Source organism: Eucalyptus grandis, chromosome 5 (assembly GCF_016545825.1).
Source record: "Eucalyptus grandis isolate ANBG69807.140 chromosome 5, ASM1654582v1, whole genome shotgun sequence".
Taxonomy (NCBI): domain Eukaryota; kingdom Viridiplantae; phylum Streptophyta; class Magnoliopsida; order Myrtales; family Myrtaceae; genus Eucalyptus; species Eucalyptus grandis.
In genome coordinates this window covers 4,974,807-5,046,895 of record NC_052616.1, presented here as the reverse complement: position 1 = coordinate 5,046,895, position 72,089 = coordinate 4,974,807, and the positions used below count along the sequence as shown (strand labels likewise).

The window sequence follows — 72,089 nt, the reverse complement described above, 5'->3', positions numbered from 1 at the left end:
CAACCTAGATCTGGGTATTGCTTGGTGAGGTTGGCGCTAGGTTGATGAAGGTCGCACGACCTTGCCACAACCCAGATCTGGGTTGTTGGGTTGTGAGAAGTAGGTCGCATGACCTCAGGCAGCCCTTGACGGAGGTCGCGCAACAGATTTGGGTTGCCGCAACCATCGCCGAGGGTCGCCTAATTGCCTACCCTTCACTGACGACCACTTGCAGCTATGTCAGTCCCGTTCAACGAAGAAGAAGAAGAAGATGAACAGTAGTAGGTCAGCATGCTCATAAGGCAAAAGGCACCTCCTTAGCTACCATGGGCTTTCAGCCTTTGGAAGGCTAGCATTGGGAAAATGGGGTTCAAAATTTTTGCCAAACACAATTTATTTGTCCTAAAGGACTTTATATGCCCAGGACGCTTTGGGAATGCCTCTCCCAAACGCACCCAATGGCCTTGGACAAGTGGCAACCACGATGAGGACGAGGTTGGCTATAAAGGAGGCAGTAACAACATGAAGTGCTAAGCAATTTCCAAAGAGGGTCTGGATTGTGATTAGACAAAGAAAACTAGGCCTTTGAATGGGTGGGTTGGATTAAAGAATGACCCGATGTGAATTAACTCATTAAATCCATTTTGACCCATGATATGTAATATAAATTTAATGAGTTATAATTATACCCAACATGATTAATAATACTTTCATATTTAATTCGACATATGAAAATCAGTTTTGACTCAGTTGATCCAATTTAAGCTATTCATGTATATATATGTTAATTGGATAAAATCACTACTTCAATCATATTGAATTTCAAAATTTTGTAAAATTTTCAATTTTTGTATTGATTTACAATAATAATAGCTCATTCAATTTGGTAATTGTTTGATTTAGATCATTATCAATTTTAATCATTACTTTACTAATTAAATGAGCTGGTATTATTTTAATCATTACTCTACTAATTAAACAAGCTATTATTATTATTTTGGAAGGAATAAACTAAATCAAACAATTACCGGCCATTTCAAATAATTTAACAATCTTGCGTATTTTGTTACCAGTCACATTAGTAAAATTTTCCCCAATTTTCACATCTATTTATATTTTTTCATTTGCCTTATCGAATTCTTTCATAATTTATTTAATTGAATAAATTAGAACGATGCAATTAAAAGCTAGTTGTGGCAATTTTGTCATTTTATTATATGTTATTTATTTCTGTTCGAATTTAAGACAAGAATCGCACCTTTTTAGCGTGCCAACGGAAACGTCGTCGTCGTCGTCTCCGTGCTCTCGTTTAATCTTCTTTTCCTCGTCGCCGTCGTCGTCGCCTCCTGCTTGTTCAGGGATCGGCCGCATTTTCCGAGCTGCCGCCGCCGTCCACCTCCCGGCGCGGGGATTACCCCGGCCGCGAAACGCCGGCCGCCGCCGCCGCACGCTCTCCGGTTCTCACGGATGTCAGCTAACCTGCGCCGCGTGCGCAGCCCACGAGTGCATTACCCCGCCTCCATCCCTCCACCTCCGCCGACGTCGCACTCCATAGACGACCCTGGCACGAGAGCCTCCGTTCACTCCGCGCTCCCTCTCCTCCACGAAGCCCTAGCTCCCCGAACCCATCTCCGGCGCGGCCTGTCGCGCTCCTCTTGCTCGCCCGGCGGCGGCCCCGGCTTCGATTTCCTGCGTCAGTTCTTGCCTCCTCATTCGAGCTCGCGCGCTGAAAATTTGAACTTCCTCAACTCGCACGAGAGGCGCAGGCTCGTTGTTGGGTTATCCAGACTGATCAAGCGAAGGCAAGGGTACGCCTTGAAGGGCTTCTTCGGTACGTTTTGCCCCTTTTTCCTGGCGAAGGTACTGAAGGATTTGCAGTCCCGCCACACCGCTTTTGCATTCTTCAAGCTCGTGTTCCTGGGGGATTCCGAGGAGGAAGTCCGGTCGTGTTGCGTGGCCGCCCATATCTTGGCGGCCGAGGATCTCCGCCTCCTCGCGCAGGATGTTACTTCGTGGGTGATCAGTAGAATCGGGTCGGGTAGGAGTAGGGAATTGGTAGAGTTTATGTGGGAGAAGCACCGCCTTTACGAAAGTGATTTCTCTGTTCTCGATACGATTATGCGGGCGTTTCTGAATGTGGGGATGAGTGGGGAGGCGGTGGGGATTGTGGGTAGGATGAGGGAAGTGAACCTGGTGCCTAGCGAATCTGCAATGGTTATTCTTTTGAAGTCTTTGCTTAGAGTAGGCGATTTCAGTAATGTATGGAAGGCGTTTAGAGACATGATTTCTAAGGGACCTTTTCCTTCAGAAAAATCTGTAAATGTTGTGCTTCTTGGGTTTTGTAGGAAAGGTTGTGTTAGAATAGCTGAGAATTTGTTCCATGTGATGGGAAAATTCGGTTTCGAACCTGATGTTTACTCTTACAACATTCTGATTGGCGCATATTGCGCTGGCGGGAGGGCATTGGTAGCAATAAACTGGGTGTATCTCATGATTGAGAGAGGTTGCAGACCTAGCAATGTTACGTTTAATACTGTAATCAGTGCCTTATGTAAAGATGGCAATGTGGCAAGAGCAAGACAATTTTTTGACAGTGTCCCCGAGATGGGTCTTTCCGGAAATACTTTCATGTATAACTCTCTTATGGACGGGTATGTTAAAGCAGGGGACATTCTTCAGGCAAATATGCTCTACGATGAAATGTGGAGCAATGGTATACCTCCTGATTGTGTCACCTTTAATATTCTGGTTGGTGGTAATTACAAGTACGGAAGGGAAGAGGATTGTGATAGACTGTTCAAGGATATGCTTGCGTCTAACTTGCTTCCCAAGGGTTCCCTCTATGATATAACAATTGCAGGTTTGTGCTGGGCTGGTCAAATAGATGAGGCTGTGGAACTTCTGAAGGATATACTAGAGAAAGGAGAACCTGTAGACTTGACTGCATTTAACACAATTATTGCTGCTTATGGTAGGCTTGGGATGCCCGATAAAGCCTATGAGATTTATCAGTTAATGATGAGATTTGGTCTGTCACCTTCTTCATCCACATCCAGCTCTCTTCTTTTGGGTTTGTCAAAGAAAGGAAGGTTGCAAGAAGCCAGAAGTCTTTTGTATGATATGACGGAAAGGGGTTTCCCAGTCAACAAAGTGGGCTTTACAGTTCTCTTGGATGGATATTTAAAAGTAAGGGACATAAATCAGGCTCAGAGTTTGTGGGATGAGATGAAACTCAGGGGTATATCTCCTGATGTCATTGCCTTCTCAGCCTACATCGATGGACTATCAAAAGCAGGTTTTGTGGAGGAGGCTTACGAAATTTTTCAGGAAATGCTAAGGAGAGAATTAGTTCCAAACAGTTATATCTACAGCACTTTGATTAGTGGTTTTTGTGACTCTGGGAAGCTAAATGAAGCAGTGAGGTTGGAGAGAGAAATGAGGCAAAAAGGTCTGCTTCCAGATGTCTTTACTTCCAATGTTATTATTGATGGTTTCTGCAAACATGGAAAACTGAAGTCTGCCATGGATGCATATTTGGACATGCATCGAATTGGGTTAACCCCTGATATAGTCACATATAACACTTTGATTAATGGGTATTGCAAAGCATTTGACATGACTGGTGCTGATAAATTCATGAATGAGATCTATGCCAGTGGGTGGAGCCCAGATATTACAACATTCAATATAAGAATCCATGGTTTTTGCTGTAGCAGGAAAATGAGTAGAGCCGTGATGACACTTGATGAGCTTGCTGCTGCAGGTGTTGCTCCAAATATAGTCACATATAACACAATGATGAATGCCATCTGCAGGGACATACTAGATCGTGCATTAATTGTTACTGCTAAACTGATTAAGATGGCTTTCATTCCAAATGTAGTTACGGTAAATATATTGCTGTCACAATTTTTTAAGCAGGGAATGCCAGAGAGAACCTTATGGTGGGGTCAGAAATTGAGTGAAATTTCATTTGGCTTTGATGAGGTTTCACATAGAATTATTGAGAGAGCCTATGAAAACATACAGAATAGTGCTGAGCTGTTCAGTGGTGCCTCTGAAAAGAGACTTTTTTTGGATTCCTTGATGTACATTACTTACGACTATATGTATAGAAATAGACAGTACATTGAACCAAGTCATAGTGTGATTAAATGTATGAGTAATGGTGTCGGTGCACCATGAAGGTCGAGAATGTGATCAGTACTTGGTTCAGCTGTGAATGATGCAGCCTCTCATGCAATGGTGGACAAACATCTTCCCACTCTCAAATTTATTGAACATGCTGTATATTATTTGGCACGGAAGATGAAGGACTACTACTATGGGGCTGGAGAAATATCGTCAAGTTGATCTCATTCTGCCTCTACAGATGAAGATTTCACTGATAAGGCTAACAGGTTTGGTCTTCCTATTGCTTTAAGGTTTGTAACTATAAGTTGTGTAATAGTTTTTGCCTTGCTGACTCTTTTATAGTTGACACCCGGTTTAGATGCCAGATGATAGCAAACAGAATAATTGTGAAATTACTGTAGAGTTGTACTTGCAGCTTACCAATTTACTATTTAGGCTATTGGAGTTCCTGAAACAAGTATTCACCAAGTTGATAATGAACCTTTAATGGGCTTTCATCTTGAAAGGTTGGGGATTGGGAGGAAAGTTGACCGGCAGTTTTTGCTGGGACATCTTGTGGCCAACTGCTAGTTAAGACTAAATGGAAAAGTTCTGGCTGAGTGACAGTGCTGTCAGGTTTGTCTCTTGAAGAAGCCATGAGTTCTTTCGGCAGAGTGAAAATATGGTGGTGATTTTTACTTCTACCAAAAAAACTGTATCAATCATATGATTTCATCTATTACACATAATTTTTGGGAGGAAATCCCCTGATGTAGTTATTTTTAGCACCATTTACTCAATTGGAGAAAAACCTCTAGTAATGGAGTCTCTGGAACGACTTAACTCTTGCTTTTAGTTTCTAAATCTTTTGGCTCATGCATTTTGATATTTTTTTATATTGAACACCCAAAAATCTCAAATATATAGATGTTGGCATGTAGATACATATAATTTCTTTCATAATTTTTTAAAATCTAAAAAATATATTTTAAATTTTGGTTTAAAAGCAAACAAGTTACCTTTTGCTTTGTTCAATCTAAAACAATTGCATGCATCTGTTAGAAACTACCAAAATATTGTAGAGATCTCATGAAATGTAAAATGCAATCTTCCGGTGACAATAATCTGAATTAATATATTTATTGAAAACCTTCCAGAAAACAAAAATATTCTGAAAACGCTTGCCTGATTGGTAAACTTTAATGCTCTACAGGTTGGAGATTCAATCTGCTACATACTGAAAGAAATTAATTGCTCTATAGATTGGAGATTCAATCTGCTATATACTAAAAATTTTAAGGAGACCTTCTGTGCTTGGATGATAGCTCTAAATAAACATGTTGCTGCTCTTGATCAGCCTTTATTTCTCTTTCCGAATCGGAGTGGTAATGTGGAGTCACAAGTGTCTGCTTGGGGAAAAAAATTAACCTTGACCTCTGCCTTTGAGTTCTACCTATGAATACTTCGACTGATCAGTTAAGATAGCCTTCATGCGGTTGCATTGTGGAGGACATGCTGCATGACTCCTATGAAGTCTCTGTCGGTCTTTGATTTTGGAGAAAGATGTTATGCATAAAGAAGAGGCTCTAGTCTCTCGCCATTGAGTTCAATTCAACAAGTTGTTTGCTCCAGTTTGAAGTCCACCTTTTCAGGAATGCAGTTGCTTTATCATGACCAAGAAAAATATAGGGATTAGCACAGCTTCATTTCATAAAGCACTATAAACTATTGGAAAGTGTGTGAAGGAAAAGTTGTGCTTGAAGGGATAGCTATTTTTTTTTCCCCAATTATCACGTGCACCCACAACTTAAGTGCATGTTCCTTATTTGAGCTTTTGCGGTGCATTATGTTCATCTGACAAACGAAACGGATACTCTGGAAATGATATGTTAATGATGTTGAAGTTCCTTTTGCTGTTTTGGTTATAGGAGAAGTGCTGTGGAAATTCAGTTTCTTGGTCTTTTGGAGCATCATATGGTGCAAAGAAGCAAAGAACAAATTCAGTTAGTACTGTTTTTGAACATGTGCTTGAGAAGAGCTCATTTATGGTACATCCAGCTCTCATGGCAGACTAATATTGGGACACTACTTGGAGGAACCCAGGTATCAGCTTATCGGATTGAAGGGTTAGGAGTTCAGGTAACATATCGAATTACTATCTTGTGTGGCTTCAAATTAATTTTCATGCAATAATGATCGCCGATTACATTATGTTTGAGATTGATTGAAGAGGTTTTTCTTCTTAGCGAAAGTGGCTAATTGGATGTTTGCTTTCGCACAGGAATAATTTAGTCTCCCCATAATGTTCATGAGATCTGGTTTCTCTTCGCCTATGTAATGTGAAATGATCTCGTTTTAGTTTTGTGTTGCTGTACTGATCAAATGCAGAATTGCCCAGAACTGAAGCTGTTCAGAGTGTGGTTGCTAAAAGCACCTTTTGGGAAATGCAGACAACTTTCATGTTAGTTCTCTGAACTCTTCTCTATTCAATCATGGCTTAGAAAGAGAGACGGCCCTTGTTTGTGATCTTCACTGTGCATGTTTTCTTTAGATGAAATTGGTTATATATCCTTAGTGGTTCAGCATAATCTTTTTTTTTTTTTTTTTTTTGACTTCAAAAGATTTATCTGCTTAAGATCTGGAGGTGGATAATTGCAGTAGCAATTAAAATCTTGGTATCATCCTCAGTTCTGGTTACTTTTAGAGATTGTGCAATCAAGTCCTTTGAGGAGATTAGTTAGAATCCTATTCTTGGTTAACCCCCCTTGCTTGAACCATCAAGGAAAAGGATTTCTGTTCCCGCACGGATTATCTTAGCCTACACAATTCCATGCGGGAAGAAGGATTTTGATGCCATTTATGGAGTCCGATGGTGAGAATCTATTCGTTGCAAAATGGACCTTCTAGGCCATTGAGTCCAAATTTGATGTGGAGATCAATCTGTTGCCTACTCAGTTACTTGGATGCACATCTGAAAGAACTAAGCATTAACTGTTCTGCTAAACTGCTTTATAACAACCTACCTCTCTACACTCATGTCTCTCTTCTTTGTTTATTTTCTAATTAGTTATAATGGTAGATCTATAAATTAGATGGTTGGATTGAAAAAAGTTAATCAATTTTTCAAGATTTTTCCAGTGGAATGTGCGCATGCGTATTAGAGGGAGGGAGGGAGGGAGGGAGGAGGGAGGGAGTATGCTGGCTCATCGGGGGACCCATAAAGAGCTAAGGGGAAAATTAAAGGACTTAGATAGTGGGACCCATACGACAGTAAAATGGGAAATTAAAAACGAATGAAAGTTGGTTTTGATTATAAGCAATTTTCTTTTCACAAAAAATGATATCTAAGTGATTAGTAATTCTTTAAATATTGCTGCACATGCTACCAGCTGCATATCCTTGTAAATTTGGAGGGGATAATGCTGAAATGCTAGTGTTTCCAGACAAAACATTTTGAGTGGGATCTTTTTTGACAATCTGGACAAAGGAGTGACCGTTCTGCCAAATGGTATCCTGTCAGAAGTTTCTAATATTGAAAAAAGTCCATTTTGTTTCTTTTAACCATTTAACAAACAGATATAACAAAAGAAAATTGTTATGTCCTTACAAATCTTGAATGCACAGTTGATAAGCGTTGGGATTGTTTCAATGCGAGTTTTAGGACTTCTAGTTTGATATGACCATTCATGACTGGTCTGTATTGTTGGTCGAACTTATTTATTGTCAGAATCTACCTTTGCCCATTACTGTTAAGAACCTATATTTCTATTTTTCTAGATTCAAAAGATCTAAAGTTTATATTTCTATTTTTCTCGTAGATGCTTTCTGATTCTGATGCATGCAGACATCCTTCCTGCCCTCCCATTGTAGAAAAACCAGCTTTCTTATCATTTTCAGCTTGATTAATTTAGGATGGTCCGTCTAGCTGAATCTAGCTACTTGCTAAATAAGAAAATCTAGCTTAATTTAGCTTTCTTAGTTTTTACAGGTCTATTACATACCATCTGTTTTGTGGTTAATGATTTGATATTAAATAGGTGATGGACTTGGGCAACAAGAATGGATGGTAATGATATCTGATTTTCTTGTGCATGTAATTGGAACACATGTACTTGAGCTCCTGATTGCGTCGAGACTGGCAATTTAAGAACTAAGAGTGAGGTGTGGAGTTCCAGCATGGTATTGCTTGAGTGGCTTGTCTGCAGACGATCACTTAAAGGGACCCGGCCTGGGTCAATAGCTTTCAGTTTCAGTGGAAATGGAGCAGTCTATTCTTCATCATCACAATTTTTTTTTTGACGCGTTATATCAGAAGAGAACATGCCCATGGCAAATGTTACATTCAGGCCTTCTTCTATTGCTTCCTTCCCGGCTCACTTCCTCACAGAATGGAAGGAACTGATTAACAAGAAGTTGGCTATTTTGGGGCACTTAACCTGGTCTTGTATGTGCTTCGAGTTCCCGATCACATGGAGAGAAAAGTGGACTAGAATATGTGCCGCCAATGGTCAAAAGATCAAGCAAACTTTTTAAGAGAGAAGTTGTGGCGACATGTGCAATCTATTTTCTTCTATTATCAGGGGAAGGTCTGGTCAAACTGTAATTCGGCAAATTAGGGCCTATTTGTTAATAGGCTAAATAATAATTGATTCTCTTCTTTTATTCCGGAAAGCAAATTTGGAATAGAAATTCGTTTGGTAAATTTTTTGTTCTCGGGAACAAAAAAACGAATTTTTGCTTTGACTATACTTGTATTCACCCAAAGTGAGGCAAGAACAGGCAGTGGAAGCCGGTCATTTTCTCAAGAAACATTGGCCCATCACAGGCCGAATTGCATCGAGAAAGACTTGAGTGTTTGTTTGGTCGCGTTTGGTGCGACCTTGTTTTGCTTCAGCAAACCACGGCTGCTTTAATACAATCTTGGGCAATATGTATTCTCAAAACAGAATTTATAGGAAATTGAAGCAGTTTACAATCGATTTTCAAGTTTTTGGTTTGACTTTTAGGAAGGCTATCGAAAAGGTTGATGCCATAGAACTTTTGAATGGGGTACAATTTTAGAATTCCTGCAGCGTTCGGATCAGTAGGAGTCAAACTAAAATAAAAAAGTTAAGTGGCGGCCCCCATTACTTATTTCACATTTCCAAAACTAGCTCTAGGACTTTACCCTAAAATCTATTAAAGAAGAAAGATTGACAAATACTGAAAATATGATTCTGTCAGTGTACACTAAAAAAAATGATCGCTTTGATTGGAGTTTAATCATATGAATTTCATAATTTTTTACCATATGAACTGGAGCAGTTTGCTCTTTGGGGAATCAAATGGAATTCTGTACCTGTCCGTGGACTTTGCGGGAGCTTCCACCAACGTGTCACCCAAAAAAAAGGAAAAAAGAAAAAAAGTCAAGGCATCTAGGTCGTATTCCTCGATTGGCCTTCCGATGCCCACTCAGAAGATGAGGAATGACCAACCTGTGTGCTTAAACTACTATTTCATAGATTATCATTTGAGTGGGCCGTCGAGATATACTTGACAAGTGTCGATCATCGCACGTCGATAAGAGTTTAACAAGTGACATTTGTGCGGACGTTAAGGTCAATGCATGTCTAGTTTTTTAAATAGCGTTAGGTGATTCTCTCTCCAAGGAGGTGATTCTATTGGGGGGTCTAACTCTGGCGTGCGCTTGGATTGTTGGGTTACAGGGAACGCGTGCTAGAAGACGTGCTAGGAGTCCACTGATTATATAAAACCACTTCTATTGCTTGCCTCCACTCTGTCTCGTCAGTTATCTTGACAGGCCAAGATTAAGTGGTTTCCAATCATTTCCTTGAGGATCGATCCAAAACAAAAAGGAAATCAAGATGTCACGTCACGTCGCCTGAACTTTTGTTTCTGCTCTTGAGATTTGTGTGGGGGCATGTAGAGGAAGTCGCATTGACAAGCGCTCTTAAGGCATTGGATCGGGTGCTGCAATCTATTCCCCCGATGGTGGCAAAAACTTACAACCAATCGTGACCGACTGTTTTTTTTTGTCGAAATAAGTAGCTTTCATTACTTGCTAAAAAATGGATAATAAATAGATTCAATATCTAAGAATAGGATTAAATTAAAATGGTGGGGAGGATTATCAATCCAACTTGGTAGAAGAGAGTAAGTGCGATGGGTCCTCGCTATCCAATCGTGACCAACTATTCTTTTGAGTTGGATTTTTTGGGCTAATCTTGGAGCGTCAATTTTTCAAATAGCATAATCCGTACCATCCACTTCTCATGTATTTAAAGTTGATTCCCTCTCTTCCCTCATCACTATTCATGTGCCTCGGCATCTTTCATTATCGAGGCCCAATGAAAGCCCTCGGCTTCTTGTCCCTTGGGGTGAAATCCACAAACTCCTGCATGCATTTCCTTTGCAATATACTCAGATTCTATTAGAACATGTCACGCTGCACTCAGTCGGCTATTTCCTTTTCTTACTGCCTCTATTGCCTTCAGTATTAATTGCTCTCCATTAGCTCTCCGGGTAGGCAGGTTCCCCTTCAACATAGGCACAAGGGCTTTGTTGAATCGGATTGACTGAATCATTTTCGACGACAAAAGTGTCGAAAACAGTCGGGCATGCGAAATGGATTTCAGATCACCAACAAAGTGTACCTCAAACATGTTGCATGCTCATGATGAAGTAACAACAGCACATTTAATCTTGCCCTGTCTTTCTTACATGGAGTTGTTGGCCAATGTCCATTTTCAAAGAAGAACCAAGATATGCTTGAGACTAAGCAAAAGCATGAACGAAAATTAATGTCTTCCTGACAGAGAATTCCATTTCCTTCTTGATGATGATTGGTTATGACTGAATAACTGCTTACGCAGTGAAAATCCCTAGATTGGTGTATCTGCAAGCTACTACCATGTCAAGTGTGTAGGCACAAGACTTAATGTAAGAATTCATTTGGTACCGAGCTCATACTTAAAAATGAAAAAAAAAAAAAAAAAATAAAAAAAAATCCTATTTAGAAACTTAGCCCTGTCAAATATTATTCTGATTAACAAATTTAGATACGAAAACTTAACTGTGACCTATCGAGTAACTCGAGTTGGCAACTTATCAACATTGAGGGTAACCTTTCATGAAAAAGGAAATAAGGAAGTTAGTTATCTTGCTAAATCAAACAAGCAAATTAAATTTACGTTGTTATTAACTTGTTCATGTGGCCGATAAGTTTTCAAGACAGTCTCACAATGGCGATGAAATGCGTAAGTTTCATCACAAGGATGTAGCTTTCAGCAGACAGGTTTCTTTCTTAAGAGAAAAATGCCACAAATTCACTCTGAAAATTAGATTCTGGAGCAGCAGACTGCTGAAGTAAATACATCCCTGAATTCTATTCATGTCAAGAAGCAGGAACATGTAGATATATAGAAGAAAATGATAAACAAAACATTCTATTTACAATCTCTCTTCCGTTACCTGTACAAAGGAAGAGCTGAGTCGAGCCAAGCCTAAAAAAAACCTCAAGTTTATATGACATTGAGTGAAAATATAAGAGTATTCTGATTACATCAATAAGAGTACGATTTATTGCACTTTTGTCCTCTGCATGATCAAAAATCTTCTCCTGCTAACGCCCTCGACATGCTCTCCCAATTTAACTAAATGGGCCATTCGTCTTTTCCATGACTCAGAAGTTCCGGTTTGACCAGGGTTCGATTCAGAGTCGACTGGTTCAGTCTCACTAAGCTCGGAGCTCCTATCCGCTGCCTGACTTGCATCATCTCCGGCACCTGAAACCTGTATTATCTCCTGCAAACTGTGCACCACTTGACTCATCTTTGGCCGATCTTTTGAACTCTTTAACAAGCAACTGTCTGCTAATTTAGCAATCTTGCGAGCCGCGCTGACCGAGTACTGATTCTTGAGTCGAGGATCAATTATTGAATTGAATTTCTTGCTATCAGCAGGATACTGTTTCACCCATTCCAAAAGTTTTTGTTCAGTTCTCGGGCGGTTCCTCTCCAGTGATCGCCTTCCAGTGAGCACTTCATACAAAACGACACCAAAACTCCACACGTCACTTTTAGCTGTCAAGTGACCAGTCTGAATGTAATCAGGAGCAGCATATCCTTGTGTTCCTACCACCTGGTCAAGGAGAAAGTTACCATAAGCAATGAATGTGTAAAATCCATTTGTTCCTGTTGCAAGGTTTACTTCACATGAAAAAAGCATGATTTACGATAGGCCATGCACTGAATTTTGAGAAAAAATTCTGCTGAGAATCGACAAGCTATTGGTCATTTCACCAAAGCCAAAGACCTTTTTCCGGTCCTATGGATAGATCTTCAAATTGGAAAAGATTGTTGAGTTACTTATTGAGCAGAAGGATATGAGCACCATGAAAACTTTTAGCTCAACAAATGTTACCAAGTCTTCTATAGAAGAACACTTATTGCCTCTAACAATTGGCTACAGGGGATCAAGAATGAGTTTAAGTGTAACTTACAGCAGTTGAAACATGAGTACGGTCAGCTGTTGGCCCTTCCCGTGCAAGCCCAAAGTCTGAAAGCTTTGGTTTGAAGTCCTCGTCCAGTAATACATTCGATGACTTAAAGTCTCTGTGTATCACCTACACGTCCAGAACAAATGCAAATGGATTAGAATGGAGGATACAAAATTCCTGACAATACCCTGAAGCGTCAAACCTCAGCTCAGTGACAAACGATGCAACTTTTTAGTACATCAAACAATGATCACGAAGATTAGCATCTGTACGCAGAAGTAATGAAGAATAGGAAATGACTGCTATCAAGTCGCTTGACTAGAACATCATATGGATCCTGAGTATGTTGGACTGGTGAATTCTTAAATTACGGGAACAAAATCTAACAGAAGAAGAATGGAGAACAATAATTGCTTTTTCAATAGATTCCTGAAAGGGCTTCATGTCCTTGCTTAGAAAATGAGTTCTTCCACATATAAGAGACATATAGATCTTATTTTTGTCATTCCTAGTCCAATTTCTGAACAATCATAAGAATCTAGCATCAACCTGATCTAGTGAGTTTTGTTAAGTCGAAGTAATGACCTCTTCAACAGTACTAAGTGAGGAACCTAGCTCCAGCATTTTGAAGAAAACCAACCAGCAATATGGTCCACTTGTCATTAACATGAACATAACATGGTCGAGTTAAATGACTTAAATTAAATTCAACTGTCATACGTCCCACAAAAACATTTTGCAAGCTAAGAATCCAAATAAACTGATCTTTGAGGAAAAATTACCAGCGGACTACATCATCGACATGCTGGAGATATAATTCATTCAATATACATCTCCCAGTCACCAAATTAAAAATAAAATAAAATAAGAAAAAAGAAAGAGAGAGAGAGAGAGAGAGAGAGAGTTGCATTAAATATCATGTATACTTGCAGCAATTTCTGTTTACTTCTTAATGTGAAAATTCTGAAAAAAGCATATAGAGAGGCTGCATTTGATCATCTTGACTATGGTGTAATTACAATATATAAACAATCTTAGATACTGGAAAAGGATGTTGAACCACATCTCAAATATTTAACTAGTGGAATAAAAGATAACCAGCTCACCGTAAGCTAAGTTACTTAAATGCAAAAGACCTACATTGAGACTTGCTACTTCTTCAAAAACAATTGCAAATTAAAAAAAAAAAAGGAGTAAGTTTGGAAGCTAATCAAAGATTTAGAAATTGAAGCTGCAAATGCATGAATGTCAATGATGATCTGTAATAGTACCTGAACTTCCAATCCTTCATGAAGATAAGCCAAACCTTGAGCTGCTCCAAGTAATATATTCAATCTAGTTTGCCAGGAAAGAGCATCATATGCTTTATTGAAAAGATGATCTTCCAAGCTTTTGTTTAGCATAAACTCGTACACGAGAAGGTGCTGCATTCCTCGTTCGCTGTCATCAGAACAGTATCCTATCAGTTTGACAAGGTTTTCATGCTCCACAACGCCGAGGAATTGAACTTCTGCAATCCATTGTTTATGACCCTAAACCGAAAGGAGAAACATGACTGTAATGTAGTGAAAAATTTAGCTGCGGAGCATCTACTTGATCTATCAATTGAATATACTGCAACATAAAATGTTTTCATTCAACAGTGGCCGCTAAAAAATTGTTTAACAGAGTCATGCAAAATAAAGAAGATCTTGATGTCTGAATAAGGAGAATATAGATTTATTGGAATTTAGGTCCAAATGAGGATACCACGAAAGTCATAAAATAGGTGGTCCACAGAGAGCATCAATGCCATTTAAAGCTAGGGATAAAATGTTCAACGATAATACCAAGCCTTTCCCACTTCAAGGTTTGTGACGAAAAGAAGCCAAACTTAATAGAACTTCTCTATTTTGTTCACAACAAATACTGTAAAAACAGGGAAAAATTCCACACCTGAAATCCATCCCTGTTAAGCTTCTTAATGGCAACCTGCATCAGCTCACCCTTTCTGTCAACAGGCTTAATTGAACCTTTATAAACGCACCCGAATCCACCTTCTCCGATCTTTAGAAGCCTGCTGAAATCATGTGTTGCTTGCCTGAGCTCCAAGAAAGAAAACACCCGCAAGTGGGCCTTCTCCTCATAGAGTTCCGGTATACCGCGCTGCGAAGTAGCTGAGGATGACGACTTTGTGGCTCGATCAGCAGTGGTGGCTGAATTGTCGGATTTTGTCTCCAACTCCGGCGCTGATCTCCGTTCCTTGGGTTTTGATTTGTTCTTGAAGTAGGAGAAGCACTCCATTGCATACAACTCGATGCTGTCTTCCCAGATCAAAATAAATGGACCTTGCCTTGTACCAGTTAATCAATGATGTGATGCCTACATATCAACAGGCAAGGACTACAGATGTAAGCTCTTTCCTTGTTAAGTCTTATTTTGAGAAGATGTATTTTTACAAGTCAACCGAATCACCTCCTCAGCAACCAATGTGCAAAGTAAGAGACAGCAACAACTCAGGAAAAAGTCCTTACCGAAAAAAAAAACAACTCAGGAAAAAGATCTCCTCCAAGTTAAAAAAGTGTCTCCGTATCGATTTAAATAAGCTCGCAGGCAATTCTTTATTTCTGTTCCGTCCCAATCCCACCGGCAATCGATAGTCAGACGCCCATGTCTAGCTAACTAGCATTAGAAAAATGAAGTCTGACAAATTGAAAAAGATTAAATAGGTCAACGCCAATGGCGCCCGAGCAACTCCACACCAGAGGGGCAAGAAAAGGAGGAAAGAAGCTATTATCTAGATAAGAAAATATCGTGCAGCCAGCTAAAGGGAACAGTTAAACACGCTCAAGATCAAAGACCCGGATATGAACTCACAAGACAGAAAACTTCTACAGGAAGATGCTAAAAAGGGAAGCAGAAAAATTAACTATACCCTCTGAATATCCTTCCATGTGAAAAATGACAAGAAGAAAAAGAATTAGCATGAGAAAATCCAATCAGCGAGAGAAGACTTTGAACCATGAGAGCACCCACCAGAGAGAGAGAGAGAGAGAGAGAGACCGAGAACAGAAGTTAAACGGATATGTTTCAGGAAAAAACTAGAAAACGACAGCAAAGCTTTTCGTCAGATAACTCACCTACGAAAAAGGATCAAACTTCTCCATGCGAATTGCCTACATGCTCTGCCTCTGCTTTTGTTCTTTGAAATGACGGATCGAAGAGGCCAAACAAGAGAGGAGCTTCTTACGTGGGCGTGATGGGTTGGTGGTCGAGTTCGGTTGGCCAAAGGAGGACCGCGGGCTTTCTTGCGAGAACGGGCAACTGAAAAAAACTGCGGCGTCTTTCATATTAAACAAATCACAGGCTTTCGAGAAGCACCAAGAAAATGACAAGATTTGGCGTGCTGACTGTAGCTGAGAAAGCTTCCCATCATGGCATACGTTAAGAAAACCCAGAGACCACCGTCTCTCTCTCTCTCTCTCTTCTCTCTCCTCTCTCTGCGCGCGCACACGAAAATGGACCCAGAGTTTCAACTATTCCCAGGATGGGAATGGAACCAAAAGCTTCCTACTTTAACTCTCCTTGGCCTTTCTGAGGAGTCATGCGGTGAAGGTCCTGCCGATCTTATCACGGGCAGTTTCGACTTTTCAAGAGCTTGCGCTTTCCAATGGAACTCTTTCTTAAGTCAACCCGGATGAGCCTGGAGAGAGACGGTCGGGTGCTTTCAAGACAGCAGCATTATTGTACAGTAATTTAATGATTCGTCTTCATCATGAAAAGAATTGAGAAACAGAGTACTAGGAATATACGGTTTCTGCGGTTTTTTATTCCGTTCATTGCTCTCTAATAACTCTTTACTTATAATATAATTCAAAAGTTGAATGTGGGTTTGCAATAGAAAATTCACGAAAGTCTTTGCTGATAAGTGGCTTCGAAGATTGTTAAACGAAGTGGGCGAGAAACTCTTTCTAAACTCTTCGGAGGTGTTGTTCATAATTTGGAAAGAGGATCTATTGTATCAAGTGTACAAGTTGTGAGGAAAGATTATTGGAGATTCTAATGGTTACTTAATTTGGAGCGGTATTGTTGTAAAAGGAAGTTAGGTTGTACACAGCACCAAATTCTACACTTAACAAGACAATATTTGTAATTTAGCCTAATTTGGATTGTTAAAGCTGGAAGAGTGGAGTAGGCATGCCCAAGCCCAACCTACATAGATCTCATTTGCAATATCTCATTTGCAATTTCTCTTCCTTTAAACTCGTCAATTTCTGTTGTTTATATTACTCGTTCGCTTTGTGCATGAAAGAAATAAATTTTATTGAATTTGGTTCTAAAGAACCAATTCACCCTTCTTGGTTGCTTATTCGGACCTTCCAAATCTTTGACACAAAAACTGATCTTTAACAACAACTGGCTGAAGAACTTTTGCTCAATCACCAAATTGATGTAGGACGGGAGCGGCACTGAAAGAAAGGTTCAAAATTGTTCAAAGGGGAGAAAAATATGTTAGCAAGAAAAGGAAGGAATTCAGATAAAAGATAGAGGAATGGGAAAGAATCATCAAAGTTTGGCAATAACTTAATAATGTTAGCAAGAAAGGAAGGATGTCAGATCAAAGATAGAGGAATGGGAAAGAAACATCCAAGTTGGGCAATAACTTAATAATCCCAATATTAATTCATGATCAAAAACTAACTAAATTAATTAATTAACACCGATATATATATATTAGTGTAGTGTAATCAATAAAGAGAGCCATTATTAATTAAAATCTTAATGAGATAAAAAAATCTAAAAATAAGAAAATCAATTGAAAGTGTAATCTCGATATAATTCTAGTTCATCATCCGTTACACCATCGGACTAATACACATTAGGGCTTTTTTTAAGTGTGATTGAGATGATTAATCATTTATTTTATACCGAAGAATACTGAACTGAAGGCGAATTGTTGTTTCCGAATCTCTGGATCACGTATAATCTTATGAATCTGGTGTAGGACTCTCATTGGAATGCATCGCCCATCAACTCAGTTCCGTATTAGATTTGAAATATAATCGAACTTATTGGGTTTGGATTCCCGACGAGGTCAGCCGTCCCAGACCGGCCCAGCTCCCGTGACCGTCGATGCTCCTCGGACCTTTGCAATGAAAAGGTGAACTTATGCAGACAAACCCTACAATATGTTTGAAATCCCTAAGAAAACCCGCAGAACGATGGCAAGATTCGTTGCCCATCCAACATATGTTGTCACTTGCTTGATACGTTGAAATTCCTTATTTCGAAAGCAACGTCGTTCTTCCATTAAGAAAGGAAAAATATGAGTTTCATTAAAGAGGACAACAAGCACGAGGACTAGAAAAGCTCAAAAGTTCATTCGACTTCGAAGCTTGTTAAGGTTTCATCTGGACAGCACCCCCTAGATTGCCCTGTTGCTAATGTGGTTTTGCTGCTTATACTATTATTTCATTTAACAGGAACTTGGGCTTGACATTATGACCAACCATGTTGATTTAGTATATCCGATCGATTTTGATAAAAAAATCACTTGCTTAATTACTAGCTGTTTTACATAGTGTTATCGGTGCTAATGTGAATAATTTTTTAAAAACTTTAAGAATTTATCATCATCATCATCTCTTTTTCACCTTTTATAATTTGTAATTCTACATTGTGGTTATCGAGGTTTCTTGCAACCCCGTTAACCAGGTGAGGCTCGACCTTTCTAGCGACTAGGCTGGCGAGACTTGATTCTCACTAACCTATTCACTAGTGTGGACGACTTCGCTTAGCAACAGGGAGGTTGAGCCTCAATATTATTCATTTTAAGATAAAATAGCTCTTTTTACCAATTAATTCTGCGTAACTCTCATGACCACGTCTAGGTCCCTAATTGCTTTAACATTTTTAACATTCAAGCGGTTGACATCTCTTCACCATGTCCATTGGAAGATCTAGATTTGGTCCACTTTTCTCTGTTCCATTTTTGCCCCTCCCCCGCATCTCTGTCCCTCTCTCCTTCTCTCTCATCTACAAAACCGACAATGGCTTTTAATGTGACATGACTAATTTTCACACTTTAATATTAGGTCATATCAATATCTACCTTTTTGCGGATAAAAAAGCATTGCATTATTGAATCTTGTGACCTTAATCTAAACCTTTTTCTTTTCCGCATGTATTACTAGTGACCGTCCAACTTATGTGTGCAATTCTCTTTCTAGTCAATGGCCTGTAAAGCAATTTAATCCTTCTCCCGCACACCAAAGGATAAGAACCTTTGAATTTATGGGTCCTCTCTGACGAAACATCCACATTACGTCAAAGGGATTCGACCAATTGATCTTACATATAATGAGATCTTGACATTTTCGGGTTGAAGGGCTATTGGCATCCCACAAATTCGCCTTTTCCACTTGGAAGGCAACATGACGTCATGCTTTTGTAATGCTTACAATAGTGAGCTATAATTTTGCTTTGGTAGAAAATTTATTGACCTCAAACACCTCGATGGACCTGTGTTATGGGATTGGGCTGGTCTATCTACTGTCAGGCCTAGTGTTGAGTGATGGCTATCTCTATGTAATGTGTAATCTTGAACCCAAAGATTCAGTCATTTTTATATCAGATCTGGCTAGAAAGAGCAGACCATCCGATCTCACCAAATAATCCAATTTAATCAAAACTCGAGGTGCTATGGATCCCGAGGTTTGCATCTCCAATGGAGAAAAAGGACACCATAAATATCATAACTTTCATACAACGCTCATTTGAGTACCTTAATCTTTTTTTTTTAAATCTTTGATTGGTTGTTGGGAAATCTGATATAGTATGACAATTAAGATTAATATTTTTAAAATGTTATGACACTTAAGTTATGAATTGAAAAATAATATACACTTAAGTAATTAATTTTTTTTATAACATTCAAATTAACATCGTCTAAAAGTTACGAGAGTCTTCTCATTCTCATGTCCAGCCATCAGTGGCTATCGGAGTCAAAAGAGAATGGATTGAAAAGTCGACATTGAGTTTTGTGTTCTTGATATTTAGTATTCAGATGGTGCAAAAAATACAAGAAGTTACAACGAGTTGCAACCATTTTCCGACCTTGACGTCCATGCAATAAAGTACATTGTTTTTGTCGAATAAGCGTAAAGCATGGCGAGCAGCTTGCGTGCCCCACCACAAACTTGGCTAGACAATGACATGACTCGCATGCTAAATCGGTATTGACTTTATCTAGAACATCAGGGGATGACGACCGAGCCGCCCGGGTGTCGATGTCAAGAATATTTCAGACATTTTGCATTTTTCGAATAATAAACTTCTGATGTGTTAAAAAAAAAAAGAATGATAGACTTCCGACAAAAACAAAAACAAAAAGTATTAATCAACAACAGAGTGGAAATTCGGTGTGAATTATTTTATATGCGGTTCATTTGCAGTAAAATCTTGAAAAAAACAGTACGTGCTCCTGTAAATAATTAATTTCCACCATGCTATATATAATAAATTACAATTGTTGAAGCAAGTTGTAGGTGGTGAAACTTACCAATTGGCAAATCAGATAGTCATTTCGCTCTTCCGAGAAATTGTCCAATCGGTTCCAAACATATTGTATGGATACCAATTTAGCCTAAACTTTTCATTTTTACCAATTTAGTCTTGAACCCTTGCGCAAAATTCAAATGAAGTCAATATAATCAATTTTTGTCAGAAATTGTTGTCGTAAAAGTTTATGATTAAATTAGTAAAATCGACAAATTTAGAATTGATTTGAAATTTGCACAATGATTTAAGACTGATTAAGTAATTTTTTTTAAAGGTTAATAATGCTCATCATCATTGTTCAATTAAAAAAGGACAAATGTCTTAATTGCTAATGTTTTTTTGGTCATCTTACTACATTCTTATTTTAACTCTCACTCTCAAACTTTTAACCTACTTTCTTGCGAGATGTAAAAATTGAACTTGAAATTAAATCATCTTCATGTTAACTCCCTTGAGAAGGTGGGGATTCAAGCCATTCATCTATCTTTTCTCATGTGTAAATGGTGACTATTGGGGCAAACCTTAATGATTTATAACTTACTAGTTGTCCGGTTAGAATTTATATTCATAACAATCTTGATGAATATCTCAAGACTGCATTATATTTAGGAAAGTGTTAAAGCAGGGTTCAAAGTGGGTATGTACCTCGAAAGGGCCAATCAAAGTTCGGACAAGTGTCAATCTAAGACAACATGAATAGAGAAAATATTCGATGATTTGTTCTCACCACATCATCATTTGACAAGGCAAGCATTTCTATACTCATCCAATTACAGCTTGATACATATACGCTGACATGGAAGTAAATACAAAAATTAAAAATATCATTCCTCTCTTCCTCCTCCGTGAAAGTCACTACCCCCACCACCTTAGCATGATCGTCACCACCGCTCAAGCCATTGCAACCTCCATTCTTGAGTTCTCCAGCGGCGAGTTTGCAGCCTCCGCCTTCATTGTTGAAGACTTGCTATAATCGACCAGATCCGGAGCCACAGTAATGGCTTGAAGATGGAGCCAAACCAAATTTGAATAGTGACGCCGGTGGCCCATGACCAGCGAGGCGGCTCGTCTACAGACACGAGCCTTGCTCGTCCATGGCTGCTATGACCAATTTGGCCGCTGGTGACACTATGAGCTCCAAAACAAAAACAGAGGAAGATGAATAGCTGAAGATGAAGTCGAAGACCATATCTGGAGCCATGGTGATAACGGGAAGGCAAAGCGACCAGATCTCGGCAATGGCTGAAAACGAAGATGAACAGGCACACAGAGGAAGAGGAAGTCGAAGACGAATGGAGGAAGACGAAGATGACCAAACAGACGATAGAGAGAGTGGCTTAGTTTGGATGTGTAGCGTTTAGGCCTGATTGCGACGACAGCACCGGCGATGGCGAAGGAGGCTTATAGGTCAAGCGTAGAAGTGGTGTGGACCTGCGGTGTGGACGGAGGTGGAAGAGAGAGAAAGTGGGAAGAAAATGCCCCAACACTCGGCCATGCACCTCTCCACTCATTGATCACCACCTAACCTGGTGGGGCTCCTGTTTCAGATTTTCAAGAATTATTTCTTAGTCGCCTTCTCTTCTTTTAAAAACACCCCTTATTTTCATCTTCATCGTTTCCACAAAACCGCCATTACCCATTCCAATTATTAAGCTTCAAAGTATTGTTGTTTAGAGCTAAAAGGAAAAATATGTATATGCCTTTTGTGATATTGATGTTCTCACTTTAAAGAAGCTCGTAAAGAATTTTCACAATGATTCAAATTTCTTGGAAATATGCAAGTGAAGAAGTGACTATGTTTTTATCAATGTCGGGTAATCCACTAGTCCTTACTCTATTAATGAATTAATGCTCTCTTCACCTGAAAAAAATTATAGTGCTGAATAAACTGATTAAGCCAAGTAAGGGTACCCAACTTAATTATCCACTTCTGACAATGGCAAAGCACGAGCGTGCAAACAAACACATAACACTACCATTTCACTTGGTCATCCTTTCCGTGTGCTACCCACACCTTACGTTTACATATACACGCATGCTCAATAATTGGAAAAGAAATCACATTGCTAGAACGAAATATTGATGCAAAGTCAAGGCAAAGAGCCATCATTCACGAAAGTAACAAATGCAACGGCTAAGATTATAGATCTATGCGTCAAAAGCTACAACTGAGTAAAAGCAATATATTTTAGTTTTGCATGATTCGAGTATTAAAGTATAATGCAATTGAAGAGTGTTTGTGGAAGAAGAAAACTAAGTGACTTAGAAAGAGATTTTTGAAAATCTGAAATGCGAGATCCATCTAAATAAGTGTAATCATTGAGTGAAGAGGTGCGTGATTGACATGGTGATCGAAAGTAGACAATCCAAGTAAAGTGTTATTTATTTTCATTTTATTCCATATCAGTAACTATGTGTCAAGTTGCAATCAAATTTAAGCGCAAAGATGCTTGCCTCGTCAGACCGACTTGGGAGGACGATTACTCCAATGAAGGGGGTCAGTTTTGGTCAGCGCTTCCTCGGACGAATGAGTTGGTCTACTGTACTATGATTTTCTGTCTCCCATGTCAAATAAAAAATAGGAAAAAATATGATAAATAAATAAACAGTCCCACGTGGGTCGCTTTTTGCCAGGAGGTTTTATCGTAGAACGAGCATTTTGTATGACTCATTTTTTTCAGTGAGATTTCTTATCGGTCCAAGGCGGGGGATTCCTTCGATTCCCGGGTGGCTTGTGGTTTGGTTTAACCACGATTCTTTTTGTTTTTGATATATGTAAAGTTTTCTCGATTTGCCACAAAGCAAAAGATGAAAAAAAAACACCGGACATATGTTGCTTCGAAACCTTAAAATGCAGTGCCTTCATGGATATTAATGCATGTTCAATAATTAGAAATGAAAAAATTATTTACTTAATTTCTCACACCGTATTAGCATGTCAAGTAGAATCGGGTAAGGTGCCGTAATTATTCACAGTTCTTTTTTTTTTGAAAAATTATTCAAAATATTATAAGCTTATTATACGACAATCAATTAAGTTCTAAATTTTAAATTTTGGCCAAATTAATTTTGAACATTTTGATATTGTTCAATGTAGTCCTAAATCATGGACATGGCGATTTAGTTAGCATTGGCCATTGTCCATGGCACATCAACACTAATGTGGACGAATTTTTGTAATATTTTTTTAAAATTTATTGATTCTTTTCCTTATTTACCTTTTCTTTACTTTCCTTTTCCTTTTTTTGTTTTTTCCAATTTTCCCTTACTAATCCGAGCCTCAACGACAACTCTCATCTATGGCCAACAAGGACAACCCATCCCTCACTTGTTGCCAATGGAGGTCTGACCATCATTGAGGCCCTCATGATTGATAGAGAGAAATAGGAATAAAAAAGAAATAAGGGAAAGAAAAGAACGTTAGTATCAGTCGTGTAGGACGGCCAAAGTCTATGTAGTGTTTTTCGTTCAAAATTGACTAAAATGATTATGTTAACAAATTTTCAAAATGATTAGGAATAATTTGGCAATATTAAAATGTTTAGAACTAAATTAGTTGCCATACAATAGGTATACAATTTTTTAAACAGTTATCCCATTCATTTTTCTTTTTCAATTCTCATTGGACTCATCTTTGTGAAAATTGAAAAACCCCAGCTTTGGATCGTATCATAAGACGTAATAGAAGATCTTGCCGTGTCTCCTTGAGTGTCAACCATCGGATTAATAGTCTCGTCAAATTACGATGGGATGTCGATTGCTTTGGTCTTAGAAATACCATTTCTCATGAAATCTAGGATGAAGAGCAGATCGATATATAAGAAAAGAGCTTTGGTCCTGTACATTTTGCTACTTGGGAAAAGAGCAATCAGATTTGCTTGTAATCCATGAAACGTTCCATTTAGGAATATATGAAAAGTGATTTACCAGCTGACTGCACTGCCAAAAAGATGTTTGAAATTGTGTTTTGTTTAATACCGGGATTAGGTCATATCTATAATAACTCTTCAATATAAGGTATGATGGTTCTGATAAAGTTAGGGATTACACCATAAGAATGGTAGATATGAAGTCTAAAAATCATACTATTAAAAAAATGATGAAATCACTTGTCATTCTAATAGTTTGAGTCCTAGGATAAAATCCTTCAAGAAGAATTAATGACTGTTACTTTTTTTAAAGAAAATGTCACATAAAAGTATACTGTAGTAAATATACAAAATTTGGTTGTCCGAGTGTAATCCTGTAATTAATTATTCTTTGGCATTGTTTATGAATCAAATATCTATAATAAGCCCATCCAGTTCTTTTTTTTTTTTTTTTTTTTATGATCCAGGGAAACCCGTAGTTCTTGGTAGCTAGATAATGGCGTAACAAATTTGTTGTGTTTTCTATATAGGGATCTACAAATCTAAGGAAGTTAAATCAAGATAAATCATAGCTCACCGTAGGAAACAATGATAAAATCAATATCGGAGATATCATTTTTATTTTAGATTCTTTTTTAATATGATATTAAGAAACACATTTTTTATACTTTCTTTGAGACGAAACATAGTTTCCGTATCATGTTTGTACATATGTAGGCTACTTTGTGAAATTTAAAAGAAAAACAATGTTATTTTTGTTCTTTAATTCAAATAAGGTTGAGTACTACATTATATTCAATGGATTGTACGTGTTATGTTTAACTCCCAATGATATATACATAATGTATATGGTTGAAAATGTTGTTTCCAAAAGACTTTTGCCTAAGGAATGATTTCATGCATTAATGTCTTGGTCACATGTCTAGAGAAAGAGTAATAATGCTGATACTATTGACATTTTGTTCTACTCTTAAAAGTTACCTAAGGACTTGTGTAGACTATTATAAATGTAAGATGACTAAGATAAAGAATAAAACTACAGTTTGAAGTTTTGACCTATTAGAGGTCATTCACATTAATCTTAGTGGACCTTGTATGGTAACATTGTATAGAAATTTTTATTTCAACACAATCATTGATTATTTCTTCTGTACTTGATTAAGGAAACTGAAATAAAAAAAAATTGGGATAAGTCTTAAAGGTTGTCAAACCTAACCGTGATGTGAGTATTTAGCAAGTATAGTAATGCTAGATAGTTTAAAAGACCATTTGTCAAATACTTGAAAGATCCTAGGATGGTAATTTAATTTATTAAACTTGAAAATCCTGAATATAATGGTGTGGCCTAAAGGGGTAATATCACCTTTATGGAAATTATGAGAAGTATGATTAGTAGGATTAATTTACTTGGTTTTCTATGGGGTGATGCTTTAAAAGCAATTTTTTCACATACAAAATTGTGTTTCAACCGAAATTATTTCAATGACTCCTTTTGAGTTATGAATTGGGTGTAAGTCCAACTTAAATCATCTTAAGATTTAGGAATGTCCTGTAAAAGTGAAATTATATAATCAAATATTAAGTAGGTTAGAATTTAGAACCACTCGATATTATTTCATATTTTACCCAAATCATTCAAAGAGATATCGATTTTATGACCCTAATAAAAGTACAAGAACTGTAGAATTACAAACAGTAAAGTTTGTCGAGTTCAATGTCGCCACAAAGCATAACTATTCTTAGAATATTAAGGGTAATAGAATGATGGAGACCATTGCATCTTTGTCTTTGCCTATACAAATAATTGTGGAATCTTTACACCACAGACTAAACCTGTTGGGGTTTAGGATGCTATTATTAAGACTGTTATTAATAAATTTTCTCAAGCCTCTCAAGTGCAAAATGAAGTGATTGTAGCTCCACTCAAGAGATCTAGTAGGGAGAGACGATTAGTTATATCACTAGATTATATAATCTATCTATGAGAGCATGACTATGATATGTGCTACATAGTTGATCTAGTGACTTACATCAATGTTGTTTCTTGCCTTCAATTAGATAAGTGATTAGATGCAATGAAAGACGAGATGCAATACATGAAACATAATAGTATTTGAGAACTTGTTAAATTACCTAAAGATTACAAGCTCATCAACTGCAAATGGGTGTACAAGACTAAAAATGATTCCAAATAAAGATTGGAAAGTTTAAAGCCAAATTAGTAACCAAGGTTCCATTTTGAAAGAGGGATGGATTGTGAAGAAATAATTTTTTTAGTCTTTTCTAAAGATTTTTTTAGAGTAAACATAGTAGATGGATGTTAAAACTATCTTTTCAAATGGATACCTTGATAGCGAAGTCTATATTGTGTAACTCGAAGGTTTTGCAATAGATGATTCACGTAAGCTTGTGTGTAGATTGAAAGGTTTTATTCATGGCCTCAAGTAAGTTTCTAGATAACTTTATTAAAATTTCATAGTGTTGTCACACTTCATTAGTTAACAATAAAATAAATTAGTGTATATAATGCAAGGTTAATGGGAGGAAATTTACTTGTCTCACACTCTATGTACATAATATCTTGCTTGCAAGTAGTAATCTTGAATTACTACATGAGACTAAGTAGATATTATCACAAATTTTGACATGGAGGACCTTAATGAGGCATCTTTTGTCTTTGGCACTAAGATTCATAAGGATTGTTCTCGCCATATATTGGGGTTATTATTGTAAGTCAGGAATTGCTTCTATCATTAAGAGTGATGAACCAAATCTATCACATTATCCTCATTCAAACATTGAGAAAACCTATTTGAATGATATACCTTGTGTTAGTACACTTGAAAGTATCATATATGCTCAAATTTGCACTAAATCAAACATCGGTTCAACAATAGGACTTCTAGACAGATGTTAGTTAAATCCAGGACATAATCACTAGATTACTACCAATGAGGTTATAAGGTATTTAAAGAGGATAAAAGACTATATAGTGATTTCCAAACATGTTCAGGTCCTATAGTTAGTAGGTATTCGAATGTAAACTTTGCAATAGTTAGGATGACATGAAGTCGACAATGTAATACATCTTTATATTAGCAGAAGGTGCAGTAAATAGAAATTTATGTCATCCTCTACCATGTAAGTGGAGTTTGTAGCATGCTTTTCGACTGTTACTCAGCTTATTTAGCTCCGAAACCTCATTAGGAGTTGACTGCATTTAACTTTGTGGATAGACTCATATGGTTGTATTAAGACAATAATTTTGCAATTTTTTTTTATTAACAACAACAGAAGTCTCAAGAGATCTAAACATATGATTGTCATGTTTTTGACCATAAAGAAACGATACAAAATAGTGACGTTATAATAGAGTATATTTTCACAAATGATATGATTGCAGATCCACTAACTAAAAGTCTTCACTCTTGTATTCTTGAACGACATGTTGTTAATATGGGTTTGAGAGCATCATGAGATATTGTTGTTTAGTAAGAGCTATTTTAGTTTTGCACTAATAAAATTTACATATGAATTTGTTACATTTAGTAACATTGTGATATATGTCAACTCTTTTGCATTTAATAAAATGATTCTAAATGCATTGTTACCAAGTTAAATACATATATCTATTAAGAATCTCAATATATTATATAAATCTTGAGTGAAGGCAAGGTGAATCTAGTTATTAGTCTTGTACATATGTCTTGTTATACATTAAAAAAAATGTTAATCATAAGAACAAAACATATGTGGGTTTATTGAACTATAATTCTCTAGTGGCATAGGTTTTTATGACACTTACGGCGCGTTTGGTAATCATTCTGTTCCCGGGAACAATTTCTGAGTAAAAAAACACGTTTGGTAACTATACAAAATTTCTAATTCTGGAATAAAAAAAGAACATAAATGTGTTTGGTAACTGCATAAAATTTCTATTCTAATTCTTTTACAATTACCTTTTTAGATGAGTATAAATTTGATATTGAATTCTCATAGACCACTCACCAATATAATTGTCTTCTTATGAGTGAATAAATCATATTATATTTTATTATATTTTCAATTTCAAAAGAATTCGAATTTAGAATTCTATTCCATTCTAAAATTCTATCAAATCATAAAAATTCTATTGATTAATTATATTTATACTAGGTAATAAAAATATTAACTAATCAATTTTTTATTAATAGTAAATAATAAACTATAGTATAAACTATAAATATAAATACTAAATAAAAATTAAATATGTATTCTATATATAGGTTTCAATTCCTACTTCAAATCATTTTTTTTTATTTTTTAAATATATTTTTTTCTTTTCTCTTCTTTTTTTTTTTTTATTTTTTTTCCTTTCTTTCTCCCCTTCTTCTTCTTCTTCTTCTTCTTCAAGGTGGCGAGGTCGAGGCTCACCGATGGTGACGGGAGGTCGGCGGCCCTCGCCCCTCGGGCCACGGCCTTGCCCAAATCTGGTGAAGCTCACCAAGCCTCGCCGCCGGGCCACCACGAGGTCGCCTTGGCCTCGGACAAGCCTCACGGTGCCGACAATTGGCAACGAACGGCAGGGGGCGGCGGCGGCGGTAGATGGCAATAGTGGCGGTGGTAACACTTGAAGAACAAGAGAGAAGGAAGAAGAAAGAAGAGGAAAAAGAAAAAATAGGTTGACTTGATTCTAGAATTATTCTTGGGAACAAAGAATCAATTTTTTTCTACTTCTCAATTCTATTCCAAATCTACTTCCAGGAATTTAAAAAAAAAAATTTCTTCCTAGAAACAAAATTTTTAACAAACACATTTCTATTCCAAATCTACTCTCGAGAACAAAAGAATATAAACAAACATTATTTGGCAAGTTGCCAAATAGCCCCTTAAGGTAAAAGAATATTGACTAACAAAAGGGATGACATGTAAGATATTACTCTATATGAGAAGTATTATCCATTTATCACACTATCATATTGAATCCATATCAATAAAGTTAAAAGTACTTGTGACCAATGAAGGTTCCGTGTGTACACATGCAATTACCACTATGATTCGGTGTTTGAGATTTTATGAGATATGATTTATTATTAAGAATTATCTCTAAACTAAGGTGTACACATACAGTATAATTTCAATTAATATAGCCCAAGTGGAAAAATGTAAGAGTTTTTCAAATGCAGACTACATTAATTAATATTTTAATTTTATTGTTTTACAAGGTTGGTCTAAGATGAAATAGATGGTTTTTTAATTAATCTAATATGAGGCTGGTTAGTGTAGGCGAGTTGAGTCAGGCCGGTAATGAGAAGACCTGATTGAAAACTTTATAAATAGTATTTAAGTCTCTCCTCCAACCCTAACACACACAATTATCCTTACAAATGAGCGCTTTACTAAGTGTTAAGGAGTGAGAGGCCATTTCATTGAGCCAGTAATATAGATGGGCAATAGAGGATAAGCTCTTGAGTTTAGATCGTTGCCATTCTGCATAAAAAACGATGATCCAAATCAAGTGTGTAAATCTCTTTACATAATTATATATGTGTTCTTAGTTCTAGTTATGGAGATCTTGGGTTGTGCTTTTGTGTCTTATGAAAATTGATGTTAAAAGCTGATTTTTTGTTCTGGTAAAATTACATTATTTTGTATAAAAGGTTGCTTCATCACGAAGAGTTACATTTGGCACACATATGTTCTTGAACCATCTAATGCAGAGTGTGAACTTTAAACCGTGTTCGTTGAATCGATTAGGAATGACGAAAGGGTTTGGTAATTGATTCATTAACATTTGTTCATAAGACTTTTTATGTGGATTCAGTTCACACGTGACGTTCTCCTCTTGGAGAGGAGATCCGCCACTGAATGCTTCTTGATCTTTTCTGCTGTGAACAATATAAAACTGGGGAAGATTACAAAGGAGCCCTGCAGTTCTTGGATATCGCAGGGAAGGTGGGCGGAACAAGAAATTTTGTTTCTTTTGCCCGTGATTGGCCCAATCCTCTTTCAAGCTCGCCCCTGCGGTTGTTAGATTATAAGAGATTCCATGGAAAATAAAATTCACCAACATGGATTTACTAAAAGTATCGATATGACATGCAAGAAAATGGAAATGACTCGAGCAACAGCGCGGTTCTTGATTCAAATTGTTATTTTGACAGTTTTGACGGGAGATCATAATAACCGCAGGTAAGAATTTCTATATGAATTCAGAATCAAGCTTTTAGGAAGAAATTGGAAGGAAGTAAAAAAAATAAAAATAAATAACTATTAGAATTTGAAATTCTTCTCTGCTTCTTACTCTATTGCTATCCTCCTACAAATTTGTTAATCGCGAGCAAGCAGTTGCTCATATTATCAAGAGCAATTGCCTTGCAAAGTCTTCTTCTCTTATCCTTATCTCCTTTCTATCTCTCTCTCTCTCTCATTTTTCTCTTAAAAACTCTCAATTACTCTTTCGAGAGCTTCTCCCTCCCTCCCTCCCTCCCCTCCCTCCTTAGTAAAAGGTCCTCCCTATCCCCCTTCCTCCCTCCCTCCTTAGTAAGAGGTCCTCCTATCCCCTTGGTGATAGTTTTCCCCCAAAATCGAAGTAAATGCACATTTAACTTGCATAATTTCACATAAAAAATTGTTTAGAACAAAAGTACTTCCGTGTAAGTTGTTGCGAGGATTTGACCAAAAAATAAATTATTGGGAGGAAATGTCAAGTTCTTTTATAACATATTTATTCTTTCAAAGATACGTGTACTATATATTCTTTTCTTCTTTCTTAATCTTGGCACCTTTTGAAAAGTATTCCTATTTGACTCTTAACACAAAGTTGAGCAGACAGTTTTCTTGATCGAAGCAAACTCTACTCTTAACACCACCGTTGAAGTCTAGGCCACATATATATGGCTCGAGTTTAGGCCTGTCAAGAAATTTGACATTGTCTAATCTGGCGAAGGTTATGTGAAACTATGTGATCTACTATTCCTTCTCATCGTAGCCCAATATGATGTTTGATATATCTTTCATAGTAGCTATGGTCGTGAAAAAGGGGTGTTTCAAATTTTATAAGAATCTTGACAAATACCTCAACACTACTCAATGCCATAATTATATTTGGAATAAGTGTATTGAAATCCCTAAAATTTGTAATGAAAATGCAACTTAGTCTTTAAACTTTCAAAAAACATAATCAAAATCCTAAAACTCATCACGAAAAGGCAATAGTTCTAAAACTTTTAAAAAATGCAATTAAATTCTAAAAAGTTTTAAGTTTGATGGGTTTGCAAATTTTTAAAAGTTTTATGATTTAATTGCATTTTTGTAATAAATTTTAGAACTTGATTTCATTTTGTAAAAACTGTAGAACTTAATTGCATTTTCATGATAAATTTTAAAATTTTCAATCCAATTATCTCGTTATTTTTAGGAAATGGTTAAGCTGGCTTATCACATATCATTTGTCGACCAAAGACTACGAGGAGAGGACAAGCCTGGGGAACGGTTCCTAACAAGAAAGGGGTTCACATTTGGTCAGCCCTTCCTCGGACGACTCACTTGTTCCACCGTACTAGGTTTCCTGTCTCCTATGTCCATGAAAAATACGAAAATATAAAAGTAAATAAATAAAATGTCCCATGTGGGTCACTTGCCTGGAGTTTCTATTGTTAAACGTGCGTTGGATACGATCTAACTATTTTCGATGAGAATCTTCATCGTTGCCAACATGTTAAAAAACTAGAAACGATAAAAGATATTTAATATTACCACGTCAAGTAGTATAGTTGAGATGTCATACAAAATTTGTTCTTCTCCCATCTCGTAAATAATAATCTACAATTATTCTTTTTTATTTTTTATTTTCGAGTTCTAGTAGGACTCAATGATGTGCAAGTTGCAAAACCACTAGTTTTGGATTTTCATAAGACGTAATGGAAGAAGATCTTGCGATATCTCCTCGAAAATCCACCCTCGGATTGATGTACTGTGCAATTTTGTGGGTATGTTGACTGCGTTGGTCTTAGAAAGTACCTCAATACGAGAAAATGAAATTTTCTTATGAAATCTAGGAGGAAGAGCCAATAAAATACGAGATGCATCATTAGTTTAAGAGTAATGCTACAAATTCTAAGGCTTGTAAGCTAAATGGGTTTACGATGTTTTGAATACTAAGTGGTTATTTATTTTAATAGACCTATTTGAGCACTCAACAGGAATTCGGTACATTATATCTCTAGCATTATTCTTACTTTTATTAGATCTCTAAACTATCTCAGAGGACACCAAAGCACATCCAATCTACCTTATAACCATTGTCCAAATAAACTTGCCATCGACCATCATAAATCTACAGTTAATTTCTCAAAGATGACAAGGTTCATCATGATGGTTAATTCTATCAATATATTAATACTAGCAATTAGATATATACTTTTGGATACGTAATTTATCCTTTCATATTTATGAAACATAAAAATATTATTACTTGATATAGTTTCTGGAATTCACAAATTGATGCTATCGTCAGGGATTTATTGCAAGCTTACTCCACGAGAGAATTTGCTATTTGCATGAATCATGAGGATTGATCGCCCTGAGTTATTCCTATCTTATTGGAATGTTTTAGAGTATTTTGGTTTGGTCGGGTGGGAGGAGGGCTTCTTAGGAATGGTATGGCCTATTCCCTAATCTTTATAGTGGGCTTGGTGCTGGCCCGTGTCTTCCTAACACGTGATAGTCCATGATAGCCCTATACCTTGACACGTGATAGCCCATTACCGTAGGTATTCTATGCCAATATTGCCGCATGGTATGATGCTATCAACCAGTTCTTTAGACGGACTGTATGAACATTCAGACACCTTAGTATTGAACCACTTCAAAATCTTTCCTATAAGTAACCCATCATTCCTTACCTATCGTCTAACATTTGGGTCCGCTAATGGCCCGTTCCTCCTCTTGTGCCCTTTCTATTTCATTGTACTTAAGATGCTACTTTCAAGTGACGCTAACCCTTCCCTAAGATTTATGGATCTCTAGAATAGATGTGAGCATGGTCCGGGTTGGGTTAATCTAGTATCTTAACCCAAGGACCAATCCATGCAATATTGATCCCCAAATTTTGGGATTGAGGACCGATCTTGTTGAGCTTGGGCCCAAGAATCGATCAACCCTATGAATCCGATCCAATTCTAGGGTCAGCTCTACATCAACCAATTATTTTTTGTTTCGTTTTTCATATTCCTTAAAAGGACAAATAGACTATTTTAAATTACATATTTATCAACAATGTGACATTGAACAATTAAACTATGAACAACAATATATATCAAACATAAATATAAGATATAGTAACAACATATATTTGCACTTGCTAAAAGCATCAAATCATAAAACAAAGACGCAAGTCGAGCGACAAGGCAAGCGAGGCAAATGAAGAGAGATGAGCCGTGAGGCGAGCGGTGAGTGAGGCGAGCAAGGCCAAGGTGAGCAAGCAAGGCCAAGGTGAGTGAAGAGGTTTTTTTTTTCTACTTTTTAATTTATAGGAAAAACTAAATTGCAAAGAGAACAAAGAAGGAGGCGCTAGAATTGAGAGTAAACAAAAGCATATAATATATAATACATTAGATATTAAATATTTAATATGTAGTATGTATAAGGTTGGTCTAGGTTGGACCAATTCTAAACTTCCAAACTGAGGACCAACCTACATAGTGCAAGGTCTAAGGGTCTCGGGATCAAAGACTGATCCTATCCCCTAAGAACCGGGCTAGGATTGATTGAGTTGGGCTAATCCAGGATTAGTCTAGCATTGACCGTAGACAGATATTCAACCTTGCTCAAAATTTCTCTTCTCAAGAGCTACCAAGGCATTCAGTCTTCCAACATGGAATGGGGATGTGACCCCACCTTCTCATGGGAGGAATGAGGTGGGGATGCCGATATTCAACCTTGTTCAAAATCTCTCTTCTCAAGAACTATCAAGGCAGATGTCATTAATGCAACTAGGCTTTTGGGTTGACTCCATATCTCATAGGCCGTGAAATGAGTCTAGAAAATCATATTTTAATCCATATTTAATGGTGCAGGTCATAAACGGACTGCTTTAAATTTTAAAAACAGAGGGCTTGGGTCAAGAAATAAATGCCTAACAATACAATGGGCCTAAAAGGGGCTGAGAACTAATCTCACAAACATACACAAACTTTACTACTCTTATCAAATATAACATGAACTTTCAAGTATCTCCAGACTATACACATACTCTTTGTGTGGTACCACTTGTGTCATGAAGTTAGTTCCCATTCAAGAGCTTTGTTTTAATTATTAACTTTCCCTTTGAAGCTTAAAATAATAACAATCTTGCCATTTAGACCATCTTTTCTTGAAAAATCTTGGTGTTTTCATTATTTTTTTACAAAAACATACATGAATATACTTTATAAAATAAAAATAACTGATCGAAAACCGAATATATCTTCACCTTTGCATTATTACTCACTTAATGGGTTGCGAGTGAAGTCCACATTCTTTAACAAAGTCTTTTGCTAAAGTTGAGAACAACTTGGTTCCCCAGAAGGGAGAGATATTCTTGCAAAAGAGTTGGCCATATTAGTCCTTGAAAGGCTTGATTCCATTGAGAGAGGATATTAAGAAGAAGAAAACAGCCTAAGAGAGCTACGAGTCAAGCTCTTGACGTCCAAGATATGGGGCTGGAAATGGTTGGACCGTTTATCCTTGAACGTGCGAAAAGGGCGGCTGACCTTAGCAGTTAGCATTAATGATACCAATAATTTAGCCCAAGCTCTAAGACAGTCTTTGCGACTAACTGCACAAATTCCAATACATATTGATGATCGAACATTTAATGAGCTTCTGACAGGGAAGAGTACTTATATACACCTGATTATCCACAGATCCAAACCACAATTTTTTCCAAGGCATAATCCATCAAGACCTATAGCTGGTCCCAGTGCTTAAGGATATATAAATGTGTTACATTAATCCCTATGTCACCAAAAGCGGGAGCTTATAATCCAAATGCTCCATAAGAATTATGTGAAGCCACTCTTGCGGGTAATGCTAAAGAAGTCCTAGAAGTTCTCATTATCCCGAACAGATATAAGAGACAAGATAGACCGAGAGCCTCCAGTAGATGGGGCATTAGCTATTGTGGCTCATGCTCTTTGAAAGAGAATTCGGGGATTCTCACTTTTTACGGAAACGGTGATTAGAGAACAGTCGTTAATTGCTCCAACAAAGTTACAAAATTTGTGATAGGTGTAATTTTGAGAACTAAGCCATTGTTAATTTAAATATGATGATGATAGCTTAACAGTTCATCTCGGCAAACTTTCTTTGCCGAGCTGCCAGAGCCTTGGCCAAGAAGCGCAAAGAAGGCTTACGATTTGCTCCTTCAATAAGAAAAGATAGTGAAAGATCTAGGAAGACAAATTTAAGTGGTAAAGTACGCAAAGAGGAAAACGTACATTGAACTCCAAGTGAAGAAAGCAGCCAAAAGACTTTCGATCTTGAATAAGAGTTATTTCAGGTATAAAAGATAGCGAAATCCATGGAGAAATTAAGAGAGCAATACACTTTTGTTAATGCATAAAATTATTGGTTGCAATTTAAGTCAATTTAAAATCATTAAAAAAATAAAAGAGGAAAAATAAATGATACAAAAATTTATATATTTAGATTTGACGTCGATTTACGTTCATAAAGAAAGTCGGCAGTAATGAATTCATTATAATTGAAAAATCAAAATTATAATTACTCATATATTCGAATGTTTCTCATATTTATATTATATTCAAAGCTCATGTTTACAAATAAATAACTTGACTGACTGTAAAATTCATAGCACAAAATCTACCGCGTTCAATATTTACCGTGCGTCAAAGAGGACTCCCGCAGGCGCAAGAGAAAAACAAAAGGACAAAACACTTGCCTTTTGTTTCCTTCTCTGACTTTTAGTTGGCCCCTCGCGCTTTTTCTTTTTTACGGCCAAAATATCGAACTTTCGGTCAAAGCTAGGATAAATATCTCCAACAATAAAAAACAAACACATAATTTTCAAAGACTAAAGAAGGAAAGATGACACCATCGGTATTATAATTTTCGTACTATACTCATTTAAATATTATAATTTTTTTTTATCATTCAAGTATTATTACTTATATACGGCATTTATTTGAATGTCATATAACATTTTAATTGATTATTTCAATTTGCCATAACTTTTTTAAAACATGCACCACAATTGTTATGCCATGTTGAATTTTTAGCACTTGGGAATGTTTTAAAAATATTTTTGCACTTAAATGATCGATTGAAAATTATGATACTCAAGTTAATGGTCAAAATGGCACTAAACGGTCAAAAATATTGTTAAAATATTTAAATAATAACTTACGTTTTCATCTAATAATTTAAATTTTAAAATATAGTATCAAACTTGATGGTCTTGAGTTCAAATTTTCCATGTCCCATTTGTCAAATTTACCTCTCCAATTAAATTTTCACGCTTAGTACTAGGTAAAAGACTAGACAAAGTGTGGGGGATAGTAGTAGAATATTTAAATAATAAATTACGTACTCATTAAACAATTTAAGTTTTTAAAATAGTTAGTTGTGATTTTAACAAAACAAATAAGTGTTATATAAAAGTCATAACACTTATAATATTCTTATCTCACTAAAAGAAACTAAGGGCACGTTTAATAACGTTTTGTTCAAAAATTATTCCAGGGAACAAATAAATATAAAAAATTATTCTTTCCGAGGAATAATTTTTGAACAAGAACGCGTTTGATAACTCGTACAAAATTTATGTTCCTGGAATAGAAAAAGAACAGAAACACGTTTAATAAACTTATATAATTTTTTAATTTTAATTTTAATTTTTCTTCATTTTGGCCGGCAACCTCACCTTGGCTGGGCAAGCTCGAACTCCGCCCCAAATCCGACGAGGTTGAGCCTTGTTGGGGGCCAAGTGACGCCCGGCGAGGTCACCGCCCTCGACAATGATCGCCGCCATGGCCGAGGCCGGGACCGGCAAAAGAAGAAAGATTAAAAGAAAGAGAAGAAAAATAGAAGTGAGAAAAATTATTTCTCGAAGTGTTTTCGGAATAAAAATAAGTTTTTTTACTTATTGTTTTTGTTCCAAATCTGTTCTCGGGAACAAAAGTATAAATAAACGTGTTTCGTTCTTTTTTGTTCCCCAAAACAAAAAAGAATAAAAATTGTGTTCAGGGGAACACAAACAAAACCCAAACAAACATGCCCTAAAAATTCCAAAATTTGTGTGTCCCTTTGTTAGATAATTGGAGATTCCCATCCAAATTGGAAAGGGAATTTCTTGAGATTTCTCACATAGGCTAAAATTCAAAACATAATTTAATGAGGAAAAACTTAAGTCTTATAAATTGGATAAAAATAAGAGCACAAGGAAAAAGAATACAAGAGAGTTTGGAGGCTTTCAAGAAGAAATGAGGAAGAGAATCTGGATGCTCAAAAGCTAATCTATTGAGCAGCTTTTTTTTTTTTTTTTTTTTTTTGAACAGGACTATTGAGCAGCTTTAATTGTTGATAGATTTGCGATTGAAACCCTCAAGACCCGTACTTGTCGTTATGACATGATGAACCTACTTTCGAATTTTCCAGCCGACTTTTATGACTGGGTTCACTCATTTTGACTTTAATATAATTTTTTATGGTTTCTTCTCAGTTAAAAATTTATTGCTATTTAGAAAATAAAAATATCTTCTACTTTCGTAACAACTTGATCCCTTCAATATTGTGACAATGAAAAAGTATCAAATCTTGTTTATTCTTTTGATGTTAATGGGTTGACCAACCAACCAATTGTCATTGTGTACGACAGTCCTCGCCATCCCACAAATATACACTCTAGGTAATTAGCAAAGATATATAAGTCTATGCTCAGCATAAGTATTCGAACATAAGCCTTGAGCGAGAAAGATGAACATGCTAACCACTTGAGTAACCCTTAGGGTTATCAAATCATTTATTTACTACATCTAGATAAATGTGTTTTCTTCTAGCTATTGGTGAGATGATCTTGCAGCATTATAGGAATATGTAGAAATAACTTGAAATAACAACGTAAAAAAGTTAAACATGTTAAGACATTTTGATATTTCTTTCTGTAAAGACTCTAAAAAATATATTAAGTTTTGTCAATTCAAAATAAATGAAATTTCGTAGGCATCAATGACGATAACTAGATTGGTTTTCAATATTGACAATTACATAATGTGTTGCACGCCACGCTATTTATGGTTCTATAATTGTAGTATAAATTTCAACTAGCGTTATGGTCTCCTTGACGTCACTCATCGGAAAGAGACTATTTCGGACAAAGAAGCAATGTCAACCATCTACCATAAGCAAAGGAAAGCAATTTCTTGCATTATTAAAGGGAAAACAGACACTAGAAACTGACACAGAAATTCAAAGTTTTGGCATATGACTGCCAATACGATAAAAGCTGAGACTAACATAATTCGACAAGTTTTAACGCCTGTCCAAAGACTAGTTTCTCAGCAACGACGCGGGATGAAATAGATTATTGGCATGAGCAAGATGGAACGATAAGAATGGCCACCCCAACCGATAAGTCTTTATTAGGCATGGCCATGACGATGAGGGGTGGCAACCGCATAAAGATCGCTCTTTCTCGTGACCGTGGCCGCGAAAGCCTCAGTCATGTCAAGTTCTTCAGGAGTTTGGCCATTTGGAAGTGCCCAGTCGAAATGGTACAGCAAAAGTGCTAGTAAGAGCTCAATATTTGCCACAGCAAATGCGATGCCCGGACACACCCTCCTGCCAAACCCAAATGGAACGAAATGGTAATGTTTCCCGATAAAGTCTACTGATGATTCAAGAAACCTCTCCGGCACAAATTTTTCTGGGTCTTCCCAATGATTTGGATCCCTTCCAAATGCCCCGGCATGAATAAGCACCCTCGATTTCACAGGTATATCGTAGCCCCTGATCTTGCATGCCTTCCTTGCTTCTCTGGGGACTAATGGTACTGGAGGGTGTAACCGAAGAGTCTCTTTGATCACTGATTTTAAGTACTTAAGATCCTCGAGATCCGATTCTTGCACTCGATCCGTTCCTTTCAATGCCATGCGTACCTCAGCCTGCGCTTTTGCCATCGCTTGTGGGTTCTTGAGCAGTTCCGACATTGCCCATTCTGCTGTCACTGATGAAGTATCGGTTCCACCACCATAGAATTCCTAAAAAGGTGCAAACGCAATAGAAACGTGCATTTAGCTTAAGAAAAGGAGAATTTTGCTTTGGTAGGTCCAATCTAATGAGCCAGACTTTTCAAATAACGCTGAAAGGACTTCGAAGGTGCTCGATACATTTCTTTCTACAGTGATTTGAACTGTGAAAAGTACTGCGGTTTTTTTAAGGTGTTTGACTAAAACCTATCACCGCAGCACTTTGTAGCAACTGGTAAAAAATAGCAACAACCGACTTTATGGTGTTATAGCTTCGAAACATGTATTACCAAATCTACTAGCATAGCTATAGGATCTAAACATACCAGGATGATAGTTTTAATGTGGTCGTCGGTAAGATGAAATCCGAGTTCGTTTGACTCTTGAATCCGTAAAAGTACATCGACAAAATCTTCCTTGACAAAGCTATCTTCCTGGGTACTTAAGTTTTCTCTCTGCCTCTTATGATCATTGAGGATATGATTTGAGATTTGATCACATCTTCGCCGAACGCTGTCTAGCTTCCATTTCCTCCTACTAAAGTAACGAAGGATTCTGAGGGATGGGAAAACATCCACGACGCTTAAACCGCCGGCCAGCTCTATTCCGTCTTTAAGAGCTGAAAGGTACTCCTGGCACTTGTAGCTTTCACCAAATGCTGCTTTAGATATTATGCCATTTAAGCATGAAGAGATCTTGTTGGTAAGATTGAGAGGGCAACCCTGCGACGAGCGCACGAACTGGACCAGATAACTCATCTCATCTTCTCTTATTGATTGGAAAGACCGAACGCGTTTGATGCTGAGAAGTTCCAAGACACAAATCTTGCGAAGCTGCCTCCATTGTTCTCCGTAAGGCGCATACATGAAGCTTGAGCATGGGTCGAACATCGTCTCTAAAGACGGGAATAGTGGCTTCTGAGCAAAGTTGATCTCGTGCGTCTTTAGGACCTCTTCGGCAATTTCAGGAGTCGTAAGAACGACCAGCATGAGCTCGCCGACCTTGAGGTGATAAATCGGACCGTAGATTTTTGCTAGGTTATTCAGATGATGGTGTGGCAGATCGGGACTTCTCAACTGGGGCAAATTTCCGATAAGGGGCAGTTTCTTTGGCCCCGGGGGTAACTTCAAAGCACTGGAACTTTTTGCTCTGAAAATTTTGATGAGCATGAACAGAAAGAGAAGACAAGGTAGGATGAAGGCAAAAGGACTGAAAGGAAGCATTGTGGGAGACTCTGTGTTTAGGGCTTAGATGATCCAGGCATGAGCCAGAGTTCACCCCATGTATAACTTTTGGAAATATCCTTAGTTGCTTTCCGTCTTAAGAGTCAAAAATGAAACGTAACTCATGCCCCACACGGGCTTAAAGAATTCTATTCTCAATTACGAAGAAAAGAAGGAAATATTATTAGTTGCTCTCCGTCTTAAGAGTCAAAAATGAAACGTAACTCATGCCCTACGCGGGCTTAAAGAATTCTATCCTCAAGGACGAAGAAAAGACGGAAATATTCTTAATTGCTCTCCGTCTTAAGGGACAAAAAAGAAACGCAACTCATGCCCCCACGCGGGCTTAAAGAATTCTATCCTCACGTAAGAAGAAAAGGTCGAAAGTGCATGACGTGGACCATCTGGCTTGTAATGCCTTCAAAGTTTATTTTATTAGGAGGAACAATTATGGAATTATCGCATCTAGCCTTGAAAATATTTTTTCCGCTCAAGAATCCGTTGAATTTGTTGGTAGTAGTTGTCACGCTGAATCCCAGATCTAACTGGTCCATTAGTTTGCAAGTATGGGTCTTATGACATGAATTTATTTCATAATCTAGTTCCGATCCCGAAACCGGGAACCGGACCAACCGGTCACCGGTTCCAAAAATAGGAACCTAAGACCGGACCGAGACCCTCTAGAATCACTTGAAACCGATTGGTCCGGTCTGGTCCGGTCCGGCCGGTTCTCGGTTCGGACTGTTTCCGTTGCACACCCCTAATATCCCTCAAAACAAATGTACCATATAGATAGAAAAAAAAAAAACAAACACACATATACACACATTTTGACATTGAGCAATTTTAAGAACACCGAGACTCATATGCTAAATAGATTTATTGAATAATGTGACGAATATTAGTGATTATTTAAGTTACGGAGCCCCCTTGATTACCAAATAGAAATCTGTCACATGATTTAATAAACTCATCTATTATACAAGTTTTAGTATCTCAAGCATTTTTGTTTTTCAGGGAAATAATATAGAGAGTGAATAGGAATGGAATAAATAACATGATTTAAGAGTTCGGTCTGTAGTATGAAATATTCATGGTAAGACTATGGTCCGTATTTTAATTAACATATTTGCATGAAATACCCATTATAAAATCTGATTAGATGTGATGAAAGTCTACAGTCTATATCTTGTGTTATCATTTTACTAAAAATCGTGAAATAAATAATTATGACAGTTTATAAATGATTATTGTATTTCGACTTCTAGGAATGATTATGCTATCCCGAACCAAACCAACTAATAACTATATCACTTAGAACAAAGTGAGAATAGAATAATAGTCCTGCCAACGAAACGTGCAGCAAGAGAGGGTGGACGGCCATGGGACACAACATATCAGCAATCAAACATCTAAAAGACCTTTTTTCTACTAAAATATATCAATTATTTTGAATTCAAAATAAGATACTGCTAATTGAATATTCAGGAAAGACTTCAAATATAATTGCGATGTTAAATGATTATAAAATAATTGTATATCAATGGACATGCTGACATTCCTATAAGTATGTATTTCCCTACATATTTATTCTAGAATTTTTAATCCTTTTATTTTTAGTATGAACAATCTTAAGAGTAATTCTTTGTCCTTTTTTACGAGTGCCGGACATCTAGAGTTCCCAAACTCGGCATAGAGGAATATTTAAGTGCCAAAAGTTTGAAAAATGACACTTAAGTGCCAAAATTAGAGCAAAATAGATTAGTTAAGTGGTAAAGTACGAAAGAGGAAAGCGTACATTGAACTCCAAGCGAAAGAAGCAGCCAAAAGACTTTCGAGGTTGAATAAGAGTTGTTTCAGGTATAAAAGATAATGAGACCCATGGAGAAATTAAGAGAGCATTAGACTTTTGTTAATGCATAAAATTATTGAATCTTACAATTTAAGTCAATGCAAAATCATTAAAGAAATAAACGGGGAAAAAGAAATGATATTTAATATTTATATGTTTAGATTTAAGCGTCGGTATCTATGTTCATAAAGAAAGTCAGCAATAATTAATTTATTATAATTGAAAAATAAAAATTATAATTACTCATCTATTCGAATATTTCCCATATTTATATTATATTCAAATCTCATGTTTACAAAAAAAATAACTTAATTGACTGTAAAATTCGTAACACAAAATCTACCGCGTTCAATATTCCCCTCCGTGCGTCAAAGAGGACTCCTTACCCGTGCGGCCCCCGCAGGCAAGAGAAAACAAAAGGACAAAACACTTGCCTTTTGTTTCCTTCTCTAACTTTTAGTTGGCCTCACGCACCTTTTATTTTCTACGGCCAAAATGTTGAACTTTCTCAAAGCTAGGATAAATATTTCCAACAATAAAAAACAAACACATAATTTTCAAAGACTAAAGAAGGAAAGATGACATCATCGGTGCTATAATTTTCGTACTATACTCGTTTGAATACTACAATTTTTTTCGATCATTCTAGTATCATAACTTATATACGACGCTTATTTGAGTGTCATATAACATTTTAATTGATTATTTCAGTTTGCCATAACTTTTTTAAAACGTGCATCACAAGTGTTATGTCATATTGGTTTTTTAGCACTTGGGCGAATGTTTTAAAAATATTTCTGCACTTAAGTGGTCGATTGAAAATTATGGCATAAGATGTTATGGCACTCAAACAGTAAAAAGAAAAGTTATTGTTAAACTATTTAAATAATAGCATACGTCTTCATCATATGACTTAAACTTTTAGAATATGATATCAAACTTGATGGTCTTGAGTTCAAATTCTTCCATGCCCCATTTGCCAAAGTTGCCTCCCCAATTAAATTTTCACGCTTAATACTAGGTAAAAGACCAGATGAAGCGTGGGGGCTAGTATTAAAATATTTAAATAATAAATTACGTATTCATTAAACAATTTAAGTTTTTAAAATAGTCGGTTGTGATTTTAACAAAATCAAATAAGTGTTATATAAAAGTCATGACACCTATAGAATTCTTATCTCACTAAAGAAACTAAGGGCACGCATGTTTTTATTTTTGTTCTTTTTCTCTGTTCCTAGAACGTAAATAAAAAAAAAAAAGTGTTTCTGTTCCGGAAACAATTTTTGAATAAAAACGCGTTTGGTAAACTTGTTCCGAAATAAAAATGAACAAAACACGTTTGGTAAATTTTATTCTTTTTTTGTTTCTTTTAATTTTTTAATATTTTTATTTTATTTTTCATTTTTTCCTTTCTTTTTATTTTTCTTTTTTCGGCCGATCGCCGGCCTCCGGCGACCGACCGACGGGGCCGGCAGCCTCGCCTCTGCCAAGGCGAGGCTCGGCCTCGCCCGTGCACAACGAAGCCGAGCCTAGCCTTGGCTAGGGAGCTCGGTCTCGCCTGATCCGGCGAGGCTTGGCCTCGACGCCGCCGCCGGCCCTCGACGATCGCCGGCCATGGCCGAGGCCGGTGACCGGCGAAAGAAAAAAAGAAGAAAAAAGAAGAAGAGAAGAAGAAGAGAGAGAAGAAGAAACGTTTCTTCAAAATTGTTTCTAACAAGAAGTAAGTTTTTTTGTTTCTTTTTTTTTTTGTTCTTTTTGTGTTCCGGAACAAAAGAACAAAAAGAATGCAACGCAACCAATTGCGTTTTTGTTCTTTTTTGTTCCCGAAAAAAAAAAAAGTGTTCCAAAACACTTTTAGAATAAAAACATGCAGGCCCTAAAATCCCAAAATTTGTGTGCCCCTTGTTAGATAATTGGAGATTCCAATCCAAATTGGAAAGTGAATTTCTTGAGATTACCCACATAGGCTAAAATTCAAAACATAATTTAATGAGTATAAAACTTAAGTCTTATAAATTGGATAAATCTAAGAGCACAAGGAAAAAAAATACAAGAGAGTTTGGAGGCTTTCAAGAAGAAATGAGGAAGAAAATCTGGATGCTCAAAAGCTAATCTATTGAGCAGCTTTAATTGTTGATAGATTTGCGACTGAAACCCCTCAAGACCCGTACTCGTCCTCAAACGATCAGCGGAAATAAAATCTCCGGAGAATACTGTTCGAAAACAATGGTCGTTTCTGACATGCTGAACCTACTTTTGAATTTTCCAGCCGGCTTATATGACTGGGTTCACTCATTTTGACTATAATAAAATTCTTTTATGGTTTCTTTTCGGATAAAAATTTATTGCTATTTAGAAAATAAAAATATCTTCTCTGTCAGTACTCTTGTAACAACTTGATCCCTTCGTCATGATCCCTTCATCGCCTGACAGGCTCAATTTTGTGACGATGAAGAAGTATCAAATCTTGTTTATTCTTTTGATGTTAATGGGTTGACCAACCAACCAATTCTCATTGTGTATGACAGTCCTCGCCATCCCACACATATACACACTTGGTAATTAGCAAAGATATATAAGTCTATGCTCAGCATAGGTATTCGAACACAAGCCTTGAGCAAGAAGGATGAACATGCTCACCACTTGAGTAACCCCTAGGATTATCAAGTCATTTATTTACTACATCAAAATAAACGTGTTTTTTTTTCCTTCTATCGGTGGGATGATCTTGCGACATTATAGGAATATGTAGAAAAAAATTGAAATAATGACGTAAAAAAGTTAAACATGTTGAGACATTTTGATATTTCTTTTCGTGAAGACTCTAAAAAATATATTAATTTTTGTCAATTCAAAATAAATGAAATTTCCTAGGCATCAATGACGATAACCAGACTGGTTTTCAATATTAAAAATTACATAATTTGGTGCACGCCACACTGTTTATGGTTCTATAATTGTAGTATAAATTTCAACTAGCGTTATGGTCTCATTGACGTTGTTGAGCAACATGTAATTCATCGGAAAGAGATTATTTCAGACAAAGAAGCAATGTCAACCATTTACCATAAGCAAAGGAAGACAGTTTCTTGCATTATTAGAGGGAAAATAGATACTAAAACCCGACACAGAAATTCAAAGTTTTGGCATATGACTGCTAATACGATAAAAGCCGAGACTAACACAATTTGAAATGTTTTAATCCCTGTCCAAAGACTAATTTCTTAGCAACGATGCGGGATGAAATAGATTATTGGCATGAGCAAGATGGAACGATAAGAATGGCCACCCCAACCGATAAGTCTTTATCAGGCATGGCCATGATGATGAGGGGTGGCAACCGCATAAAGATCGCTCTTTATTTGCCACATCTCCGGAGAATAAAACGATAGTCGTTATCACATAATGAACCTACTTTTGAATTTTCCAACCGGCTTATACGACTGGGTTCACTCATTTTGACTTTAATGTAATTCTTTTATGGTTTCTTTTCAGATAAATATCTTCTCTGCCAATACTCTTGTAACAACTTGATCCCTTCATCGCCTGAAAGGCTCAATTTTGTGACGATGAAGAAGTATCAAATCTTGTTTATTCTTTTCATGTTACTGGGTTGACCAACCAACCAATTCTCATTGTGTATGACGGTCCAGTCCTCGCCATCCCACACATATACACGCTAGGTAATTAGCAAAGATATATAAGTCTATGCTTAGCATAGGCATTCGAACATAAGCCTTGAGCAAGAAGGATGAACATGCTAGCCACTTAAGTAGCCCCTTAGGGTTATCAAATCATTTATTTACTACATCAAGATAAATGTGCTTTTTTTTCCTTCTATCGGTGGGATGATCTTGCGGCATTATAGGAATATGTAGAAATAATTTGAAATAATTATGTAAAAAAGTTAAACATGTTGAGACATTTTGATATTTCTTTCCGTGAAAACTCTAAAAAATATGTTAATTTTTGTCAATTCAAAATAAATGAAATTTCGTAGGCATCAATGACGATAACCAAACTGGTTTTCAATATTGACAATTACATAATCTGGTGCACACCACACTGTTTATGGTTCTATAATTGTAGTATAAATTTCAACTAGCGTTATGGTCTCATTGACGTTGCTGAGCAACATATAATTCATCGGAAAGAGATTATTTCGGACAAAGAAGCAATGTCAACCATCTACCATAAGCAAATGAAGACAGTTTCTTGCATTATTAGAGGGAAAACAGACACTAGAAACTGACACAGAAATTCAAAGTTTTGGCATATGACTGCTAATACGATAAAAGCCGAGACTAACACAATTTGACATGTTTTAATCCCTGTCCAAAGACTAGTTTCTTAGCAACGATGCGGGATGAAATAGATTATTGGCATGAGCAAGATGGAACGATAAGAATGGCCACCCCAACCGATAAGTCTTTCCATGACGATGAGGGGTGGCAACCGCATAAAGATCGCTCTTTCTCGTGACCGTGGCCGCGAAAACCTCGGTCGTGTCAAGTTCTTCAGGAGTTTGGCCATTTGGAAGTGCCCAGTCGAAATGATACAGCAAAAGTGCTAGTAAGAGCTCAATATTTGCCACAGCAAATGCGATGCCCGGACACACCCTCCTGCCAAACCCAAATGGAACGAAATGGTGATGTGTCCCGATAAAGTCTACTGATGATTCAAGAAACCTCTCCGGCACAAATTTTCTGGGTCTTCCCAATGGTTTGGATCCCTTCCAAATGCCCCGGCATGAATAAGCACCCTCGATTTCACAGGTATATCGTAGCCCCTGATCTTGCATGCCTTCCTTGCTTCTCTGGGGACTAATGGTACTGGAGGGTGTAACCTAAGAGTCTCTTTGATCACTGATTTTAAGTACTTAAGATCCTCGAGATCCGATTCTTGCACTCGATCCTTTCCTTTCAATGCCATACGTACCTCCGCCTGCGCTTTTGCCATCGCTTGTGGGTTTTTGAGCAGTTCCGACATTGCCCATTCTGCTGTCACTGATGAAGTATCGGTTCCACCACCATAGAATTCCTAAAAAGGTGCAAACGCAATAGAAACGTGCATTTAGCTTAAGAAAAGGAGAATTTTGCTTTGTTAGGTACAATCTAATGAGCCAGACTTTTCAAATAACGCTGAAAGGACTTCGTAGGTGCTCGATACAGTTCTTTCTACAGTGATTTGAACTGTGAAAAGTACTGTGGTTTTTTCAAGGTGTTTGACTAAAGCCTATCACCACAGCACTTTGTAGCAACTGGTAAAAAATAGCAACAACCGACTTTACGGTGTTATAGCTTTCAAACATGTATTACCAAATCTACTAGCATAGCTATAGGATCTAAACATACCAGGATGATAGTTTTAATGTGGTCGTCGGTAAGATGAAATCCAAGTTCGTTTGACTCTTGAATCCGTAAAAGTACATCGACAAAATCTTCCTTGACAAAGCTATCTTCCTGGGTACTTGAGTTTTCTCTCTGTCTCTTATGATCATTGAGGATATGATTTGAGATTTGATCACATCTTCGCCGAACGCTGTCTAGCCTCCATTTCCTCCCACTAATGTAACGAAGGATTCTGAGGGATGGGAAAACATCCACGACACTTAACCCGCCGGCCTGCTCGATTGCGTCTTTTAGAGCTGAAAGGTACTCCTGGCACTTGTAGCTTTCACCAAATGCTGCTTTGGATATTATGCCATTTAAGCATGAAGAGATCTTGTTGGTAAGATTGAGAGGGCAACCCTGCGACGAGCGCACGAACTGGACCAGATTACTCATCTCATCTTCTCTTATTGATTGAAAGACCGAACGCGTTTGACGCTGAGAAGTTCCAAGACACAAAATTTGCGAAGCTGCCTCCAATGTTCTCCATAAGGCGCATACATGAAGCTTGAGCATGTGTCGAACATCATCTCTAAAGATGGGAATAGTGGCTTCTGAGCAAAGTTGATCTCTTGCGTCTTTAGGACCTCTTCGGCAATTTCAGGAGTCGTAAGAACGACCAGCATGAGCTCGCCGACCTTGAGGTGATAAATCGGACCGTAGATTTTTGCTAGGTTATTCAGATGATGGTGTGGCAGCTCGGGACTTCTCAACTGGGGCAAATTTCCGATAAGGGGCAGTTTCTTTGGCCCCGGGGGTAACTTCAAAGCACTGGAACTTTTAGCTCTGAAAATTTTGATGAGCATGAACAGAAAGAGAAGACAAGGTAGGATGAAGGCAAAAGGACTGAAAGGAAGCATTGTGGGAGACTCTGTGTTTGGACTGAAACGAAGCATTGTGGGAGACTCTGTGTTTAGGGCTTAGATGATCCGGGCATGAGCCAGAGTTCACCCCATGTATAACTTTTGGAAATATCCTTAGTTGCTTTCCGTCTTAAGAGTCAAAAATGAAACGTAACTCATGCCCTACGCGGGCTTAAAGAATTCTATTCTCAATTACGAAGAAAAGAAGGAAATATTCTTAGTTGCTCTCCGTCTTAAGAGTCAAAAATGAAACGTAACTCATGCCCTACGCGGGCTTAAAGAATTCTATTCTCAATTACGAAGAAAAGAAGGAAATATTCTTAGTTGCTCTCCGTCTTAAGTGTCAAAAAAGAAACGTAACTCATGCCCCACGCGGGCTTAAAGAATTCTATCCTCAAGTACGAAGAAAAGACGGAAATATTCTTAATTGCTCTCCGTCTTAAGCGTCAAAAAAGAAACGTAACTCATGCCCCACGCGGGCTTAAAGAATTCTATCCTCACGTAAGAAGAAAAGGTCGAAAGTGCATGACGTGGACCATCTGGCTTGTAATGCCTTCAAAGTTTATTTTATTAGGAGGAACAATTATGGAATTATCGCATCTAGCCTTGAAAATATTTTTTTCCGCTCAAGAATCCGTTGAATTTGTTGGTAGTAGTTGTCACGCTGAATCCCGGATCTAACTGGTCCATTAGTTTGCAAGTATGGGTCTTATGACATGAATTTATTTCATAAGCTATATGGCTCCGTTTATTTCATAAAAAATAAATTTTAAAAATGATCACTTATATTACTTACAAAAATGAACAAAGGAAAAATATTTCTATCTTTCACGAAATTATTTAGACATAAATTATTATCAATAATATAAATGTTTTCTATTGACTAATTACTTCAAATGATACAAGTGTTCACTTTTAGGAAAATGTTTTCCTAATCAATCATATCGCTTAGGGGTGATCGGTTCCTGTTCGGTCCGGTTCCACCCAAGAACCGGGAACCAGATCGGGAGACCGGTTCCCACTTTTCTAGACCGTGGACCGGACTGGTTGGTCTTGGAACCGAGAACCGGATCGGACCAACGGGTCCAGTCCGGTCCGATCCGATTACAATGAACCATCGCTTGTTTTCATTTTATTTAACAAAAAAATAGTAATTATTAGTAAAGTAACGCACGAGGCTTAAGCAACTCGATTGAAGCTAGGCATGAGGCGAGGCTGCGACTTATTGTTACATGCTTCGCACGACCTATCAGCTGACACATTTAAAGAATGAACAACCAAGCAAACTCCAATGAGACCGCCACACTTATATCAAGTGAGATCATACTGAAACAAATGCTACAAAAAGACAGCGATCTAAAACCGACGAAAGTGAAGCCGAGAAACGCACCTGTGTCAGTCGAGAGGCAAACGTCACTCCAAAGAGCAGGAATGCACATATCTCGGGCAAAGCATAAGAGGAAGAGAGCCAAGCCTAAATGCACAAATCTCAGGCGAAGCAGAGGAGGAAGAGAGCCAAGCGTCAGTGCGAGTGAGGCGTCAAGGCGAGGCACTCGCCAAGAATTAGAGCGAGCGAGGTGTCGGGGCGAGGAGCTCGAAGAAGGAAGAGAGCTGAGTGTCCGAGCAAGCGCGGTGTGAGGTGAGACCTCGTGGATAGGCACTCGAAGGAGGAAGAGAGCCGAGCGTCAGAGCAAGCGAGGCTTGAAGCGAGGCGTCAGGGTAAGGCGCTCGGAGGAGGAAGAGAGCCGAGCATCCGAGGGAGCGAGGTGTGAGGCGAGACTTTGTGGCGAGGCACTCAAAGGAGGAAGAGAGCTGAGCGTCCGAGGGAGTAAGGTGTGAGGCGAGACGTTGCGACGAGGCATTCGGAGGAAGAGAGCCGAGCATTGGTGCGAGTGAGGCGTGAGGTGAGGCATTGGGGGCAAGGCGTCAAGCGAGCAAGAGGGGAGGGGTTACAGTTTTGAGAGGGAAAGACAAAGTGAGAATTGCCGCCGAATTGGATTACAAAATTTGGGAAAATGGAAGTTGATGTGATGACTAGTGTAGATTAGAGCAAAAACTAAAAGAGAGAGAGAGAGAGGGGGGTGTAGGGTTACAAGAGGGAAAGGGAAAGTGAGAGTTGCAAAATTTGGAAAAGAAAATCTGATGTGATGGTTACTGTAGATAAGTTCATAAACTCAAAAAAAAAGGGAGGGATTAGCTTAGAGTTACGTAATGAATCTAATGTTGATGGGTACTTTAGATTAGTCTATAAACTAATATATATATATAAATGGTCGGTCCGGTTGATCTAGTTCCGACCCCGAAACCGGGAACCGGACCAACTGGTCACCGGTTCCAAAAATAGGAACCTAAGACCGGACCGAGACCTTCTAGAATTGCTCGAAACCGACCGGTCCGGTCTGGTCCGGTCCGGCCGGTTCTCGGTTCGGATTGTTTCCGTTGCACACCCCTAATATCCCTCAAAACAAATGTACCATATAGATAGAAAAAAAAACAAACACACATATACACACATTTTGACATTGAGCAATTTTAAGAACACCGACACTCATATGCTAAATAGATTTATTGAATAATGTGACGAATATTAGTGATTATTTAAGTTACGGAGCCCCGTTGATTACCAAATAGAAATCTGTCACGTGATTTAATAAACTCATCTATTATACAAGTTTTAGTATCTCAAGCATTTTTGTTTTTCAGGGAAATAATATAGAGCGTGAATAGGAGTGGAATAAATAACATGATTTAAGAGTTCGGTCTGTAGTATGAAATATTCATGGTAAGACTATGGTCCGTATTTTAATTAACATATTTGCATGAAATACCCATTATAAAATCTGATTAGATGTGATGAAAGTCTACAGTCTATATCTTGTGTTATCATTTTACTAAAAATCGTGAAATAAATAATTATGACAGTTTATAAATGATTATTGTATTTCGACTTCTAGGAATGATTATGCTATCCCGAACCAAACCAACTAATAACTATATCACTTAGAACAAAGTGAGAATAGAATAATAGTCCTGCCAACGAAACGTGCAGCAAGAGAGGGTGGACGGCCATGGGACACAACATATCAGCAATCAAACATCTAAAAGACCTTTTTTCTACTAAAATCTATCAATTATTTTGAATTCAAAATAAGATATTGCTAATTGAATATTCAGGCAAGACTTAAAATATAATTGCAATGTTAAATAATTATAAAATAATTGTATATCAATGGACATGCTGACATTCGTATAAGTATGTATTTCCCTACATATTTATTGTAGAATTTTTAATCCTTTTTTTTTTTAGTATGAACACTCTTAAGAGTAATTCTTTATCCTTTTTTCCGAGTGCTGGACATTTGGAGTGCCCAAACTTAGCATGAAAGAACACTTAAATGCTAGAAGTTTGGAAAGTAACACTTAAGTGCTGAAATCAGAGCAAAATAAATCAGTTAATTGGTAAAGTATGCAAGAGGAAAATGTACATTAAACTCCAAGTGAAAGAAGTAGCCAAAAGACTTTCAAGCTTGAATAAGAGTTGTTTCAGGTATAAAAGATAGTGAGACCCATGGAGAAATTAAGAGAGCAATACACTTTTGTTAATGCATAAAATTATTGGATCTTGCAATTTAAGTTAATGCAAAATCATTAAAGAAATAAACAAGGAAAAATAAATGATATTTAAGATTTATATGTTTAGATTTAAGCGTGAGCATCTACGTTTATAAAGAAAGTCAGCAGTAATTAATTCATTATAATTGAAAAATCAAAATTATAATTACTCATCTATTCGAATATTTCTCATATTCATATTATATTCAAATCTCATGTTTAAAAAAAAATTAATTGACTGTAAAATTCATAACACAAAATTTACGGTGTTCAATATTCCCCTCCGCGCGTCAAAGAGGACTCCTTAACCGTGCGGCCCCCGCAGGCAAGAGAAAACAAAAGGACAAAACACTTGCCTTTTGTTTCCTTCTCTGACTTTTAGTTGGCCCCTCGCGCTTTTTTCTTTTGTACGGCCAAAATATTGAACTTTCGGTCAAAGCTAGGATAAATATCTCCAACAATAAAAAAACAAAAAAAAGGCAAACACATAATATCTCCATTTGTCCTTGCTCTATATATTTATTACCATTACCAAAAAAAAAAAAATATCTCCAACAATAAAAAAACAAACACATAATATTAAAAGACAAAAGAAGGAAAGATGACATATCGGTGCTATAATTTTCGTACTATATTTGTTTGAATACTACAATTTTTATTTTTTTTATCATTCTAGTATCATAACTTATATACGGTGTTTATTTGAGTGTCATATAATCTTTTAATTGATTATTTCAATTTGTCGTAACCTTTTTAATACGTGCACCACAAGTGTTATGTCATGTTGGTTTTTTAGCACTTGGGCAGATGTTTTAAAAATATTTCTATACTTGAATGATCAATTGAAAATTATGACATTCAAGTGAATGTTTTTAAGATGTTATGGCACTCAAATGGTCAAAAATAAAGTTATTGTTAAATTATTTAAATAATAATCTACGTCTTCATCTAATAACTTAAACTTTTAAAATATGGTATCAAACTTGATGGTCTTGAGTTCAAAATTTTCCATGCCCTATTTGCCAAATTTGCATCTCCAATTAAATTTTCACGCTTAATACTAGGTAAAAAAACCAAATTAAGCATGGGGGCTAGTATTAGAATATTTAAATAATAAATTACGTACTCATTAAACAACTTAAGCTTTTAAAATGGTCAGTAACAAAATCAAATAAGTGTTATATAAAAGTCATGACACCTATAGTATTTTTATCTCACTAAAGAAACTAAAAATCCCAAAATTTGTGTGCCCCTTTGTTAGATAATTGGAGATTCCAATCCAAATTGGAAAGTGAATTTCTTGAGATTTCTCACATAGGCTAAAATTCAAAACATAATTTAATGAGGAAAAAACTTAAGTCTTATAAATTGGATAAATCTAAGAGCACAAGGAAAAAGAATACAAGAGAGTTTGGAGGCTTTCAAGAAGAAATGAGGAAGAGAATCTGGACGCTCAAAAGCTAATCTATTGAGCAGCTTTAATTGTTGATAGATTTGCGATTGAAACCCCTCAAGACCCGTACTTGTCCTCAAACGATCAGCGGAAATAAAATCTCCGGAGAATAAAACGATAGTCGTTATGACATAATGAACCTACTTTTGAATTTTCCAGCCGGCTTATATGACTGGGTTCACTCATTTTGACTTTAATGTAATTCTTTTATGGTTTCTTTTCAGATAAATATCTTCTCTGCCAATACTCTTGTAACAACTTGATCCCTTCATCGCCTGAAAGGCTCAATTTTGTGACGATGAAGAAGTATCAAATCTTGTTTATTCTTTTGATGTTAATGGGTTGACCAACCAACCAATTCTCATTGTGTATGACAGTCCAGTCCTCGTCATCCCACACATATACACGCTAGGTAATTAGCAAAGATATATAAGTCTATGCTTAGCATAGGTATTCGAACATAAGCCTTGAGCAAGAAGGATGAACATGCTAGCCACTTAAGTAACCCCTTAGGGTTATCAAATCATTTATTTACTACATCAAGATAAATGTGTTTTTTTTTTCCTTCTACCAGTGGGACGATCTTGCGACATTATAGGAATATGTAGAAATAATTTGAAATAATGACGTAAAAAAGTTAAACATGTTGAGACATTTTGATATTTCTTTCTGTGAAGACTCTAAAAAATATATTAATTTTTGTCAATTCAAAATAAATGAAATTTCGTAGGCATCAATGATGATAACCAAACTGATTTTCAATATTGACATTTACATAATCTGGTGCACGCCGCACTATTTATGGTTCTATAATTGTAATATAAATTTCAACTAGCATTATGGTCTCATTGACGTTGCTGAGCAACATGTAATTCATCGGAAAGAGATTATTTCGGACAAAGAAGCAATGTCAACCATCTACCATAAGCAAAGGAAGACAGTTTCTTGCATTATTAGAGGGAAAACAGACACTAGAAACTGACACGGAAATTCAAAGTTTTAGCATATGACTGCTAATACGATAAAAGCCGAGACTAACACAATTTGACATCTTTTAATCCCTGTCCAAAGACTAGTTTCTTAGCAACGATGCGGGATGAAATAGATTATTGGCATGAGCAAGATGGAACGATAAGAGTGGCCACCCCAACCGATAAGTCTTTATCAGGCATGGCCATGACGATGAGGGGTGGCAACCGCATAAAGATCGCTCTTTCTCGTGACCGTGGCCGCGAAAACCTCGGTCATGTCAAGTTCTTCAGGAGTTTGGCCATTTGGAAGTGCCCAGTCGAAATGGTACAGCAAAAGTGCTAGTAAGAGCTCAATATTTGCCACAGCAAATGCGATGCCCGGACACACCCTCCTGCCAAACCCAAATGGAACGAAATGGTAATGTGTCCCGATAAAGTCTACTGATGATTCAAGAAACCTCTCCGGCACAAATTTTTCTGGGTCTTCCCAATGGTTTGGATCCCTTCCAAATGCCCCGGCATGAATAAGCACCCTCGATTTCACTGGTATATCGTAGCCCCTGATCTTGCATGCCTTCCTTGCTTCTCTGGGGACTAATGGTACTGGAGGGTGTAACCTAAGAGTCTCTTTGATCACTGATTTTAAGTACTTAAGATCCTCGAGATCCGATTCTTGCACTCGATCCTTTCCTTTCAATGCCATGCGTACCTCCGCCTGCGCTTTTGTCATCGCTTGTGGGTTTTTGAGCAGTTCCGACATTGCCCATTCTGCTGTCACTGAAGAAGTATCGGTTCCACCACCATAGAATTCCTAAAAAGGCGCAAACGCAATAGAAACGTGCATTTAGCTTAAGAAAAGGAGAATTCTGCTTTGCTAGGTACAATCTAATGAGCCAGACTTTTCAAATAACGCTGAAAGGACTTCGAAGGTGCTCCATACACTTCTTTCTACAGTGATTTGAACTGTGAAAAGTACTGCGGTTTTTTTAAGGTGTTTGACTAAAACCTATCACCACAGCACTTTGTAGCAACTGGTAAAAAATAGCAACAACCGACATAGCAACAACCGACTTTATGGTGTTATAGCTTTGAAACATGTATTACCAAATCTACTAGCATATCTATAGGATCTAAACATACCAGGATGATTGTTTTAATGTGGTCGTCGGTAAGATGAAATCCAAGTTCGTTTGACTCTTGAATCCGTAAAAGTACATCGACAAAATCTTCCTTGACAAAGCTATCTTCCTGGGTACTTAAGTTTTCTCTCTGCCTCTTATGATCATTGAGGATATGATTTGAGATTTGATCACATCTTCGCCGAACGCTGTCTAGCCTCCATTTCCTCCCACTAATGTAACGAAGGATTCTGAGGGATGGGAAAACATCCACGACACTTAACCCGCTGGCCTGCTCGATTGCGTCTTTGAGAGCTGAAAGGTATTCCTGGCACTTGTAGCTTTCACCAAATGCTGCTTTGGATATTATGCCATTTAAGCATGAAGAGATCTTGTTGGTAAGATTGAGAGGGCAACCCTGCGACGAGCGCACGAACTGGACCAGATTACTCATCTCATCTTCTCTTATTGATTGGAAAGACCGAACGCGTTTGACGCTGAGAAGTTCCAAGACACAAAATTTGCGAAGCTGCCTCCAATGTTCTCCATAAGGCGCATACATGAAGCTTGAGCATGTGTCGAACATCATCTCTAAAGATGGGAATAGTGGCTTCTGAGCAAAGTTGATCTCTTGCGTCTTTAGGACCTCTTCGGCAATTTCAGGAGTCGTAAGAACGACCAGCATGAGCTCGCCGACCTTGAGGTGATAAATCGGACCGTAGATTTTTGCTAGGTTGTTCAGATGATGGTGTGGCAGCTCGGGACTTCTCAACTGGAGCAAATTTCCGATAAGGGGCAGTTTCTTTGGCCCCGGGGGTAACTTCAAAGCATTGGAACTTTTTGCTCTGAAAATTTTGATGAGCATGAACAGAAAGAGAAGACAAGGTAGGATGAAGGCAAAGGGACTGAAACGAAGCATTTTGGGAGACTCTGTGTTTAGACTGAAACGAAGCATTGTGGGAGACTCTGTGTTTAGGGCTTAGATGATCCAGGCATGAGCCAGAATTCACTCCCATGCGTATTTATAGTGGCTTCTCTGTTTATGTGATTGGCTATCATGTCATATTCCAATTAAATGACGATTAAGTCCGCCTGATTCAAGTGAACACAGTGGATCACATCTATTATATTATGTGAATCTACTTAGGATATGCCAAAATTCGATGGGCATGGGATCAGAACTCACATAATTTAGATGCTTTTTAGGCAGGGAAAAACCCGATGTTCTATGTGGGCTCCAAGAATTTTATGTACAGGGAAAACAACGAATAATTTGGCAAGTTGTGTAAAATCAGGTGGTCAAATTGAATTTTCTTATTGGCTCAGTATCACTTTATTCTTTTTGACTCGTTCAAGAACGATCCACATTGTTGTCCCCTTCTTGTTGTCCATCCACATTGTTTTCCCATCGTCACTGAAATTTGTGATTTTTTTTGGAGTTAACATATTACAAGTTTATCTTAAATTAATTTTTGAACCACTAAAAATCCTTCCGTCAATATTCATTGAGTTGGCAAAATGGGTCATTTTTTTTTAAACTAGTTAAATGGGTTTAAAAATTGAATGTTTGAGATAAATGGGTCTTAAATGGATTGAACTCAGAACCCATTTTCAACTAAAACCTCACAATCTCTCTATTCCCTCTTAAACTTTACAAAAATATTTTTTATAAAAATCAAAATTATAAATTTTTTTTTTTATATTTCAATTTTATTTTCCTTTTTCTTTTTCTTTTTTCTTTTTCTTCTTTCTCCTTCCCCTTCCTTAGCTAGTGGCTGGCACAACAACGGCCGACATCCAGCCAAGCAAGGCTCGAGCCTCGCTGATCTGGCGAGCCTCAAGCTCGTTGACATCGAGCGAGCCTGGCAAGCTAGAAGCTCACCTGTGACCGATAGCTAGCCATCGTTATGGTTGGCAGCTGGCTGAAGAAGAAGAAAAAAAAAAAAAAAGAGAAAATTAAAATTATATTCTTAAAAATAAAAATAATTAAAAATTCGATTTTTTAAAAATAAATTTATAAAATTATAAAAATTGCCCATTAAATTTGTATTGTATAAAAGTATTTTAACAATACCATTTAAAATATATATAATAAGCTTTTTTTAAGTTTAGTTAAATGGATTGGATATGGATCAACTATGGGTCAAGTTAGGTATGGTTAAAAAAAATTTACATTACGATAAATGGATCATAAATAGGTTAAATGGGTTGATTTGAGTCGGATTATTTATGATCAAACCCAAACCCGACCTAATCCACCATTTTAATAGATATCATTTTTATCAAATTAACTCAATAACATGTGACATTTAATAGATGTATTAATTTGAGATTTTATCGTCCATATTAATTTATAATTTTTCATAATATTTATTTAATTTAATGAAAATTAATAAAAGATAAATTTATTATAAATATATCGATTTAAATTTTTTTAGTGGTCCAGACATATTAATTTAAGATTTTGCGTGCGGTCCCGGTGGGGGACCAGGTTTTTGTGCGATCCCGCTGGGGAACCAGGTTTCTTGGACTTCAGAGGCACGAAGTACAGAGCTAGCTCTTAATTGGTGCTTGGGCTTCACGGCAAATCGATTTGAGTCGTGCCGTGTTCGGTCGTGCCTTCAGAGGCATAAAGAGATCCATCCAAACGCCAAGGATCTCGACTTTGCCGGGCACATGATGAGCACTTTGGACCTTAACCTCCACATTGTCGGCTCTTTCACTTTGTCGGGACTCAGTCATTCTACTAGACAATGATACTTCCGTACTTTCGTAATCGAGCTAGCTCTTAATTAGTGCTTGGGCTTCATGGCGAATCGATTTCAATTGTGCCCTATTCTCACGTGCCTATCACGACAACTCATTTTAGTTCAATATTGCCTACTTGCTAATGCCTCTAAAGATTTTTTTTTTTTTTTCATTTGGAGGAACGCGTCAAAAAGTTGTGAAAATGAAAAATGATTATATAACAATTTTTAGTCTAACAATCTATTTTAAACAAATAAAAATCAATTATTATAAATTATTGTAGGGTTTACTCTTTTAAAAATTTATGATTCACAATAAACTGTCATTCTTACGATAGCTTAAAAACTGTTATGTTAATACAAAGACTGTTATATTAATAAATAACTGTGGAAATATTGGCTAGTGGTGATTGTTGTTTGGCTGCCCAACAATCCATGCCGTTCGTTGGTAGTGTTTGTCGGACCCCGAGTCCCAGAATTGCCCCATTTGTCTATAGTTATGGGTTTTATAACGTGAAATAGTTTTATGAGCTTATCTTATAAACAAACATGCACATATTGACATTTTTGCATTGGGTAATGTTAGAGATACTCAGACTCATATGATAAATAGATTTACTAGATAAAGAAAACAAATGTTAAGTGGTCGTTTAAGTTAGCCAGGCCGTTTAAGTACCATATAGAAAATTTTCCAATGATTTGATAAACCCAATTAGGATGCATTTGAGAGAACATTTCCAAGCAATTTTGAGCCTCCGAATGCACTTAAACCAAAGTTTTGTCGTTTGATACTACCATTTCAAAGGCCTTGGTACAAAGTTTGGTTTAAAAACGTTCAGACTTCGCCCCCCCCCCCCGGCAAAGAAAAAAAAACTGAGTTTTATCATTTCTAGAAAGCAGGTTCAAGGGGTTTGAACAAGTTTTCTTCTTCCAATTTTGCCCTCACTAGTACATTAATATTCCTATTTTAACCGTCTCACTGGATTTTTTTCTTCCAATGAAAGTTTAGGGATTTTCATGAACTTGCAGTGGCTAAGGAGCTTCACAGATGAAGTCAGGGCTCAAGAGACACCGGCAAATCTTCGCCAACAGGCATACATTGCTGGCAAGCTTCACGAAGGGTCGCTTGATGGTGGAAAGCTTCACTGAGGATTGCTTGACGTCAGATCTAGCTCGTCAAGCGTGTAACACTAGCAAGCTTCGCCAAGGGTTGCGCGACGATAGATCTAACTCGCACAAGGTCAGTCAAGACTAGATCTAGCATGTCGAGGGTCCAACCTCAGGTTCCCTAGTCGTGCAGCCCTAGTAATACCCCAGCAATAGACCACTTGGAGTTCACGTGATTGGGTCGCTTGACCTCGAGTGGGATTCCTTGTTCTATCATCATGCCCATGTCAATATCTATTCTTATTTTGTGCTAAGAAATTGGTTTTGAATCCATCATGTTTAGATTTAGCATAAAACCATTTATCAATTGACTAAACTTAGTTTCAATTCAGCATAATAACCGTTGTTCACTCATGACCTTTAAACATATTTAGATATGAAAACCGTTAGTTCGAATATTTTGCTATGCAGAATGTGGTGAAGTGCGAGGCTTATTATAGTTTTTATGTTAGTGACTACGCATGATTGGTTGATTAGCGATCGTTTTAGTTAATTTGTCCATTGGAATTATGTCTAAAAAAACTTCATATTCAAATGTCTGTCATTTTGATTCAAATTTGGGTCATTTTCGTGTCGCTGGGAAGCTTGTGGTGTCTAACATTCAAGAAAAACTCTTGAAGCAAAACTTAGAAAATCACAATTTCTTAAATTGGATTGAAACATAATTTAACAACTATTTCGAATGGACTCATAACGATTGTCAAAAAAGTCAACATCAAGTGAAAGCAATTGGCTCATGACATGGGTGGCTCATCCTTATCTTGATTTAAGCTCATCAACCTCGTTAAATCTCATTGAGTTTCGGGAGTTTGTCTAAACAAAGCATTTGTATTTTGTCTTACTATAATTCCTTTTATTCATCAACTAATTGTTGGAGAAATCCTCGTGAAGAGTTTTGAAGTTGACAAAACGTTTCCATCAGTCTAGTCTAAAGGTCGCAGACTCATTGGTTAAAGTCCGAAGACTTCCAGACAGCCGGACTCAAGACTCAAAGTCTATCCTCATTGACACGATCCGTTGAAGAAAGGTTATCCCGAATCGAATGTTTTGCTCGGGATTTAACCTTATCATCCGGAGAAGATCTCATGGCCGGAGAAGACGTATCGTAATCCTTTGATTGATCAAATTTGATTCAATGACTCAAGATTCGATGATTGTCTAAATATTATTGGAAAGTTCTACTTATGGAAACCGAGATCCCGATTGTATGGGCGAACATGATTGATGGGCTATCAACACGTTCCTTTAATAGCTCGAATGATCTTCCTAATTGATTCCGTCAACGGGTAGATTGGAGGAATTCCTTTGGTAAGTGCCAACGGGTATGATGGCATAAAGGAGTATATAAGGAAGACGTCCTTAGTTGTTCGAAAAAGTGCGCGATAGAAAAATTCCAAAGTCTCGAAGCTCCTATTTGTTTAGATAAATCCTTTGAGCGAATACTTGTATACAAAAGAGAGTCTATATTTGTGAGAGACCTTGAGGAGGTGTGGCAAGACATCTACACTGTGGAATCAAGGCAAAGGCGTCTTGTAACTACTCTTTTGATCATAGTGAAATCCAGCCGGTGGGTAATCGGTGCGGAAGAGTGGACGTAGGCTTGGAAAAGCTGAACCACTATAAATCCTGTGTTCCAATTTCTCTCTTCCTACCTTGATCGTATTTCAATTTGTTAAGAATTGCTTCCATATATCGACAAATTGTTTGTGCGCCTATTCACGCCCCCTCTAGGTGTTTATACTAGCAATATCACTAATCAGGAGATATAACAAATTTTTTACTTTAATATGTCATTTGGGATTTTGTTTTAGACCTAATTAATCAATGTGTTGCAAAGCTAGTGACTTTTACTCTACGAATATGTCATTTTATAGAAAAAATTACAAATCGTTCGATACCATCGAGATTAAATGACCAAGATTTAAAGGTGTGATTTCCCGAGATCTTGCCATCGAATTTCAGCTGATTGGGTGTTGTTGACAACCTGGATGAATGTTTCCGAATCAAGTGGCTCAGCCAGCAAAATGAGCCTACGTGCCGATTGCCCATGATGAGGGAAAGCGTGCCAAAATTCATGGCTTTCAAACCAAAGTGTCCTTTCAAATGTCTGTTGACTAGCAAGCCAATTGATGTTCAATGAAAAACTTTTACATTGATTAAGATCCTTCGTCAGAAGAGATACTTAATAAGTTTCAATTGGATATTATTAACGAGGGCCGAAATCGAGTGTTAAACGTATATCATTTTTCCAAGCACTGTCATTCCCATGCCGTCATACGCACGTATAATTACTGATTTGAAAAGTTAAAATTTCTTTTATTTATAATGACCCTTTTGCTGATGTAGTTAATATAAATAGATGGGCCGAAGAATTACTGTACGGAGTTTCTTTTTTAAAACCGGGATTAGAAATTCTATAATCAATGTGAAGGGGAAAAAAAAAACAAATATCGGCACGTCCATTGACATACCATTTTGTAATAATTATTAAAATTCCGATAGTTTTTTAGGCTTTGCTTGGATATTGCATCAGCTATAATTTACTTAAATATAAAAAACAAATGGTACATTAGTAGAGAACAGGTCTATATAAGACGTTTGATTGCAGATATGGGGTATCCTATGAGTTCATCAAGGGTCAGCATTATAGTTTAGACCATGATCCACAATACCATAGCCTATAATTATGCTTATAACCAATAACTACGCAAATCATGCCAGTCTGAAAACATATTAGACCGGGTGACTGCATATTATAGGGCCTAAGAACCACCAATTTCTGCCACAGAAACTACCATAAAGAAAGGGCATAAAGTGATGGTGGCTTCCTAGATCACAGACCCAAAAAAAAAAAAAAATTAAGCATATTTCTAAGGGCTCTAGGAAGAAGATACAAAATGCAAAAGGATCCATAGAACCAGCCTCACTTCATGGGACAAGTCTTTGATTGTTGTAGATGATGTTATTGCTATTGTGATTGTTATGAGGGTTCTGTTCTCCAATAAGATTCGCGCACGAAGCCGACATACACCTTCGCGTTTTGTGCCATAATTCAATCACATCATAATTCTGTCTTTTCTCACTTCGTCTTGGCTAAAAGAAAAGAAAAGCCGAGGCACACCATGTCTCTTCACAGGACTATTTTTTAAACAAAAAGGACCAAAAAAAAAAAAAAGAACATGAAAAGGAAGCACCATGCATCTCGAAACACCTGTCTAAAGAAGCCAAAGTGCAGAGCAGTACTACCCATCACCTTATGCAGAAAAGACAACTTACTAGCTGGCACGTAACCTACCTCACAAACGGCCAACGCGAACTAACCAACCCTAACTCTACATCTTAAGATTTCTCAGATTGCTGGCACTGAGGCTGGACTGATTTTAAGCATGTGAGACTACCTATGTTAAGATAGCATATGAAAGGAAAAACCTAGATAAGTTTCATCCTAAGCTTGCTCCAAGCAAAATTAACGAGCAGATGGAGATAGTGAAGTAAAAAGATCGATGGAAATGTAAGGCCAATGACATCTGCGGGCAGAGGGCACGGTGCCAGAATAAAATGGGTCCTCAATAATTTCTTTGTATCAAGAATTCTTGTTACTCCCATATCGGTTTATCTTGGAAGGACAATAACCAAAAGCAGGCATCGCAGAGAGGTATTTTAACATTATGGCAGTCACCATATTGGTTCCTATTATATGAGGAACAATTTGCATCACCAGAAGCTCAAATTGAAATGCTCAACAACTAATGGAAACCAATGGGCTTCCATTAGTTCAGTTCAGACAATGCTAGACTCACATAAGTCTGAACTCAGCATATGAAATGCAGATGGCAATAATTTCCATGAGTAGATTATATTCGCTACACGTACAGAATAGGTAGATATCCTGGAACTAAATTGTAAGCGTACCAGCTTTCACCCTAATGTCTACCCTCTACAAGTGAATCCATTTAAAGTGATGAGTCTGTACACCTAGCCGTAACCAATTTTAATGAAAACCCCAATAAATTTATCCTAAAAAAGAACTGCAGTACTAACAGATGAGCAGGGTCTTTCTGAGTATATTTAATAGGCAAGGTAATGACTAGCAGCTTGGATGTGGTAAGAATAAAGGTGCTCGCACATGGGGACAAATAAGGAGGCAGAATATGTAAGAGCTAAGAGCGGCAACCGAGCAATTTGAAGGACAGATAAGTGCAGCCTGCCTTACTACCTTCAGACTACAGCATAAAACAGTCATTTCAATACAGCAGGACATGTAATAAATCATGGTCACTGACCAGTTAACACATATGAGTCCACATGTGGAATTTCTGCCAGTGATATATCAATCAGTTGTTTAAAAGGTGATGACAATTTTTTATTACAAAAAAGTTCTGATTGATATATACACTTCCTTTAAGAAGACAATAGATAGATATGGGAAAGTGTTCCAGGACAGGGTATGATATGTTAGTAGGGTTCTAGATTTTACAGTAGACGTCATGTCCCTGGAAACTATGAAGAATGGAGATTCACAAAGAAAAGTATACCCCAGAAAAGAACCAAATAATTTGCCGTGCATACTTGGTGTAGAGAATAAGGTAAACAAAATGGCTCAGGAAAGTATGAAAATGAGCGTTATAGTATGTAAACTGACAACCCGCCAAAATGCATATTCTACACTATATTTTTATTCGGATAAGAAGCTCCTCTAACAAATAGTTCCCTAACATAGCAGAACTACATTATCGTTCTTAACACTTAACACCATCAACTTCGAATTCGGGATTTCTACTCTCCAACTGATGTCATGTGTCTCGAAAATTCAATCAACGGCCATGAGCCTTTCACTTTTCGAAAACAGAGATCCACATCAACAAGACAATATTACTCCCACCAGTTCATAGAGATGAATAGTAGCTTGGGATGCTGAAGATGACTAAAATTTTGCATATGAAAATTATCATCCCAACAGAAGATCATTGACAAAATGTTGCACAAACTTCTCCAAAGTCAGAGTACGTCTCAAGTTCCTCAGTGTCGATGCCACTTAGATGTGGGTACCTAACTGGCTACATCTTAAAGAACCCAAAATCTCCACCATTTACAGTGTTCTCAAGAGGACCTCATTATCATCCACTAATAATTAGTACTGCTAACCACTAAAAAGTAGAACACACCAGCTAAAATATCTTAAATCAGGTGACCGCATATTATAGCCCTGAGAACCACTATTTCAATCACAAAAATTACCATAAGCATGTGAATTAATTGATCAGGACTGGCTACCTCAACCAAAAACAGAAGGAAAGAACATATTACAAGGCCTAATTAATGAAGACACATGTTAAAATGCCTGGGAAAAGGCTTATAAAGATGCACAAAGAGACCGTCAAGCTAAAATCGCAAGTAGTTGGAGCTCAATGTAGATTGAACAGCACAACAAGCAAGATGATCTGTGCAACTAGCCTAAATTAGTAGGATGAGTCTCGGATGTTGTTATTGTTTGTTATCATTGGAAGAGCTCTGCTTCCAATATCATTCAAGTACAAGGCAGAAATACATTCTGCTCATTTTATGCATTAGTTAGCATGACTAGTTTAGCAATAACTGAAGCACATCATAATGATGTCTTTTCTCACTTGATAAAACCCAGGAAGGTACAGCTTTATACAGAATAATTAATAGAGAAAAAGGAAAAAGAAAACAATGAATAAGAATCACCATGCATCTGAGACATCTCCATAAAGAAGCCGAACTTTGCAATGCTGGGGAGAAGTACCCATTGCCCAAAGCAGTATAGAAGATAAATTAGGAGGAACTAACCAACCATATACATAGTGGCATAGCCATAACAAACTAACCAAATCAAATCTTAATAATTATCTCAGATGCAGGCAGTAAGACTGATTTTTTAGCATAAATAACAACACATGTTGGAATGAGCTCCCAAAGAAAAAACCCCAATGTATTCCTCCTTAGTATGCGGCAAGCAAATTAATAACCAGATGAAATTACATCAATTGGGGAAAAGAGAAAAGGAAAAATAAAATAAAAAGGTAATTAAAGGGTGAAGGCATCTGCAGAAACAGGCAGTGCCAGAAAGGATCTTTAACAAATATGAATATTCAATGATTTCTTAGCATCAAGCATTCTTATTGTTACTCTCCCAACAAATTTATCTCACAAGGGCATTAAATAAAAACCAAGAATTGCGGAAGGATTTTTTCCTAGTAACCACCAATCACCATTTTGACTGTTTCAGGAGCTGTATAAATTGAATTCAAGTCATCTTTCACTAAAACTTAGCAGACCAATTAGCTTCCACTAGTCTCGACAGTGCAAGACTTATATAAGTCTGAACTCAGCAAAAATGGATGTAATATGTACCGTCCACGAGCACACAAAATGTAGATGTCCTCGCAATAAATTTAAGCAAACTAGTTTTTCATTTTAATGCATACTCATTGCAAGTGAATCCATTTGTAATGACAAGTTTCTATAGCTAGATGTAAACCAATATTGCTTGGTTAATGCAAAACTCAGTACGTTCTATCCAGAAAGGAACAGCACAAACAGATAGGCAGATCTTTCTGAGTATATTCAAAGGCAAGGAAAGACGAGAGCCTGGATGTAAAGGGTTAACTGTTTCGCACTTATGATAGGTCCAATGTATACAACCCTTTGGAAAGTCTCTTCTACTAGGAAATTACTAAAGAAAAAGGCGATGGACTTTTAAAAGAACACTGACACACAAGGGGAAGAAAATGGCAATCAAAGGGAGAAGAAAAGGTGCCTCTGTGGGGATAAATGAGAAAGGAAAGGACTACCGAAAAATCAAGAGCAGCAACTGAGCATTTTAAACGACGGATAAGTGCACCCACTTAATTACCTTTGATTTGTGGCAGACACCCATAACTTCAGATACAATGGGATACGCAGTAAATCATGTTATGATCAGATCATATTGCACACAAGTGAACAAGTCGAACTTCCAACTTGTGATTTGTCAATCAGTTATATAAAAAGTAATGACTATTTTTAAATTACAACAAAATACTGATTAAGGATACATGTCTTTCAAGAAGACAATAGTTAGAACAGAGACAGGAATATCTACAACGTAGGGTTTGATGTCTGTGTTTCAGCAGGATTTGCAGATTTTACAGCTGACTGTCCCTGGAGAACTAATAAGAATCAATATTGACAACACAAAGCATCATACCCCGTGGAACTGATTAATTTACCTTCTGTTCTGGGTAGAGAGGAAACAATAAACAAAATAATGGACAAAGGCCAGAAAATGGAACATTCATGGTAACCTGCCAAAATGCACATTCAAAGCTACATTTTTATTTGGCAGAAGCTCCTTGAACATGCATAATACCCACACATAGATGACCTACATTTTCGTTCTTTACACTTTAGACCATCAAATTCAAATTTTGAGTTCTACTTTCCACGTGTCATCATACAAATGTTCCCCAGATGTCACTTGTATGCCATTCTCTGAGACTTCTTCACTGTTCTAAAAATGATCCACACCAAGAACTTATACTTTTTCCGATCAGTTCATTGACAATACGAACTGGATTGGGAATCTGAAGATATATAATGTTGAGTATGAAGAATGCAACCCAAAGAGAAGATCATCAACAAAAAGTTGCAAAAATGTTGAAGTTGAGAATGCTGAAATGTTAGTTGAGATTTCTGAAGTATGTTGTGTCAAATTTAGGGACAAAAAAACCATATTCTACCCAAAAAGTAATGGCAGGAATAGTAGCCTTGCAGATAAAAAGTCTAATAACCAGAATAAATTGCAGAAACCATAATGTATATATATTATCAGATCGCTTGTGCAATGCAATAAATACATCGATCTGAGAGTACCAATCAACTATCTAATGATAATTCACAGCAAATTATTGATGTAATCACCCATCTAGTACATATAATTATTTCAAAAAACAAAATTCTTGAGCCATATACGAGGTTACCAAAAAATACCCTTTTCAGGTCACATAATGCGGTGCCCTGGCAGCCATGCTCGCAACCTGAGCTTGCATCTGCACCGCTCGGACCTTAATCCCCGTCGCCCTGTGGAAAAACTGCTCGCGGGACAACAGCCTCACACTCCTCAAGTACTGATCGAACGGGATAGCCCCTTCCTGTGCCGCCTTATCCATCGAGTAAATCACATCTTCTATCGCCAAGTCTGCAGCTGTGCACTCGAGCATCTGCTTGGAGAGCGCGTCGGTGCACTCGAACGCGTCCTCGGCCTCCAAACTCCCCGGCTTCTTGCCTGCATTCTCCCTCAGCCACCCCTCGAGCACACCACTGTTCAACACCACCATCTGCAGCTGCTGCTCCAAGGCCTCCTTCTCGTCCTGCATCTCTTTCACTCCCCGGTTCAATACCTCCTCCCTCTGCCTCAGAACCGCCTGCCCATTGAACAGCCCCTCCATCTCTCCCTCCCGCGCCTTCCTCAGGGCGGCCATGTCCCCGTGCACCGTCTCGATGAGCTTATTCACCGCGTTCCTCTTATAAACCTCGCTCGGATCCTCCGTCTGGATCCGCTGCGACGCCCCGCCCGCGGGGACAGCCCCATAGGGCGAAGCCGGGTAAGAGCGGGGCGGGATCGCGGGCCTCGGCGCGTAATTCCCGAGCCGAGGCTCGGCGTGAGGCCGAACCCTTGCCCGGGGCTGGGGCCGGGGCTAGGGCTGGGGCTAGGTGGGGCGGGCGAGGCGGGGCGGCGGTGGGAGTAGAGCGGGGGCTCGCGGGCGAAGACGAGGCTCAAATTGCGGACGAGGTCGACGAGGTTGGAGCTGGGGTAGACCCAATTGTGGAGGTAAGGGACGGAGACGAGACCGGAGGGGTTGACGTGGGGGTGGGGGCGCTTGATGACCATGTCGCGGGTGGGGTTGACGTAGACGCAGGGCGGGTGGCGGGGTAGGACTCCATGAGCCAGACGACGACGGGGATGTTGTAGGTCACGCCCTGGAAGGGCATGGGGACGGTGCCGTCGGCCTGGAGGAGGTTGACGGTGCGGCCGTCGTTGTGGGTGAAGGACGCGGTCTTGGGGTCCAGGGACGGGTAGGCGGTGACGAGGGCCAGGAGGTGCTGCCGGATCAGCCACTTGGTGTCCTCCGCGTACGGCAGCGCCGAGGGGCCGCGCTGCGAGAGGACGGAGCTGAGGAACTGCTGCGTCAGCTGCGGGTTCGGCGGCGGCGACGGGCCCGGTGCACCATGGCTTTCCGATCGATCGATCGGGATCGCGCGGAAGGGGGGAGGCGGAGGGACGGCGGCGGCGGCGGCGGCGGCGGTTGCTTGATCGGAGAGGAGAAGTAGAGAGAGAGAGAGAGAGAGAGCGTATGCGATTGCGCGTGGGTGGGGGGACGACGGTGGAGACGATTTTACAGAGGTGTGGACGAGCCCACCGAGGAAATTTCTTTTGATCTTCGACTTTCCTTTTCTTTTTCGGGGAAATTACAGAACGAACCCTCGAGTGGGGCGTTCTTTCGAAATTTCACCCTCGGAACCGGTTTCCGTCTCAAAATAGCCCCCCCGAGGCGGTGGGTTCGTCTAAATAGAATTGTCAATAAAGATTAAAGACCCATTTTTCAATCATATATGATCTTGAAAAAAAAAAAAAGCATAGTGATCTGAATTAAAAAAAAAAAAAAAAAGTCGATATACGATGAGCTGGGCCATTTATGAGTTAGCTTAATTTTAGGAAATTGATTATGATGAGTTTAAACCCATTTTAGTATTGCTTACAAGTTGTCCTCCTCCTGAAGTTGGCTCAGTCCTCTCTTCACGCTCGCTCCTCGTTTTCGTTTTCGATGGGAGGGTTCTTCTTCGTTCTTGGAAATGTCTTGCAATGACGTTTAACAGCACTATTTCACTTTATTAGTGCTGAAACTATGGAATATAATATTTATCAATATCTTTCCTGGTTTGAAAATCCTTAATCGGCATGGGCAAACTATTTCATAAAATACAGAATACGATATTTCGTAAATACAACGATATCTGTCACCACTTTACTTTAATTTTACGTTTTTGCTTCGTTTATTAAATTTTCTTTGTGTTAATTCACTTTTTAAACATGATATGAAATTTAAATCTAAGTTACACATATACATTAAAAACTTTAAGTGGGTGAAATAGGTAAAATGAATGTCTTTTAGTAGTATTTGTCAAGTACAGATACAGAAATGAGTTGAGTCCGAGTAGGACATGAATAACTAAATTTGTATTAGATATAAATAGGTCAAAAAGGATTAATTTTGTCGATTTGGATCAACTATTTTCGACCCAACTTAACCCACCCATTTGGTGGACCTACTCAGGAATGATTGGCATTATCAAAAGTATTCAAATTAAACATTAAAGAGAGAAATCTAAACGATGAATTGTGGGGAGGCATCATGGTAATTTTTTTTTTTTTGGTAAAAGGTAATAAATATATTGAGGAAGGCCAAAAGTACAAAAGATTTCATCACTAGAAACTTACACTCCAAATGAAGGATCATAAGGAGTGGAATGATACTGAGATGTAAAAGTCGCACATGGCAGCACACTCTATAACACCAACACCAAAAGAGAAGCATGGCATGGAGAACTGGCTACCAAACCAGTCACAAGCGAGGAGTAAGGGCATCGCTGGAACCAGTTACCTACGAGTCCCTCGTGAAAATAATTGGGTCTAAGCCCCAACTTTTCTACAACCTTCTGTTTCTAAAATTATCTTATATATTACTAAAGGTGATAGTCTTATCTCGGACTACTTTGAAAAGATGGTTCTTTATAGTCGGGATCGTAAGAGACTGGTCTCTAAAGATGATGTTATTCCTATTTTTCCAAATGATATGACAAAGAGCAGCAAAGGAAAAGCGTTCAATACACTTGTAGAAATCTTCACCCATCAAAAAGGTAGCGGCCTAGCGGAGGTTTTCCCTCCAAGTCTTGTTGTGCTAGGGCAAATTACATCTGGAAGCCCAAAAAAAAGCAACGCCAGACGTAACACAGCATCATGGTAATTTCTTTGTAGCTTCTTGGGTTTTCAGAAAGTGAAGAAAATGGTACAGAGAGAGAGAGAGAGAGAGAGAGAGAGAGAGTCGGTATTATTGCTTGTTGGATTCTTGGAAGCTTCAACCCAACTTAACTCACCAATTTGACGGACCTACTCAATGATGATTGGCATTATCAAAAGTACTCTATTCAAACCAAATCAAATTAAACATTAAAGAGAGAAATCTAAATGCTGAATTGGAGGGGAAGAATCATGGTAATTCTTTTGTTGGTTCTTGGTTTTTCAGAAAGTGGAGAAAATGGTACAAAGAAAGAGAGAGAGAGAGAGTCCGCATCACTGCCTGTTGGATTCTTGGAAGCTTCGACCTGACAGGGATGGCGACCGCGTTTGTGGATGCAGAAATTGAACCTTAACTTCCAAAGTTCTGCTCCGCGAAACAGCTCACCATCGACCTTTGCGACCTTTGCCGGAGCCGCGACCATGGTTGTCCACACTCGAACTCTACTTCTCTCCTCCATGGTCGTAAAGACCTCAACAACATTCGCAATCACGGATATCACGTGCGTGTCACATGCCATTATCCGAGCCATGAGCAGGACATTTTTTTGGTCCGAAATTGGAACTTTGATTTCCTAATCCCGAGACCTCTAAACTTTACCCTAACCCCCAAATTTTCCAAATTTTCCTTTATTTCTCCGATCAAATTCAAACATGCGATTTAAATGAAGCCGAAAACCCGACAAAAATCTCTCCATTCATCTACCCATTTTGCTAAGCTACCTTTAACTCCAATTGCTTAGGTTCCGCTCCGTTTGAAATAGCACCAAAATGTTACTTCAATTGGACTCTTTTAGCTCCAATTATGGAGGCTGCCAACCATCGATGAAGCCTAGTAATAACCGATAGAGGAAAAAAATTTAAAAAAAAAAATTTTAAAAAATATTTTAAAATTATTAAAAATTATCCACGTCGATATCGGTCGTGTCACGTAGAACAGCCGACATTTATATCAATGATTTTTGCCAAAATTAGTTAGATTAGCTCAATTAGTAAAATATGAAAATATTTATGAGTAAAATTAGCAAAAAAATGTAATAAATTTAGAACTTTTGCAAATAATTTTCCCGTTTTTATTATCTATAATGCCCTTATCTATTTATTTTGTTAGAAAAAAAAAAAAAGAGCAGGGGGAGGATGACCTTTGTGGCTTTTTCCTCTGGATTTTTTTTTTTTTTTTTTTGGTCGGTGAAGCTTTCTTTCATTATCAAAATGTCAAAGGTCCCAAACAAGGACGATCCAAAGACAGAAGAGCCCATAGGGCTTGCAGTGGCGCACAAAGCCAGTTTTGTGGAAGACGGCCTAGTCTAAGAGATTTGGCAGCCCAATCAGCTACTCTATTTGCAACCCCAGGACAATGGGCTACAGTAAACCGTGGATGGGCCTCTAAAA

The 72,089-nt window shown here is 37.7% G+C and overlaps 5 protein-coding genes and 1 pseudogene across 9 annotated transcripts; 1 reads left to right on the top strand and 5 right to left on the bottom strand.

The window, feature by feature from the left end:
• The first annotated feature begins 1,262 nt into the window (after nucleotides 1–1,262).
• LOC104441336 (pentatricopeptide repeat-containing protein At1g62910) lies at nucleotides 1,263–8,794 on the top strand. 5 transcript variants are annotated; one of them, XM_010054454.3, is made up of 4 exons: nucleotides 1,263–4,379; nucleotides 6,021–6,231; nucleotides 6,491–6,553; nucleotides 8,130–8,794. In XM_010054454.3, the coding sequence occupies exon 1, from the start codon at nucleotides 1,447–1,449 to the stop codon at nucleotides 4,162–4,164; it is 2,718 nt and encodes a 905-aa protein (XP_010052756.2). In that variant the 5' UTR covers nucleotides 1,263–1,446; the 3' UTR covers nucleotides 4,165–4,379; nucleotides 6,021–6,231; nucleotides 6,491–6,553; nucleotides 8,130–8,794. The 5 variants fall into 5 exon arrangements, with proteins under 5 accessions (XP_010052756.2, XP_010052757.2, XP_039168871.1 ...); XM_010054455.3 differs by having other exon boundaries at nucleotides 6,481–6,553; XM_039312937.1 differs by having other exon boundaries at nucleotides 6,374–6,553.
• A 2,622-nt stretch (nucleotides 8,795–11,416) lies between these two features.
• Nucleotides 11,417–16,155, bottom strand: LOC104441337 (probable serine/threonine-protein kinase PBL19). The gene is made up of 5 exons (XM_010054460.3): nucleotides 15,709–16,155; nucleotides 14,525–14,950; nucleotides 13,861–14,121; nucleotides 12,593–12,715; nucleotides 11,417–12,231 (listed from the first exon to the last, which is right to left on the bottom strand). Exons 2-5 carry the CDS (start codon nucleotides 14,870–14,872, stop codon nucleotides 11,671–11,673), a joined length of 1,293 nt encoding a protein of 430 aa, XP_010052762.1. The 5' UTR covers nucleotides 14,873–14,950; nucleotides 15,709–16,155; the 3' UTR covers nucleotides 11,417–11,670.
• Nucleotides 16,156–38,387: 22,232 nt separating this feature from the next.
• Nucleotides 38,388–40,471, bottom strand: LOC104441338 (premnaspirodiene oxygenase). Its single transcript, XM_010054463.3, has 2 exons — nucleotides 39,551–40,471; nucleotides 38,388–39,236 (listed from the first exon to the last, which is right to left on the bottom strand). Exons 1-2 carry the CDS (start codon nucleotides 40,445–40,447, stop codon nucleotides 38,619–38,621), a joined length of 1,515 nt encoding a protein of 504 aa, XP_010052765.2. The 5' UTR covers nucleotides 40,448–40,471; the 3' UTR covers nucleotides 38,388–38,618.
• A 6,133-nt stretch (nucleotides 40,472–46,604) lies between these two features.
• Nucleotides 46,605–48,100, bottom strand: LOC120293378 (annotated as a pseudogene).
• A 6,552-nt stretch (nucleotides 48,101–54,652) lies between these two features.
• On the bottom strand, nucleotides 54,653–56,571 carry LOC104441339 (premnaspirodiene oxygenase). Its single transcript, XM_010054464.3, has 2 exons — nucleotides 55,729–56,571; nucleotides 54,653–55,399 (listed from the first exon to the last, which is right to left on the bottom strand). The coding sequence occupies exons 1-2, from the start codon at nucleotides 56,569–56,571 to the stop codon at nucleotides 54,782–54,784; spliced, it is 1,461 nt and encodes a 486-aa protein (XP_010052766.2). The 3' UTR covers nucleotides 54,653–54,781.
• Nucleotides 56,572–67,397: 10,826 nt separating this feature from the next.
• Nucleotides 67,398–71,218, bottom strand: LOC104441340 (protein ELC-like). The gene is given in 4 exon segments (XM_010054465.3): nucleotides 67,398–68,252; nucleotides 68,255–68,551; nucleotides 68,554–69,072; nucleotides 71,086–71,218. Coding segments are annotated over 4 exon segments (1,584 nt in total). The 3' UTR covers nucleotides 67,398–67,617.
• Nucleotides 71,219–72,089: the final 871 nt, after the last annotated feature.

Coding starts and splice junctions, on each gene's coding strand:
- LOC104441336 (XM_010054454.3), top strand. CDS start 1,447: ATGTCAGCTAACCTGCGCCGCGTGCGCAGCCCACGAGTGCATTACCCC.
- LOC104441337 (XM_010054460.3), bottom strand. CDS start 14,872: ATGGAGTGCTTCTCCTACTTCAAGAACAAATCAAAACCCAAGGAACGG. Junction 14,122..14,524: donor TTAACAGGGATGGATTTCAG/GTGTGGAATTTT, acceptor CTTTCGGTTTAG/GGTCATAAACAATGGATTGC. Junction 12,232..12,592: donor GTACTCATGTTTCAACTGCT/GTAAGTTACACT, acceptor CTCCTTGACCAG/GTGGTAGGAACACAAGGATA.
- LOC104441338 (XM_010054463.3), bottom strand. CDS start 40,447: ATGCTTCCTTTCAGTCCTTTTGCCTTCATCCTACCTTGTCTTCTCTTT. Junction 39,237..39,550: donor ACATTAAAACTATCATCCTG/GTATGTTTAGAT, acceptor GCACCTTTTTAG/GAATTCTATGGTGGTGGAAC.
- LOC104441339 (XM_010054464.3), bottom strand. CDS start 56,571: ATGCTCATCAAAATTTTCAGAGCAAAAAGTTCCAATGCTTTGAAGTTA. Junction 55,400..55,728: donor ACATTAAAACAATCATCCTG/GTATGTTTAGAT, acceptor GCGCCTTTTTAG/GAATTCTATGGTGGTGGAAC.